General features: G+C 36.4%; 1 protein-coding gene across 3 annotated transcripts; it reads right to left on the bottom strand.

Annotated features, from left to right (window-relative positions):
* Window positions 1–13,876: 13,876 nt before the first annotated feature.
* LOC145013360 (uncharacterized) lies at window positions 13,877–47,105 on the bottom strand. Of its 3 annotated transcripts, XM_078972154.1 has the most exons (4): window positions 46,647–47,105; window positions 45,295–45,444; window positions 14,206–15,112; window positions 13,877–14,113 (listed from the first exon to the last, which is right to left on the bottom strand). In XM_078972154.1, the coding sequence occupies exons 2-3, from the start codon at window positions 45,427–45,429 to the stop codon at window positions 14,792–14,794; spliced, it is 456 nt and encodes a 151-aa protein (XP_078828280.1). In that variant the 5' UTR covers window positions 45,430–45,444; window positions 46,647–47,105; the 3' UTR covers window positions 13,877–14,113; window positions 14,206–14,791. The 3 variants fall into 3 exon arrangements, 1 of the variants encoding a protein (XP_078828280.1); XR_013664946.1 differs by lacking the exons at window positions 13,877–14,113; window positions 14,206–15,112 and adding an exon at window positions 22,356–23,014 and having other exon boundaries at window positions 46,647–47,103; XR_013664945.1 differs by lacking the exons at window positions 13,877–14,113; window positions 14,206–15,112 and adding an exon at window positions 45,100–45,221 and having other exon boundaries at window positions 46,647–47,101.
* Between the last annotated feature and the right edge of the window lie 24,984 nt (window positions 47,106–72,089).

The following is a 72,089-nucleotide window of genomic DNA, read 5'->3' as shown; positions in this document are numbered from 1 at the left end:
TATATGTATCATTGATTTACATAATCAGTCTCCGTTTATTTAATTAGTCTCTTTTTATCACTAAATTAATTCCAAATTAATTCTTGATCAATACCAATTAAATAATATGATTTCTCAATTATTATATTATTCTTATAATATATTAATAAATCACAAATAACCTCTTTCTCATATATTAATCCTATCAAATTTCTTTGGTGAAGGCAACCCAAATGGACCATGCTACTATCGGGTCAAATACATACCAATTATAGTTATGGGCTTAGACACCTAATCCAACAGTCTCCCACTTGGATAATTCTAATAACTATAATGGTCAATGCAACTTCAAAATCCAATTAGCAATCATAGCTCTCAAAAGCCGTCGTTGAACTCTGACGCTTCCTTTAGATAAGTGATCATATAACCCCCTGTTCTTCAATATATCACGTGGACAAATGCATGGAACATAGTCATACTTATTGTCCAGCAGTTTGTTTCCGATTTCTGATTTGTTTGGCATAGAACTTAATTGAACACATCAATTGAGTCCTGACCGGGCTAGCACATAAGTCAAAACAAAATCATCAAGGACCCCAAGATATTGCTTTTAATCCTCTTAGGATAAAAGGAACAGATAAACGTCGACTTGTATGATTGTACTAATTACTTGTTAAATTATACACAACAACACATTTTATAACATCAAGTTACTGATGCATTTTCGTACTATTAATGCACAACCAACTCGTAATCAACAACTCATATATCTTGGTTTGAAGACTATACGATAGTATCGTCTCAAAATCACTCATGATAAATTCCATGAAGTGATTCATGTGAGTGTGGGTTTAATCCAATACTAAAATCTTATTTCAGGAGCACTCATGAACGTTGTAGAAAACTTTTTATATGTCTAAATACTTTAGACATTCTACAAACTTCTTCATGATAGTCTAAGTTCATAACCTACTTCCAAAGTATGATCGACTATGGAAAATTTGAATAATCTTATTATTTTGGAAGTCAAAACATGCAAAATAAAACAATACTAAACGATTGACACAAGATAGTAACTTTACTCATAAATAAAATTCCTCTTATTTAATAATCTAATGTCAATTACATTTTATCTATTAGAAGTTGAGAAATTAAATATCCTCCTACCATTTGTTCCTACTTTTTCTCCTACCATATCAAATGTTGACATGTGTCACATTTAATTAGACATTTAATGAAAAGAATAATCATTTAATCCACTTGTCAACATTTGATATGGTAGGAGGAAAAGTAGGAACAAATGGTAGGAGGATATTTAATTTCTCTTAGAAGTTTCTAAATAGCTATCTAATTACTAAAACTAATATCGTCCTACAGCCCAATACTCCTAGCATGCTGCAAGTGCTTAACCCTACTCAGTCCCTTTGTAAGGGGATCTGTTAGGTTCTCTTCTAATGATACCCTCTTTACTACGAGGGGTCCTTCTTCTACTCGATGTATTATGAAGTGATATTTTCTGTCGATATGCCTGGATCTACCATGATCCCTCGGTTCCCTGGTTAAGGCAACCGCACCCTCATTGTCACAGAAAATCTCCAAAGGCTCTTTTACAGCTGGTACATCTCCAAGGTCTCCGGTGAAGTTCTCTAGCAATATTTCCTCCTTCGACGCTTTGCTTGCTGCTATGTACTCTGATTCGCACGTTGAATCAACTATAGTCTCCTATTTTGGAACTTTTCCATGTTACTACTCTTCCATTTAAGGTAAATACCCAGCCCGACTGAGAGTGGAAATTATCTATGACTGTCTGAAAGCTAGTGTCACTATACCCTATCACTCTCAATTCATTACTCCCGCCGAGGGTAAGGACCCAGTCCTTTGTCCTTTGGAGGTACTTAAGAATGTTCTTTACCGCAATCCAGCAAGCTCTACCAGGATTCCCTTGATATCTGCTGACCATGCTCAAAGCAAAGGCCTCATCAGGGTGAGTACATGTCATAGCATACATTATTGAGCCAACTGCCGAAGTCTATGGTACTCGACTCATTTCTGCTATCTCGACATCGGTGCTCGGACACTAAGTCTTACTTAGATTGGTATTGCTTTGTATAGGCAATTCTCCTTTTATTGGAATTCTCCATGTTGAAACATTTCAACACCTTGTCCAAGTAGGTACTTTGAGTAAGTACTATTAGTCTTTTACAACTATTTCTCAATATCCTTATCCCCAGAATGTAAGCAGCTTCAACGAGATCCTTCATAGCGAAACACTTCCCAAGCCAGGACTTAACCTCCTGCTAGGTTGGAACGTCATTTCTTATGAGAAGTATTTCATCTACATATAACACCAGAAAGCTAACTATACTCCCACTAGCATTGACATACACACAGGACTCATTCTCGCTTCTCGAAAATCTAAACTCTGACTTTCTCATAAAAACAAAGATTCCATCTGTGAAATGCTTCTTTTAATCCATAAATGGATTTCTCAAGCCTACACACTCTATTAGGGTACTTTGCATCGACTAAACCCTTTAGATGACTCATGTAAACATCTTTAGCCAACTTCCCATTTATGAAAGTGGTTTTGATATCCATTTTCCATATTTCAGAATCATGAAATGCAGCTATGGCTAGCATCACCCTTATAGACTTGATTTTAGCTACTGGTGAGAAGGTCTCATCATAGTCAACTCCATGAGTTTGAGTAAAGTCCTTTGCAACTAATCGCGCCTTACATGTGTGTACTTTCTCATCCATGTCGGTCTTCTTCTTGAAGATCCATTTGCACTCGACCGTCTTACGACCAGGTACATTTTCAACCAAGTTCCAAACTTAAATGTCATACATGGACTGAATCTCGTTGTCCATAGTCTCTTTCCATTTAGTACACTCAGGGCACGTCATGGATTCCTTGTAGTTAGATGGCTCATCCAAATTTACTAGTGTACTATCACTGATAAACGTATCACCTTCCATAGTAATATGAAAACTATAAAACTATGGTGTCATTCTAACTCTACTAGAACGTCTCAGAGGTAAGGACTCGTCAATTGGTTCAACAGGAGTTTCCTCCTCAGGTTGAGTGCTAGTGTTTGAGGTTCCTTCATCACTTAAATCTTGAAGCTCTTCAAGATCAATTTGCCTCCCACTGTCCTCTTGACATATGAGTTCTCTTTCGCAGAAAACCCCTCCCCTTGCAACGAAGACAACATTTTCACTCTGTCAATAGAAGAGATATCAAAAGCACTTCTGTGGGGCACGATGAAAATACAACGCTCACTTCGAGGTTCGAGCTTATCGTGAGTCTCTCATCTTATGAAAGCCTCGCAACCCCAAACATTGATATGTGCCAACAAGGGAACCTTCCATGTCCAGATTTTGTGAGGTGTTTTGACAACCTTCTTAGTTGGGACCGAAGTAAGGATATGGGTGGTAGTCTTTAAGGAATACCCCCAAAATGAGATAGGTAACGAAGCTCGACTCATCATGGAACGAACCATATCTAACAAGGTTCGACTGTGCCTCTCAAATACCTCATTAAGCTACTGTGTCCTAGGTGGCGTCAATTGTGAAATAATTCCACATTCCTTAAGATACTCGATGCTAAGATACTCACCACATCGATCAGATCGGAGCATCTTTATCTTCTTGCCCAATTGATTCTCCACTTCTTGTTTAAACTCTTTAAAATTTTCAAAGGTTTCTGACTTACGCTTAATTAAGTAGATATATCTATGTCTCCTATAATCATCGGTAAAAGTCATATAGAAGCGGTTAGCATCCCTTGTGGTGGATCTGAAGGGCCCACACACATGGTGTATATGAGATCCAACAAACCCTCACCTCTTTCACAGGTACCAGTGAAAGGTGACTTGGTCATCTTTCCAAGCAAACAAGATTCGCATGTGTCATCCGATTTTAAGTCAGATGACTCCAACACTCCATCCTTTTGGATTTGGGCTATGCATTTCTTGTTGACATGTCCAAGACGACAATGCCATAAGCATGCTTTATCCAAACCGTTGGACGAATCAATATGCAATACATTATTTCCTGAGTTGTCTATAACCATCACATTTTCATATATACCATTACAAGGCAATGCTTCAAAATAAAATTTATCATTATAAAAAGCATTAATAGAACCAAATTCATTATTAAATGAAAATCTAAAACCTTGTTTATACAAACCATGGAAAGAAATAATGATTCTCGCCATATCTGATGAGTAGCAACAATTATTCAAATCTAATTCTAACCCACTACTAAGCAATAAAGAAAAAACTCCAATCTTGGTGACATGCGACGCTTTCCTATTCCCCATGATCAGGTTCATCTTCCTGTGCTTCACATCCTTAATTCTTTTTAAACCTTGCAAATCAGAACAAATGTGAAAACCACATACTGTATCAAGGACACAAGAATTAGCATGTTATGAGTTCTTAGACAGAATACTATAAATACATGTGAAGGTGGGCTTTATCTTCCCATCCTTGATGTCCTACAAGTATTTGGGGCACCTTTGTTTCCAATTCCCTTTTTCATGACAGTAAACGCACTCTATTTCTTTTGTATTGGAAGAGGGAATAGCAGAACCACCTTTGGTCCCACTAGAAGTGGATCCATCATGGGACTTTCCCCTGTAGCTCTTAGAAGGATCCATCCTTTTATTTCCTTTCCATGTCCAATTTCCAGGACTAGGACAGCAGTAGTAGGATTATATACAACAGACTTGCCTTTTAAACTACTTTCAACAGTTCTCAGTAGGCCTTGAAGCTTGCTTAGAGTGACTTCCTCTTTCTTCATATGATAAGTCATTCTAAACTGATCATAACAAGGAGGAAAATATTGTAGGATAAGTTCAATAGCCAACTCTTCATCAAAGTTGACATTCAACTTCAGCAAGCGGTCCACAAACCTTTTCATCTTTTGTAAGTGGGTCGTAATGGACTCTCCATCCTTCATTTTTGCTGTTATCATGGAGGAAATGATTCCATACCTTTCCTGTGGAGCACTTTGATGGTACCTTTCCATCAAGTCTTGGTGCATCTCAAAAGGATAGTAGTCCTCATAGGACTTTTGGAGTTCAGTTGTCATAGTGGCAAGCATGATACACGACACCTTTGTCGTGTCCTTCTCATAAGCCCCATATTCAGCAATTTCTTCAGGAGTAGCAGTCGCTTCATCAACCTCTTTTAGCACTTTATTGAGGACATATTCCTTATCTTCGTAACGAATGACCATCCGAATGTTTCAAATCCATTCATTGAAATTTGACCGATCGAAAATCACTCTCCCACATAAGTTCATGAGGGAGAAGGAGTCGGAAGGGTTGGAGCCAGAAGTGTTTGGGGTAGACATCTGAAAAGAAAGACAAAGTTCAGATTATATAAGAATCATTAATATAACACCCATATGAAATATTAAGGCTAGGGCCCAACACAATATTTCACAATTCAAAAGAGAGATGTTGTAATCCAATTGCAAAATATTTGAAGGTAGGCAAATGACGATTTACCAATTTCCAGCATGAAAAACAAAATTGGGGATTAAGTTTTAAATGAATTGAAATTCCTAGATTCTTTTGAGATTCATTGAACTTTTCAATGGCATGTTTAAATCTTGATTATGCCCTTCAAGTTTGTTACTGGGATACCGAGGATCACAAAAAAGGTGTGAATAACCATGCAAACTTGCTCGGTATTCTTGATGTCATTTATCACCTAATCAATGTGCCGGTTAACCACATACGCTCCATTGATCTATGATAAACATCAAGCTACCTTCTTCCACCCTTGATAGTCCATGTTAGTGTTTCTGTTAACTACACGCGCTCCACTAACGAATTGGCAAGGTGCAAAGTGCAATTTCATGGAATAGCACCAATTTCACATTTTTCTTAAACTAACTAACATTGGGAATTTATAAAAAAACATTTAGTTACTTTTATAATTATCATTATACTTTTTAACGAGAATTAATGTCATATTCTACCCGTTCAGCTAACGACCCTCCACCAGTGAAGAAAGCGGTGGGTGAGAGTGGACACCCATTCAATCATCATTTTATAGACAATTTCCTTATACACCCCTTATAAACCAACTTCATTAATGAGGTCTACTAACGGTAATACTGACTGTCTTATAGATATATATATACGTATTCATCTTTTAATATTATAATAGTATAAGGGTTAAATTTTAAACTTTTAATATTCTAGGGTTTAGAATTTAATGTTTCATGAATAAGACTTTTCAAATTCCAAAAACTAAGGGCAAATTTTGTAACTCTTCAAAAACTCTTTAATTTTAGAATTTAATGTTTCATAAATGAGACTCTTTAAATTCCAAAACTTGAAGGCAAGTTTTGAAACACTTCAAAACCTTTTGGAATCCAAAACTTGATGGCAAGTTTTGTAACTCTTTAAGACCTTTTGAATTCCAAAACTTGATGGCAAGTTTTGTAACTCTTCAAATCCATTTAGATCAAATTTTAAACAAGTAAAATAATCACATATTTTTATCATTTACCAATTTGATCTAATTCAACTCATATAGCAAGACAATTCAAATCAAATAATACAAACAATCAACTAATTATATAATGAAAGTATCTTAAATTTTGATAATTGTGTTTTAATTGGAGGAGGATAATCACTAGCATATTATAAAATTTGACTTTTGTGATAGAAAATAGTTTGTGGCAATGATCCTAATCCAATTCTGGCAAAAAAAAAACTCGAAAATATGCAAACAAGGGATCCTACTTGTCGAGTTCATGGCATGGACTCGACAAGTTCATCTCATATGATCCAACTCGTCGAGTTCCCATATAGGACTCGATGAGTCCAACAGTCAGTGGCTAGAAATGACATTTTTTCAGCTCTGAAAATCAAACAGTTGCATCGATATAACCGAAAATGCCCTAGGCTCTGATACCACTGTTGGGTTTTAAGCACTATAACATTCCTATGGTGTACATACAACCCTAGATGCTTTGGATCTAAGTTTTCTCAAGTTATACATGCAATTTCATTTTTTCAAAGCATGAAGCATAACTAGCATACAACTTTGATAATTAAAACATAAAAACAAGTTATATGATTACCTCTTTGTTGTAGCTTGTAGAACTTTGCCTTACAAGAGCTTAGCACCTCAAATGTGATGCCTCAAATAAGTCACAAACACCAAGAACAGTGGAGGAAAATGAGAGAGAGCTTGGAGGCACCAAAATCATCTATATTCTTCTTAGAAACTTGTGTATTCGATTATAGGGCTTAGGGGTTACATACATGGTGTAGAATTCCAAGAGTCACTTGTGAACCCTAATCCATTCACTTAGGCTTTTGATCCAATATTTCATTTGGACAAACACTTCATGAACTCTCACAAAAGCTTATTCGATTACTAATCAATAATGGATCATTAGCCCAAAGTATATGTATCACTGATTTACATAATCAGTCCCCGTTTATATAGTTAGTCTTTTTTTATCACTAAATTAATTCCAAATTAATTCTTGATCAATACCAATTAAATAATATGATTTCTCAATTAATATATTATTCTTATAATATATTGATAAATCACAAAAACCTCTTTCTCTAATATCCATCCTATCAAATTGCTTCGGTGAAGGCAACCCAAATGGACCATACTACTATCGGGTCAAGTACATACCAATTATAGTTATGGGCTTAGACACCTATTCCAACGATAAATAGGTATGGAAGGTAGTATTGGGCTCGTACTACTGGAAGAACAGGATTTATACCCGAGATGAGGATGACCACGATAAATCTAGGAAGCTCAAGAGTCTTAACCTCTTCATGTATTTACTAATTGTTTATGTAGCTAGGTTTCGTCATGGTGGTGACACGCAACGAAGCAGAGGTTCAGGATCTAGATTTGGTTCAGGCATGAGCACCAAACCAATTGATGAGGGATTATGCGAATTCATTGCCTCAAAGGTTACTATAGGCATCCTTGATGTGACCCTGGTGATGTTTGGGTCGATCAAGGAGGGTATCATTGAGCTGATGGAGGATCGACTTCATATTTTCAGGGTCGATCTAACCACTAGCCAGTTTGGGGCCCACACTCTCACCTACAATGATTTCAAGGGATGTGGAGCGCCAGAATTCTTTAGGGTGAAGGACTCCTTTGCCGCCACGCGTTGGCTAGCAGAGATTGAGTATGCCCAGATGACGAGATTTTTCCCCGAGGGGAAAAAAGTGAGGTTCACTGCAGGATTTCTGAGGGAGCAAGCTCAGGATTGGTGGGTGGAGTTTGGTTATACTTTGGGTCCCCCAGCCATTAAGGCCATCACCTGGCTGGATTTTGTGACCCGGTTCCGAGTGGAGTTTGCGCCAGCTATTGTGGTGAAACAACTAGCTAAGGAGTTTTAGATATGTGATAGATGACTAAGAGCGTAACGTAGATTACCACCAAGTTCAGAGAGAGAGAGAGAGAGCCATATTGGTACCCCCAGTATGCCACAAACAAGGAGATGTGGAAGACTCAGTAACATGACATGCTGAGACTTGATATCAGGTAGTTTGTTAGCTTTTCCACCAACCCAACTCTAGACGACATGATATCCATGGCTCAGGAACGAGAGATTGATTTGGAGAACATAGGGAAGAGGAAGGAAGAGCATGGGCAGATGAATGGCATTTCGGCAAAGAAACCCAAGGGTTTCGATTCTAGATCAAAGGGCCAGCAGGGATGGAGCCGATGTGGAAAGTGTGGCAGGGCACATGATGGAGACTGTAGAGCAGCTGGTTCAAGCTGCTACAAGTGCGGTAATACGTGGCATTTTAGCATGGATTCTACTGCTACTACCACCACCACCCATACATCAGATCTAATTTTCTTCCATTGCAATCATAGGGGCCACAAGATGGCCAATTTCCCAAGTTTAGCATCAATAGGACCAGTAGCAGCACCTGCTCCAACGACTCTAAGGATCACTGATGGCCACCAGGACAAGGAAAAGGCTCTAGTTGTTTGGAGTAGGGTATTTCAACTGACAATGAAGGAGGATCATCTAGCACATGATGTAGTCACTTGTATGTATCTTCTCTTTACCTCCTTATTTATTTTATTCGTTATGGTTAAATGTTGGTATTGTTGTTTAGGGTTGTTCCTTGTGAAAGGTATTCCTGTATTAGTCTTATTCAATTCGAGGGATACCTGTTCTTCTGTATCCCTTGCACTTAGCAAGAGGTTTGACGATGTTCCGAGAGGATTGGATTATCCATTAGAGGTTGAGATTGTTGATGAACATCCGGTACGGGTGTTGTGGGTTCACCGGGGATGCACTTTGGAGTTATTCAGTGAGTAGTATCCGATTGATTTGGTTTTGATTCCCATGTATGAGAGGAAGATCATTGTGGGGATGGATTAGTTTAGCCCCAGTGGGGAAATGATTGATTATGGGCTTCATTTGGTACATGTTAGTGATGGGTTTTGAGCATTCTAAAACTTCCTAAGTGTACATGCAACCCTAATAACCTTGGATATATGTTTGTCTAATTATCATGCAAAGTTGATTTCCAAGGCTATGATCCTATCTAGCATACATGGGGAACAATTTTAACTTGAATAATAGATAGAACCACATACCTTGTTGTTGTAAGTGTTCCTTGAAACCTTGTGAGCTTAGCACCCCAAGTGTGATGCCTCAAATGCTTCACACAACACCAAATGCTATGGAGTAAACTTGGAGAGAATGTATAACACACAAAAATCGGCTCTAACCCTCAAGTATCTTGTCTAACCGATTTTGGGAGAACACATGAGCTTTATATAGTGTTGACATATCTAGGGTTACACCATGTAAACCCTAATGTGTCATGACTCTTCATTTCCATGACCCATGGGTTTGTAACTCCCATGGAGCCTCCATGGACCATCCAATGGGTTTAACCCAACTTGATTATCCATGGAGCCTCTTAGCCCACTATATAAGTTATGGATGATTTACATAATCAACCCATATATTTAATTAGTTATTTTTTGATCACTTAATTAATTCTAAATTAATTCTTGATCAAACTAATTAAATAATATTATTAATACATTAGAACTTATAATATATTAATAAACCATATGTGTTATTTCTCTCATTTAGTTTATCCAATTGCATGGTGCCATGCAACCCAAATGGACCATGTCGGGTCGGGTCATGCACATACCAGAAATAGTTATGGACTTAGACACCTTATCCAACAGTCTCCCACTTGGATAAGTCTAATAACTATAACTGCAAGTATGACTTTAGGAACCAATCGGAAATCGTAGCTCTTTTCAAGGTTTCTCAAAACTGAGAAGATGATGGTACGCCATTTCAGATAAGGGATCATATAATCCTCTGTTCTAGATATCATCCGAACAAACACATGGAACATAGTCTTTCTTATTGTCCAGCAGTTTGTTTCCCGATTTCTGATTTGTTTGACATAGAACTTAATTGAACACATCAACTTAGTTCTGACCGGGCCCGGTACATAGGTCAAAACAAAATAATCGAGGGGCCCAGATATCAGCTTCTAATCCAAGAAGGAACAGATAAACTTTGACTCATATGCTTGTTCTACTACTTGTTAAATTACACACAAACGCACGTTTTATAACATCGAGTTACCAATGCGGTTTCGCACGTTCAATGCATAACTAACTCATAGTTAACAAGTCATATCTTTAGGTTTAAAGACTTATATGATATTACCGTCTCGCGATCACTCAAGATAAATTCCATGAAGTGATGCCAGCGAGCGTGGGTTGAATCCAATACTCAGAACTTATGAGCACTCATGAGTGTTGAGGCCATGTCCAACATCTTAGACCTCTACAACCAACTCATGACAGTCTTACTTCATAGCTACTTCAACCATATGACTGACTGTGGATAATTTGAATAATATGTAAAACAGCATAGATATTCTGGAAGTCAAAACATGCAAAAGAAATAATAGTAAACGATTGACAAGAGATAGCAACACTTTACTCATAAATAAACACAACTTTTATTCATCATCAAATGTCAATTACATTTTACAAATTTCAAAATTATCTAACTACTAAAATTAATATCATCCTTCAGCCCTATGCTCCTAGCATGCTGGAGATGCTTAACCCTACCCAGTCCCTTCGTGAGGGGATCTGCCGGGTTCTCATCCGATGATACTCTCTTTGCCACGAGAAGTCCTTCTTCTATGCAATGTCTGATAAAATGATATTTTTTGTCGATGTGTCTGGATCTCCCATGATCCCTTGGTTCCTTTGCTAAGGCAACAACACTTTCACTATTACAGAAAATCTATATAGGCTTCGATATAGCTGGTACAACTCCAAGGTCTCCAATGAAGTTCTTTAGCCACATAGCCTCTTTTGCCGCCTCGCTTGCCGCTATATACTCTGATTCGCAAGTTGAATCAGCCACTGTCTCCTGCTTGGAACTTTTCCAAGAGATTGCTCCTCCATTTAAGGTAAAGACCCAACCCGACTGAGAGCGGAAATTATCCCTATCAGTTTGGAAGCTAGCATCACTATACCCTACAACTCTCAAGTCATCACTCCCACCAAGGGTAAGGACCTAGTCCTTAGTCCTCCACAGGAACTTGAGAATGTTCTTTACCGTTGTCCAGTGAGCCTTACCATGATTCCCTTGATACCTGCTAACCATGCTTAAAGCAAAGGCTACATCAGGACGAGTACAGGTCATAGCATACATGATCGAGCCTACTGCCGAAGCATAGGGTATCCGACTTATTTCTGCTATCTCATCCTCTGTACTCGGGCTCTGAGTCTTACTCAGTCTAGTGTTACTCTGGATGGGTAACTCTCCTTTCTTGGAATCTTGCATGCTGAATCTCTTCAACACCTTGTCCAAGTAGGTACTTTGACTAAGTCCAATTAGTCTTTTACTCCGGTTTCTCAAAATCCTTATCCCTAGAATATAGGCAGCTTTTCCTAGGTCCTTCATAGCAAAACACTTCCCAAGCCAGGTCTTAACTTCCTGCAGAGTTGGGATGTCATTTCCTATGAGTAGTATGCCATCCACATACAGTACCAAAAAGCTAACTATACTCCCACTAGCCTTAACATATACACAAGATTCATCTTCACTCATAGAGAAGCCAAACTCTTTGACCTTCTCATCAAAACAAAGATTCCATCTGTGAGGTGCTTGCTTTAATCCATAGATGGATTTCTCAAGCTTACACACTCTATTAGGGTAGTCTTTGCTGATAAAATCCTCTAGCTGACTCATGTAAACATCCTCAGCCAATTTTCCATTAAGGAAAGAGGTTTTGACATCCATTTGCCATATTTCATAGTCATCAAATGCAGCTATGGCTAACAATACCCTAATACACTTAATCTTGTCTACTGGAGAAAAGGTCTCATCATAATCCACTCCAGGAGTTTGAGAGAAGCCCTTTGCAACCAGTCGTGCCTTATAAGTGTGTATATTACCAACCATGTCGGTCTTCTTCTTGAAGACCCATTTTCACCCTACAGTCTTACGACCTAGCACACTATCAACCAAGTTCCAAACTTGATTTTCATACATGGATTGTATCTCGCTATCCATTGCCTCTTTCCATTTAGCAGACTCAGGGCCTGCCATGGCTTCCGCATAGCTGTTAGGTTCATCCAGACCTACTAGTGTCTCATCACTAATAAGTGCCTCACCTTCTGCAGTAATATGGAAACCATAGTAATGCTCAGGTGCATTCCTAACCCTTATGGAACGCCTTAGAGGTACAACTAGAGGTATAATTGGATCAACAGGAGATTCCTCTTCTAGTTGACTGCTAGGGTTTGAGGTTCCTTCACCACTTGACTCTTGAAGTTCTTCAAGGTCAATTAGCCTCCCACTGTCTCCTTGGCTTATGAACTCTCTCTCTCTCTTGAAAGATAGCCCTCCTTGCTACAAAGACCACATTCTCACTAGGTCTGTAGAAGAGGTAACCAAAGGATTTTTGTGGGTAGCCGATGAATATACACTTCTCGCTTCGAGGTTCGAGCTTGTCATGAGTCTCGCGTCTCACGAAAGCCTCGCAACCCCAAACCTTAATGTGGGCTAGATTAGGAACTTTTCCAGTCCACATCTCGTGAGGTGTTTTTGCAACCTTCTTTGTAGGGACCAGATTAAGGATATGGGTGGCAGTCTCTAAGGCATACCCCCAAAATGAGATTGGTAGTGTAGCTCGACTCATCATGGAACGAACCATATCCAACAAGGTTCGATTACGTCTCTCAGCTACACTATTCAACTATGGTGTCCTGGGAGGTGTCAATTGTGAGACAATCCCACATTCCCTTAGATAGTCGAGGAACTCAGTACTAAGATACCCACCACCACGATCGGATCGAAGCATCTTAATGTTTCTGCCCAATTGATTCTCGACTTCTTGTTTAAACTCTTTAAACCTTTCAAAAGTCTTTGACTTATGCTTAATTAAGTAGACACATCCATATCTACTATAATCATCTGTAAAACTCACATAATAACGATTAGCATCCCTTGTGGCATGTTTGAAGGGTCCACACACATTCGTGTGTATAAGATCCAACAAACCTTCACCCCTCTCACAAGAACCAGTGAAGGGTGACTTTGTCATTTTTCCAAGTAAGCATGATTCGCAACTATCATCTGACTTTAGGTCAAATGACTCCAAGACTCCATCCTTTTGGAGTTGGTCTATGCGTTTCTTGCTTATATGTCCAAGACGACAATGCCATAATGATGCTTTATCCAAGTTATTATTATTAACAGAATCAACACACAATACATTATTTCCTAAGTTATCAACCACAGATATAGTTTCATACACGTCATCATAAGGTACTGCTTTAAAATAAAGAACATTATTAAAGAAAGAATTAATCGAACCAACTTCATTATCAAATGAAAAGGTGAAACCTTGTTTATACCATGCATGAAAGGAAATAATATTTCTTGCCATTTCTGGCGAATAACAACATTTATTCAAATCTAAAGTAAATCCACTACTTAGCAAAAAATTATAAACTCCAATCTTGGTGACAGGTGAAACTTTCCTATTCGCCATGATCAAGTTTATCTTTCCATGCTCCACATTCTCACTTCTTCTTAGTCCCTACAATTCAAAACAAATATGAATACCGCAACCGGTATCAAAGACCCAAGAGTTAGAATAAAGTGAATTATTAGATGAGATAGTGTAAATACCTGCATGGTTGGGTTTAACCTTCCCATCCTTTAAATCTTGCTGGTACTTTGGGCAGTTACGCTTCCAGTGCGCCTTTTCATGGCAGTAGAAGCATTCAGCGTCTTTGGGATCAGAAGAAGGTGTAACGAAACGTTTCTTGGTTCCGCTAGAAGAGGAGCCATCAAGGGTCTTACCCTTGGTACCCTTCGAAGGGTTCTTTCTCTTCTTCCCTCTACCTTTCCCGATTGCCAGGACAGGTGCTGAGTTTGGAGTAGTAGCAGGAGTGGTCACAACCGACTTACCTTTAAGACCTGATTCTACGGTCTTTAGGAGTCCCTGAAGTTTGCTAAGTGTAACTTCCTCCTTATTCATGTGGTATGTCATGCGGAATTGATCATAGCACGAAGGTAAGGAGTGCAAAATAATATCTATTGCTAACTCCTTAGGGAAGTTCACATTCAACTTCATCAATCTATCCACATACCTTTGCATTTTGTGCATGTGGCTTGTGATGGGTTCGCCATCTTTCATCCAGGTTGTGATCATAGAGGAGATGATTTCATATCGCTCTTGACGAGCACTCTGATGGTAGCGGTCCATCAAATCCTACTGCATCTCAAAAGGATAGTAGTCCTCATAGGACTTTTGGAGCTCGGCTGTCATGGTGGCCATCATGATGCATGCCACTTTGGTTGCATCTCTTTCATGTGCCTCATATTCAGCAAACTCCTTAGGAGTAGCAATTGGCTGAGGCACCTTGAGCTCCTTGTCAAGAACATATTCCTTGTTCTCGTAACGAGTGACCATCCTAATGTTCCTGATCCAGTCAGTAAAGTTGGATCCATCAAAGATGACTCTCCCACAAAGGTTCATGAGAGAGAAGGAGCCAGTATGGTTTGAGCCAGGAGTAACATTGTTGGAAGACATCTGAAAAGAAGAAAGTAAGTTTAGTTTAGATATAGGGATAGTCCTTAATAAAACACCCAAATGTAATATTAAGGCTAGGATCCAATCACAATATATTATAACCTAGAAGAGGGATGCCGTAATCCAAGTTATAACATATTTGAAAGGTAGGTGAATGACGATTCACCAATTTCCACCATGAAAACGAAATATAAATTATTAGGTTTTATTTGGCTTTTAGAAATTCCTAGATTCTTTGAGATTCATTGAACTTTTCAATGGTATGTTTCAATCTCGAGTGTGCTCTTCATGTTTTGTGACTGGGATACCGAGGATCACAAAACAAAGTGTGAAGTAACCATGCAAATTACTTGTTACCCTTAATGTTTTTTCACTTAATCGTTGTGCCGGTAAACCACACGCGCTCCTTCCGACATCTTGAAAAACCTTAAGTCACCCTTTGCCTTCCTTGTTAAGTCCAAGTTAGTGTGCCGGTAAACCACACACGCTCCACCAATGACTTAAACAAGGTGCAAAGTGCAATTTCATGGATTAGCACCTTATTCACATTTTTCCTAAAGTAACTAAGATTGGGAATTATAAAACATTTAGTTACTTTATAATAATCATTATACTTTTAATGAGAATTTATAAGTCCTTGTCTTACCCGTTCGGCTAACGACCCTCCACCAGTCAAGCAAGCGGTGGGTGAGAGTGGACACCCATTAAGTTGCCATTTTATAGGCAACAACCTTATACTCACCTTATAGACCGGCTTCGTGAATGAGGCGTACTAGCGGTAAGACGGCTTTGTTCTTATACATACATATATATATATATATATATATATATATATATATATATATATATATATATATATAATTATTAAATCATAATACTATAAGTATAAGGGTTGAATTTTAATTTTTTAAAATTCTAAGGGTTGGAACTAAATTTTTAATCAAGACTTTACTTGTTCCAAAACTTGAGGTCAAGTTTTGTAAACTTTCAAAACTTTTAATTTCTTGTAACTTACGAGTTTATTAGGGTATTTAAAAATGAAGACTCTTCATTTTATAACCCATGAGTTCTTTTAATGGTTTTAAAACAAAGTGACTTTTGGTTTTCCATAACTTGAGGACAAGTTATGGACTCCATTAAAACACATAATAATCATGAATTAATCTACCACATAGGTTACAAATAATTCCTATGATCATCTAAACATCATAAGATCAAGAACATGAATATGAATACTTTCATGAATCAAAAATTACACTTAAAAACTTGTAATTTTGATAACTTTTTGTAAATGGATTAACTTGAACATTACACCAACTAAAACAAGTTTATAACACCAAAACAGTTTAGGGTAATATTCCTAGTCCATTTCCAGCAACAAGAACCGAAATTCTAAAAACTGCCGTCTCTACTCGTCGAGTGCATTAACTGACTCGGCGAGTAGCTTGCATTTGGTCATGGACTCGTCGAGTCCCCCCATGGACTTGGCGAGTTCATACGGGCAAAAAGTAGAAAACTCGATTTTTCAAGCAGTTTGCACAAAAATCAAACAAGCAAGCCTAGGCTCTGATACTACGAATGGGTTTTGAGCATTCTAACACTTCCTAAGTGTACATGAAACCCTAATAACCTTGGATCTATGTTTGTCTAATTATCATGCAAAGTTGATTTCCAAGGCTATGATCCTATCTAGCATACATGGGGAACAATTTAACTTGAATAATAGATAGAACTACATACCTTGTTGTTGTAAGTGTTCCTTGAAACCTTGTGAGCCTAGCACCCCAAGTGTGATGCCTCAAATGCTTCACATGACACCAAATGCTATGGAGTAAACTTGGACAGAATGTATAACACACAAAATTTGGCTCTAACTCTCAAGTATCTTGTCTAACCGATTTTGGGAGAACACATGAGCTTTATATAGTGTTGACATATCTAGGGTTACACCATGTAAACCCTAATGTGTCATGACTCTTCATTTCCATGATCCATGGGCTTGTAACTCCCATGGAGTCTCTTAGCCCACTATATAAGTTATGGATGATTTACATAATCAACCTATATATTTAATTAGTTATCTTTTGATCACTTAATTAATTCTAAATTAATTCTTGATCAAACTAATTAAATAATATTATTAATATATTAGAACTTATAATATATTAATAAACCATATGTGTTATTTCTCTCATTTAGTTTATCCAATTGCATGATGTCATGCAACCCAAATGGACCATGCCGGGTCGGGTCAAGTACATACCAGAAATAGTTATGGACTTAGACACCTTATCCTACAGTTAGGACCCTAAGTGGATGAGATTTTGTTATCCATGGTGAGGGTGCTCAACGTGGGTCGGCTCTCTTTTCAGCAGCCAAGCCATGAGTTATCTTCAGCATGGATGTTCTGGGTTTGTGGCCTATGTGAAGGATACCCGGGAGAAGGGTGATGTGACTATTGATGATATACCAATTGTTCGGGAATACCAAAATGTGTTTCTATAGGATTTACCGGGAGTGCCACCAGATATGCAGGTGGAGTTTCGGATTGACTTGATTCTAGGTGTGACTCCGATAGAAAAATGATGGGACGCATTGGATGCGTATTGACTACCGGGAGCTGAATAAGCTAACGGTGAAGAACCGTTACCCACTCCCTAGGATCGGCGATTTATTTGATCAACTTCAAGGAACATCTTGGTTCTCCAAGATTGATCTACATTCAGGTTATAATCAGATGAGGTTCAGGGAGGAGGACATATAGAAGACGACCTTCCAAACTCATTATGGTCATTATGAGTTCATGGTGATGCCTTTTGGGCTCACCAATGCTCCCGTCGCATTCATGGATCTCATGAATCACATATGCAGGACCATGTTTGATTGGTCTGTGATTGTGTTTATTGATGACATCCCGCTCTATTCCAAGACCTAGGAGCAGCATGAGGAGCACCTAAGGAACGTATTGGAGACTCTGAGGAGGTAGAGATTATACACAAAGTTCTCCAAGTGTGAGTTCTGGTTGCACGATGTGTGATTTCTGGGGCATCTTGTCAACCAGAATGGTATTCTGGTCGATCTGGACCAGATTGAGGCAGTGATGAGGTGGGAGGTTAAGGTCTCCATTTGAGATTTAGAGTTTTCTTGGATTGGTAGGTTACTAACGGAGATTTATATAGGATTTCTCTAAGATAGCAGTTCTTTTGACCAAGCTGACAAACAAGATTGTCACATTTCGTTGGGGGCATGAGCAGTAGACAACTTTAGAGACCTTGAGACAGAAATTGTATGAGGAACCGATTCTGACCTTGACAGAGGCTATTGAGGACTTTATGGTATATTGTGATGCTTCGATCACGGGTTTAGGTGCAGTGTTGATGCAGTAGTGTCATGTGATTGTTTACACTTCGAGATAGTTGAAGCCTCATGAGTTGAATTATCCTACGCACGATTTGGAGTTGGGGTAGTGGTAATTTCCCTCAATATTTGACGACATTACCTCTATGGGGTCCAATGTACTATTTACACTGATCACAAGAGCTGGAGGTATTTGATGGATCAGCCAATCTAAACATAAGGCAGCGCAGATGGTTGGATGTGGTGAAGGATTATGATTGTGAGATCAATTATCACCCGGTAAAGGCTAACGTGGTGGACGATGCTCTCAGCAGCAAGGTGGCTACGGCTCTGATCAGGGATTTTTCTTTGAGGATGACAGTGATTACCCCATTATTAGAGCAGATTCGAGAGGCTCAAATTAAGACTATGAAGGAAGAGCATCAGAAGAGTGAGTGCATCGTGGGATAAGTGGCTTCGTTCGATTATGATAGTCAGTGGTTATTGACCCTTCATTGGAGGGTGTGGGTTCTATACTAGGGTGGTGCGCGACAGATTTATTCATCCTGGAGCAACAAAAATGTATAGAGATCTCCAGCCTGATTATTGGTGGTCATTTATGAAGTGGGATGTAGTATGGTATGTGGAGAGGTGCTTGACTTGCAAGAAAGTCAAGGTCGAGAATCAGTGACCCCATGGAAAAATGGAGTGGTTAGATATTCCTGTTTGGAAATGGAAAGAAATTACTATGGATTTTATCACTAAATTTCCTTGGACAGTACGCATAGTGGATTCGATATGGGTCATTGTGGATCGATTAACCATGAGCATGCATTTTATCCCGATCTAGGAGAGTATATTCATGGAGAAGTTAGCAAACATCTACATTCGGGAGATTGTGGCACGCCATAGGGTGTCGATTTATGTGGTCTTGGATAGGGATGTTTGGTTTACTTCCAACTTATAGAAGAGGTTCCATGAGGTGTTGGGTACTTGCTTGCACTTCAACACGGCGTTTGAGCCGCAAACAGGTGGTTAGAGCGAGCGGACCATCCAGACAATGGAGGATATGATGCAGGAATGCGTTTTGGATTTCGACGGTAGTTGGGATACGTATCTTCTGTTAGCAGAATTTTTGTATAACAACAGTTATCATGCCAACATCGATCAATCTCTTTTTGAGATGCTCTATAGGAGGAAGAGTAGGACCTTGGCATGTTCGGGTGAGGTCATTCAGCGGGTCATGGAGAGTACCGAGATAGTACTCAAGATGACCGAGATGATTTAGCAGGTTCGGGGTAGACTTCAGACAGTGTAGAGTCGGCAGAAGAGCTATGCAGAAAGACACCGGTCAGACTTGGAGTTCCAGGTCTAGGATATGGTACTCCTCAAGGTGTCACCTGTTATGCCTGTATCTGCTTGATGTCTCTATGACTCTTATTGTTATGATTATATATGTTAGTGGTCGGGGCGAAATAGACCTGATACAGGTTGAAATATACTAAAAGGGGTGAAATAGAATCAATACTGGTTGAAATACACTGAATGGGGTGAAATAGACCCAATACTAGTTGAAAGATACCGAAGGGAGTGAAATAGACCAGTATCGGTTGAAAGATACCGAAGGGGGTGAAATAAAACCAATATGTTTCTGACTGTTTTATATGTATGGTATGGGATATTTTGGGGGAACTCACGGAGCTTTATGCTTATGGTTTTCAGTTTATGTTTTTAGGTATTTCTAGCTCGAAAGGAAAGGATCCGGCCTGATCGCACTGCATCTACCTATGTTTTTTCCGCCTTACGTTATTTTTTGGGATTTTTTTACTCTGATAATATGTTACTATGATATACTCTCGACCTTTTTGATATGATTATCGTATGATTGGAATGAATTTAAAATGAAAATTTTTTAGGGATGTTACACCTTAATAAATGTTTTCATAATTATTTTTTCATTTAAACATATTTATATGTATTATTAAATACATGTATAAATATTTAAATCAAAAAAGAACATTAAAACATTTTTTATAAATGTAAAGATAAGTTTTTTATACATTTTTAAAAGTTTTCATACATGTAAAGATAAGTTCTTTATGATATGAAGATTGTGTAGGCTTATGTGAAGCTGGTGATGAAGGTTGATGCGAAGATACCCCTGACATTAAGTGTTTAATTTGAAGATTGGTCTCCGTCTATCCACCATACTTAAGCATTTTCTGGTTTGTTTGATACACTCGAGTCCTAGTAAATTGCTCTCCTAGTCCTTATATTTTCGATTTTGGCAGTTTTAGCCGTTACGCGTGGCGTACCTGGATGGTACGTTGGGCATAAGGGGGTTAAGTGGAAACAACATCATTTTGAGAAGTACGATAGGCGGACTCCATCTGGACACAAACTTTAATAGGGTTTAGACCCTATATATTGTATGTTAAGTCCTATGCCATTAATTCATTTGTCCCATGCAAACCCTAGACCCAATGTTTCATTTTGAAGCTTGAGAGTGTTTTTCTATGTTCAAAGGAAGAAGAAGGTGGTAGTGAAGCTTGGAAGCTAGAAGCAGGCTTGGATATGAATTTGTCAAAATCTTTTTGTTATAATTATTATTTATATTATATTAATTTATTAATCGCGTATCACATGGGTTATAACCTAGTGTATGTGTGTGTATGTGTGTGTGTGTGTGTGTATATATATATATATATATATATATATATATATGTATATGAAAACGTTTCTTAATGTGTAAAATATATAAAAATGTTTTTTATATATATTTTGGGTCAATTTACGAAATAATCCCATCATTTTGGTTTTTGCAAAAAAAATCTCAATATTTTTTATCAGTTTACGAAATAGTCTCAATTAATTTGTTACCAACTAAACAGGGAAAAATGATCAGAAAAGCTACATTTTACCGGCTTTTAGGATCGACTTTTTTGTAAAAAAAAATAATTAATTCAATACTTTCATAAATTGATCCAAATATTGAAACTTTTCTATAGATTTCCTTTAAATGTATAGATATTAACAAAGTTTGTTATAAAATAATATTTTATTGTTAATATTATCTTTGTTTCTTTACGTTCGAGTGTGCCTTTACAATCATATATCATGTGTGCATTTATATCATATATCGTTTGTCCAATTATTATGACTCATGTATGTTAGTTACTAGAAAGTTTCAATTGGAATTTAAATATAGTTACTAACAAAGTTTATTATAAAATAATATTTTATTTTTAATATTAGCTTAGTTCCTTTAAGTTCGTTTCTGCATTTACAATCATACATCGTTTCTACATTTTTATCATATATCATTTATCCAATTATGGTGACTCATGTTAGTTTCAACACAACAACCTTGATCTTTGCTACAAAAATCAAAAGACCACCCATGCGTAAGAATATTTCATAACCAAATGTGATCTTATGTTTAATTTGAAGCTACAAGGAAAAGAGCTACGATTTTTAATATTGGTAGGCTTTGTCAACTTATAGTTATAAAGCTAAATGTATGATAATAAAAGCTAAAAACTAGCACACATATGACATATAAGAGGGCTGGTGCTAATCCCAGTTTTTGTATTACACCATATTTAGAAAAAGAGTTATTAAAATTTTTTATTTAATTACAAGCATGAAATTATGTTTATTACCAAGCATCAATAAATAGTAAATACCTTCAAGGAAAAAGGTAGCTTCCTCCCTCTCTCTCTCTGAACAACCACTTATACCCCAAAAGAAAACAATTCTCAAACTATTAAATCTAGCTATGACATAATTACAAGAGTATCTCAACGCAAAACCTATTTTTTTGTGATAATTAAAGTCATGATTTTTCACACATTTACTGATTTGATCTCATCAAGTAGTTGGTTCATCACACATGATACACCTCCTATGAGTAAACAAATGTTTCATGACAATCCTACATACACTTACTTTGAATTGTTATTAAACATAAACAAAGATCAATAACCTAAGTTTTTAACTCCATCAATGGCCATAACTATAAGCTCTGCCCTACTTATATATTTTCATTTTCTTGTATCCCATTTTGATATATCATATGCTCAAATGTGTTCAGAATACAAATTCACATCAAGAAGAATCTATAGTTCTTGTAGGGATCTACCCCATCTATCTGCACAACTTCATTGGACCTACAATTCATCAACGGGCATAGCCCAGATCGCATACCAGGCCCGCCAAGGCCCACGTGGGTGGGTTGCATGGGCGGTTAACCCGAACCAAATAGGCATGGTTGGATCAGAAGCACTTGTGGCTTTTCATAATAGTAATGGAAGTATGACAGTTTATACAACTTTGATAAATAATTACAGTCCTTCAATGGTGCCAGGAAATCTTAGCTTTCAAGTTTCAGGTTTATCTGCTGAGTCATCGATTAATGAGATTATTATTTTTGCTGATGTGGGTCCGTTTTCAGGTGGATCTGTTGTTAATCACGTGTGGCAAAGTGGGTATTTGGTTTTGAATGATGTCCCTCAAATGCATGCGATTTCACAGCAAAATCTTCAGTCAACAGGGGAGATTGATTTCCTGTATGATGAGGAAAAACATAGATAGGATAGGAAGTTTGTACATGATGACAAAGATGGTAGTATTTGGGTATTATTGTTGTTACAAAAAACATATTATTTGAAGTGAAGTTTGAATCTCTTTGAAAGAATTTAAGCGAATTCAAATTCGGCTAACGAATCTTACTAAATTTAAGTGAAGTTTTAATCTCTATAAAAGAATCTATAATGACAAAGATGGAAATATTTGGGTATATTGTTACAAAAAAAATATATTATTTTCTTGTTAAGACCAATTTGAATAGTTTTTTATTTCGACCTTTAAAAGGATGATTGCAATTTGCAAAGGGATCCAAGATTCTATGACCAAAAAAAAATCATGAGGTATAACATATTTACATTTGAATTTTTACAATGTTTTTAAGAGGAAAAGAGCATTCAAGAATTCAATAAATGGACATAATAAATATATCAAGAGGTTGATTTGATAAATCTGAAGGAAAACCTAGATACCAGATACCGATTGATTAGTTTAGCAACCGGAATGGCATCACCTGGCTGGTATGGAATGATGGCATCACCGCAAAGTGATTTTGAAATGATTTGACTACCGCAAATGATTTTGAAAAGATTTTTCTTCTATGGATTTCGATAAACCCTTTTTCCTTGAAATTCTTGCTTTGAAAAGTTGATTCTTCAGTATAGGTCTGGGAGATTAGTCATTAGAACTATACGTTCATGACATCGAGAGCATTGGCCAATTTCAAATTTGTCCGTTTTTAACCCCTTGAGGAAGAGGTTGAATTTTGGATGTAGTTTTAACAAGGTCTTCGGTAAGACTTCTATTTTGGACAAGAATTGGGGCGCCGCACAGCATGAGATGGCTAAGTCCTCGATGGACTTTGATGGTGCATTAGGTCCTTCCACAATGATTTCCTCATCTACCTCGGAACTAGATCCTGCATGGATTGTTCCAGTGATGGGTAGCGACTGGTAATTTTTAGAGGTTTCCTATGGGAGAATTTCCTCTATTACACAGTTATTGTTAAGGACATGAAGTTTTCCAAAACGACACCTTAAGTCCTCAGGAAAGGTCGGGTCAGGTGGGACATAAGGATGATCAGCATCAAACCATGGTGGAGATTTCTCTCCGGTAGGATAACCATTAGACCATCCCCATTAATAAGAGTTATCAACAGATCAATTGTTCACTAGGTTCTCCATAGCCTCGTTTTCATTAAACAGTTTCTCTATTAAAAGATTCAAACATATAATTTCATTGCGGGCGAAATCCCATTGATTGAAAGCTATATCTAGTTGAGTTTCACAAAGTAGTCTAGCATCTTTTTCTAATAACAAATTCATTTTTAGCTTAGTGACCTTAAGTTTTTTGTCCTCTAGTCTTTTTCTCAAGTGATACAGTTCTTGAGTCGCTACGTTCTTTTCATCTAAGACTTTGTTATAATCTGTAAGGACGTCAGCACATGTTTGAGTCAATCTGTCTAAATGAGGTTCACATTCAAGCATGTTATAATTATTTAATTGAATCATAATTTTTACCTATTCCACGATGCTCAAAGTTCCTTCTTTGGCCATGTAAGAGTAGTTCATTTTCAGATTGGTTGAGCCATATTCCTCGGTTGCAACAAGACATATATTTCCTCTTCTTTTCTTGTTGTCAGGTTCATCATCTTCATCTCCTAAAGACCAAACTTGGTGGTCTCATCAAACTTAAGTTACAAACGCTTTTCCTTTTTCTTTATCTTCCACCTCTTAAGCCATTTTAAGGTAGAATGTTTTGTCCTTGACCACATTGGCTTTACAGTCCCTTGCAAAGTGATTCTCTTTATGACACTTATGACAAATGAGAACTCCATGCTTTTTCTCTTCCTGGACGTTGATATCTGAGGATTTGTCTTCATGTTGTGTTTCATTGGAGTTGTGATCATCATATATGTGTTTTGAGAGTGAGATTGATAAAGTGGATTTTTGTGATATCTTTGATTTGGATGGTGATATGGATTGTTTTGAAAGTCGTGTAGTTTCTATTGAAAGGTGGTTTAGTGAACTGTTGGTTTTTATGAAAGTTGGGCGGTAGAAGTCGGTTGAACTGGTAACTGACAAGAGCTAAGGCATTTTGAAAAGCTTCTTCATCTTCTAGATCTATTTGTGCTTCGTATGACTGAGAAAAGTTGTCATATGGAGTTTGATATGAGGAGTCCCTACTCTTTAGTATGAGGATACTGAGATCTTTTGGGAAATTGAGGTGTCTAAGTAACAAGTGCTAGTGGTCCACCAAGATCCACATAGTCTTTCATCACTGTAAACTCTTGTGCTTGGAGCTCACCGTAGAGTTTGTACAGAGAGAGCGTTTTGATCTTGTTATATCCTTAGACGATCATCTTTGTTGTAGTCCACTGTTCTACCCAAGCCATTTAGAAATTGTAGGTTTGTTTCATCGTTGCTTCTGACTTTACCAACGTTTGATGTAACGCCCGGGTTTCAGGGTTAAGCACATTTGTCAATGTAATAATCTAGGTCAACTCCTGTAACTCTTTTTGAAGTTATAAAGATGAAATATTTGAGTATTATGTAAATTATGTGTATTTATGTGCTTATTATTTAATTATAAATGTATAATTAATAAAGAATAAAAATAAACGTCAAAATTAAAGTATGGGATAAGCCTGATACCTTTATATAAAGTTGTAGTGGTCAAAACAAGGATTTCGGAGATATAGAGAATGCCAAAATCCGAGTTATAACGAAGAAGTTATAGCTCGCCGAAGTTTTACGGCAAAACCGGCACGGCACCGGGAGACGTAAATAGTGAATTTACGATGAAGGGATTTTTAGCCTTAGTGATCTAAACCAAAGTTGTAGTATATGTGAAACCGAGAACATCCATAAAAAAACGCCCAAATCTGACTTCGTATGAGGAAGTTATGATTTTTCTAAGATTCGGCTTAGCAGTGCATGGCCCGAAACTCGAATTTTAGTTCGAGCGGTTTTTGGCTTACGCAACCTAAATGAGAGTTAAAGATCTCATTAATAGGAAATCAACGGTAAAAAGACAGATGAAAACAGAGTCCGTATGTAGAAGTTATGAATTTTACGCGGACGTTTAACAGTATAATCTCCTTGTACTGCTAAATTTAAGATCGGTCGAGAATTAGCCAACGGAGTCAAAATGAAAGTTGTAGATCTTATTATTACCTAAGTGTGGATATAAAGAACGTCAAAAACGGAGGTCGTATGTGAAAGTTACGGATTTTATAAGTCAGAAATGTGCTGTGCGAAAATGGGTGATGTGGCCCAATCTTGACCATTGCTTTCTCCCCAAGGCTTGCCACCAAATGGTGACATGTGGCACCAAGTTCAACCACATTTTACCCTATAAATACCACCTCTCTCACCCTCATTTTCTTCACACCTTTCCCATTCTTTCTTCTCTTTACTCTCTCTCTCTCTAGAACCTCTCTCTAGCCCCGAAACCCCCCGAAAAGCCTAGGGAGCCTCCCTAGCACGAAGTGGAAACCCCGGAGTGCTCGACGGCTCCGAGAAGAAGAGCTTTTTGGCTCGAGAACGCTGCTCCAAGGAAAGCCTTGTTTCTATAAAACCCGCTGTAAGTGAGCTACACCTACGCTATTTTTAATATAGCTTTTATATAATTATAGTAACGTTATTAGGAACTTATAATACATACTTGGGCTATTACTATGGGTTATATAGTATTTTTGTAACGCTTATATAATAGTAATAATAGCTAGACTATTAATTATTTTCGACGAATAATAGACTAAACTCTAGTGGTAATAATACTAGGTTTCGTCGAAAGAAATTATTTTTAAGAAGCGAAGCGTTGTCTGAGTTCGGAATCACCACCTTTTCAGGTGAGTGCATAGTTACTTTCAACTTACACATAGATATGAAGTATTTTATATAAATTACGTGCTATGTGTGTGAATATTATCTGAATACTTGCTATCTATGCTGGATGAACGTTTTTATACATGTTTTCAATGATTTAAACTGTATATGTATTTTATATCTACGAAAATGTTGGGGTAAAAACATGGGTAGATGTAATAGGTGATGTGTGATAAAATGATGAGAGGCCTCAATGTTGTTGTTGATCCAGTCATCTAGCGGAGTACAGATGACGACCATGGACTCTTCTAGACAGTCCAGTGGAACACTAGCAGGCTCGCAACCTGTAGGTGTTTGTGAACGATGTGGTCACCGGTGTACTTCATCCCCCTCATGGTTGCCTTTAGGGCATTTATTGCTAAGGAACCCCCTTAGCAGTGGTGTCCATCCCGATGATGATCCTTAGGCTAGGTCCCTTATGATAGGTGTTTAGGGACGTAAAGTGACGATAATGGGAACGGGTAATCGGGTTATTGTTGATTCATGAAATTAATAAACTTATTTATTGTGGGTTGAAAACCCTATGTGCTCACCAGGCTCCCAAACCTGACCCACTCAGTTTCTTGTATTAGAGGTAGTGGCGCATTAGCATAGATATGATGTTTGGGACGAGGGATTACGGATATAGGCCTGTAGATATGAAATAATGTAGTAAGGCTTATATTGTATTGTTTATACTTATGTACTGTATCGAACATGACATCCCAAGTCTTTTAATGAAATACATTTATAAGGAAATGCTTTTGATAAATCTTTATCATATTATTGTTTTGGGACAAATTCCACAACCCTTTTATTAAAAGATAACTCTCATTGTGAAATAAAGTCTAAACAAAACCGGTCTTTTCTGGCCGTGATTTTGGGGATGTCACAGTTGGTATCAAAGAATTAGTTTAAGCGAACTAGGAATTTGTAGGAATTCTAGACTTAAACTTAGAATGCTAAGCGATGATCGTGAGGTGTGAGCACTAGCTTATTTTAGGAATTGTGGCTAAAATGCTTTTATGTGCTAAATGCTCTGTGCATGATATGCTGTTATTTGTTCGGATCTATGGTCTGTTGCCGACCGGATCTGGAAACCTTATGTGTTTAGGATTCTAAACGTACGACTACGATATTAGAACTTGCATGTAAACATTTCGGAGAGATAAGGATGATTTGAACATCAGTCGTAAATAAAGATCTAAATTCACCTTATTCGGTGTATAGATCAAGATGGCAAGGACGCGTAGCGGAAACGTGAATGCAAATGGGAACATAAACCAACCCCCAGTGATCGAGCAAATACCAGTTGTAGAAGCCACTGTTGGGCCAATAACGATGACCGGAGTGTAAGCGATGATCCAGGCAATGTTGGATCGTCAAATGGAGGAAACCAGGCCTTTGCTCCAGCAAAATCGAGAGGAAGCGACTATACAGATCGAACAGCCCGAGTTGAATGAAGGGCAGACTGAGGAAGGAAACTACAGTGGGACTGTTGGTCAAGCCAACCCACCGATAGTTAGGCAAAACCACCAAGATGGAGGAAATGATGGACATGGATGCAAATACAAGGATTTCATGGCATCCAAGCCACCGAGTCTATCTAGAAGCTCGATGCCCGTGGAAGTCATGAACTGGATCTCTGAAATGGAGATAATGTTTGAGAGTTGCAAGTGTAGCAACAGGTAGAAGACCGATCTCGCAGTTCCTCTGTTGAAATCTGGAGTACTAAGCTGGTGGAAGCTATTAGCTGATTCGATGCCCAAAGGTGAAGCAAGCAAGATGTCGTGGGAGGATTTTTTGGTACAGTTGAAGATGCAATACTGCTCTGAGCAGGATCTTCTGGAGATCAACAACGAGTTCCAGAATCTGAAGAAGGGAAGAATGAGCGTTACTGAATACGCTGCAAGCTTTACTGAGAAAATGAAGCTTGTTCCTCACCTCGTCCCAACTGAACTCTCTAAGGTTAACAAATTTGCCCTCGGATTACCAGCGGACTTCGGTCCAATGGTCAAGCAAACTACCACTTTGAAAGCCGCCATCTGGGCTGCTAAGAATGTGGAGACCCAGATACGAGAGAAGGGTCTGGAGAGAGCGGAAGTGGGAGAGAAAAAGAAATTTGACGGATCCTCGAGGTCCGGTAAGAAAGGTAGATTCTCGAGGTCCGGTAAGAAAGGTAGATTTTTTGGTACAGTTGAAGATGCAATACTGCTCTGAGCAGGATCTTCTGGAGATCAACGAGTTTCAGAATCTGAAGAAGGGAAGAATGAGCGTTACTGAATACGCTGCAAGCTTTACTGAGAAAATGAAGCTTGTTCCTCACCTCGTCCCAACTGAACTCTCTAAGGTTAACAAATTTGCCCTCGGATTACCAGCGGACTTCGGTCCAATGGTCAAGCAAACTACCACTCTGAAAGCCGCCATCTGGGCTGCTAAGAATGTGGAGACCCAGATACGAGAGAAGGGTCTGGAGAGAGTGGAAGTGGGAGAGAAAAGGAAATTTGATGGATCCTCGAGGTCCGGTAAGAAAGGTAGATTCTCGAAATCTGGTTCGAGAGGATGAGGATCAGAAGCGAAGTGGTGTGATAAGTGCAAGAAAAAGCACTCTGGGAAGTGTGATGAAGGGGTCATTTGTTTCAAATGTGGAAAGTCTGGACACTATGTCAACGAATGCACGTTCACTAAGAATGTCTGTTATGAGTGCAACGAGGAAGGACACATTTCAAAGGATTCCCCGAAAAAGAAAGAGGCAGGAAGACCCAACATACCAACGAAGCCGAAGGCGAGAGCCTTCCAAATGACGCTCGAGGCTGCAAAGGAGGCAGCAGACGTCGCTTCAAGTACCTTTCTTGTAAATGGTTTGCCTGCAAATATACTATTTGATTCCGGAGCCAACTACTCCTTTGTGTCGCATAAATTTAGTGGGAAATTAGCATTACCTGTAGAAAAGCTTAATAATGCCCTGATTGTAGAAGTTGCCAGTGGCAAATTCGTACCTGTTAGTAATCGTATTAGGAACATCGTCATCGACCTAAACGGAAACGAATTCCATGAGGAGCTATTACCCATAGAGTTAAACGGTTTCGACATCGTTTTGGGTATGGATTGGCTTAGCGCCAACGATGCTGAAATTCAATGCCGAAAGAAGATATTAAGGGTAAACCCACCCGAAAAGGAATTATTTATGGTGTACGGGGACAAACGCAGAGTGAATTCTGGAATCATCTCCCTGATGAAAGCCAGGAAATGTTTGTCCAAAAGATGTGCATCATACTTGGCATTCGTAATCGATGCTAAGAAAGAGAAGAAAGAGGTGCAGAATATACCGGTAGTGTGTGATTATCCGGAAGTCTTTCCCGAAGATCTTTTCGGATTACCACCTGATAGACAAGTGGAGTTTCGTATAGACTTGTTACCAGGAACAACACCGATAGCAAAGGCACCTTACCGATTAGCACCGACGGAGATGAAGGAGCTCATGACGCAACTTCAGGAGTTGTTGGACAACGGTTTCATTCGACCCAGTTCATCACCCTGGGGAGCTCCGGTGTTATTCGTAAAGAAGAAGGACGGAAGCATGAGAATGTGTATAAACTACCGAGAGCTGAACAAGGCAACGGTGAAGAACAAGTATCAATTGCCGAGGATTGACGACATATTCAATCAGCTGCAAGGTTCGAGCTACTTCTCAAAGATCGATCTTAGGTCGGGGTATCATCAACTAAAGGTGAGGGAACAGGATATTGAGAAGACTGCCTTCAGAACTCGATATGGACACTACGAGTTCTTGGTTATGTCGTTTGGACTAACCAATGCTCCTGCAACATTCATGGATTTGATGAACAGGGTTTGTAAACCATTCCTTGATAAATTTGTGATATTGTTCATCGACGACATTCTGATCTACTCGAAAAGCCATGAGGAGCATGGAAAGCATCTACGGGAAGTGTTGGAAGTGTTAAGGAATGAGAAGTTTTACGCTAAGTTCTCCAAATGTGATTTTTGGATCCGAGAAGTCCAATTCTTGGGACATGTGGTTAACCAGGAGGGAATAACGGTTGACCCAGCAAAAATCGAAGTTGTAATGAAGTGGGAACATCCAAAAAGTCCCACAGAAATTCGAAGCTTTCTAGGATTAGCCGGATATTATCAACGATTTATCCAAGGCTTTTCTTCGATAGTCGCTCCATTAACAGCTTTGACTCATAAAGGAGCTACGTATACATGGAGTGAGAAACACGATGAGGAATTTGAGAAGCTAAAGAAGAAGTAATGTGAAGCACCGATACTTTCTCTACCCGATTGAGTTGAAGATTTTGCGGTTTATAGTGACGCTTATGGAGTCGGGTTGGGTTGTGTTCTGACCCAAAGAGAAAAGGTGATAGCATACGCATCTCGACAATTGAAAAAGCACGAAAAGAACTACCCCACTCGCGATTTGGAGTTAGCAGCGGTAGTGTTCGCTCTAAAGATATGGAGGCATTATCTCTACGGCACGAAGTGCAAGTTGTTAACTGATCATAAGAGTCTCCAGTGTCTCTTTAATCAGAAGGAGATGAACATGAGGCAACGACGCTGGCTAGAACTACTCAAGGATTACGACTGTGAGATATTTTACCACCCAGGTAAAGCAAATGTTGTTGCTGATGCTCTGAGTCGGAAAGTCAATCTTGAAAGGAAAAGGCCAAGAGCGTTAAGAATTGAAGTCGTCTCGACGATTGTGGAAAGTATCAGGAAAGCTTAAGAAGAAGCCTTAGAGAAGAATGACCGAAAGGAAGAACGTTTGGGAAGAACGTTAGTGTTCGGTACAAACAGTCGAGGACTGAAGGTATTCCAAAATCGAAATTGGGTACCTAAGACGGGAGGAATATGAGATCTTTTGATGGAAGAAGCACATAAAACCATGTACTCAATTCATCCCGGTAGCACTAAAATGTATAGGGACCTAAAACCCTACTACTGGTGGCCGACGATGAAGCTCGATGTTGCGAAGTACGTGGCCGAGTGTGTAACATGTGCGAGAGTTGAGGCACAACATCAGAAACCGTATGGGAGTTTAGAACCTTTACCTGTACCCATGGGTAAATGGGAAGACATCACCATGGATTTTTTAACTAAACTGCCCAGAACGAAGAACGGACACGACATGATTTGGGTAGTTGTGGATCGTTTCACCAAGAGTACACACTTCATAGCAGCCAACGAGAAGTGATCTATGGATAAGCTCGCAAATGCTTACGTGAAGGAAATTAGAAGACTTCACGGTGTCCCTCTTACGATTGCGTCAAATCGTGATAGTTGTTTCACGTCGAGGTTTTAGAGGAGTCTGCAAGAGGAATTGAGTACGAAATTATGTTTGAGTACTGCTTACCATCCGCAAACCGATGGTCGGAGCGAAAGAACGATTCAAACACTGGAAGATATGCTGAGAGCATGTACCCTCGAATTCCAAGGGAATTGGGACGAGCACTTACCTCTGGTAGAATTTTCCTACAACAATAGTTTCCACTAGTGCATCAAGATGGCACCTTATCAAGCCTTGTATGGACATAAGTGTCGTACGCCGTCTTGTTGGCTTGAAGCTGGAGAGAAGCAGTTTATGGGCCCTGAGATAGTCCATGAGACTGCTGAGAAGTTGAAAGTGATTAGGGAAAGGACGTTAGCAGCTCAGGATCGTCAGAAGAGCTATGCTAACAAGAAAAGACGACCAATAACTTTCGAAGTTGGGGATTCTGTTTTGCTTAAAGTCTCACCGTGGAAGGGACTTATAAGATTCGGAAAACGAGGAAAGTTGGGTCCAAGGTTTATTGGACCGTTCAAAGTTCTTCAGAAGATAGGGAACCAAGCTTACAAGCTCGAATTACCCGAAGAACTCAATGGTATACATAACACCTTCCATGTGTGTTATTTGAGGAAATTCACGGGAGATGTTCCCGACATAATTCCAATCTGAGAGTTAAGGATGGATGAGAATAAAAGGTTGATCGAAGAGCTCGAGGTAATTGTTGACCGTAAGACAAAATTTACGATGCAAGATGGTCGACTTAGTGCTAGTCCGATGGAAACATGCGAATGGGCGGTAGAAGTCGGTTGAACTGGTAACTGACAAGAGCTAAGGCATTTTGAAAAGCTTCTTCATCTTCTAGATCTATATGTGCTTCGTATGACTGAGAAAAGTTGTCATATAGAGTTTGATATGAGGAGTCTCTACTCTTTGGTATGGGGATACTGAGATCTTTTAGGAAACTGAGGTGTCTAAGTAACAAGTGCTAGTGGTCCACCAAGATCCACACAGTCTTTCATCACTGTAAACTCTTGTGCTTGGAGCTCACAGTAGAGTTTGTACAGAGAGAGCGTTTTGATCTTCTTATCTCCTTTGACGAACATCTTTGTTGTAGTCCACTGTTCTACCCAAGCCATTTAGAAATTGTAGGTTTGTGTCATGGATGCTTCTGACTTTACCAACGTTTGATGTAATGCCCGGGTTTCAGGGCTAAGCATATTTGTCAATGTAATAATCTAGGTCAACTCTTGTAACTCTTTTTGAAGTAATAAAGATAAAATATTTGAGTATTATATGAATTATGTGTATTTATGTGCTTATTATTTAATTTAAATGTATAATTAATAAATAATAAAAATAAGCATCAAAATTAAAGTATGGGATAAGCCCGATATCCTTATATAAAGTTGTAGTGGTCGAAACAAGGATTTCGGGGATATAGAGAATGCCAAAATCCGAGTTATAACGAAGAAGTTATGGCTCGCCGAAGTTTTACGGCAAAACCGACACGGCACCGGGAGACGTAAATAGTGAATTTACGATGAAGGGATTTTTAGCCTTAGTGATCTAAACCAAAGTTGTAGTATATGTTAAACCGAAAACATCCATAAAAAGAACGCCCAAATCTAACTTCGTATGAGGAATGTATGATTTTTCTAAGATTCGGCTTAGTAGTGCAAAGCCCGAAATTCGAATTTTAGTTCGAGCGGTTTTTGGCTTACGCAACCTAAATGAGAGTTGAAGATCTCATTAATAGGAAATCAACGGTAAAAAGACAGACGAAAACATAGTTCGTATGTAGAAGTTATGAATTTTACGCGGACGTTTAACAGTATAATCTCCTTGTACTGTTAAATTTAAGATCGGTCGAGAATTAGCCGACGTAGTCAAAATGAAAGTTGTAGATATTATTATTACCTACGCGTGGATATAAAAAACGTCAAAAACGGAGATCGTATGTGAAAGTTACGAATTTTAGAAGTCGGAAGTGTGCTGTGCGAAAATGGGTGATGTGGCACAATCTTGGCCATTACTTTCTCCCCAAGGCTTGCCACCAGATGGTAACATGTGGCACCACGTTCAGCCACATTTTACCCTATAAATACCACCTCTCTCAACCTCATTTTCTTCACATCTTTCCCATTCTTTCTTCTCTTTACTCTCTCTCTCTCTAGAACCTCTCTTTAGCCCCGAAACCCCCCGAAAAGTCTAGGGAGCCTCCCTAGCACGAGGTGGAAGGCCCGGAGTGCTTGACAGCTCCGAGAAGAAGAGCTTTTTGGCTCGAGAACGCTGCTCCAAGCAAAGCCTGGTGTCTATAAAACTCGTTGTAAGTGAGTTACGCCTACGCTATTTTTAATATAGCTTTTATATAATTATAATAACGTTATTAGGAACTTATAATAAATACTCGGGCTATTATTATGGGTTATATAAGAATTTTTTTAAAGCCTATATAATAGTAATAATAGCTAGACTATTAATTATTCTCGACGAATAATAGAATAAACTCTAGTGGTAATATTATTAGGTTTCGTCGAAAGAAATTATTTTTAAGAAGCGAAGCGCTGTCTGAGTTCGGAATCACCACCTTTTCAGGTGAGTGCATAGTTACTTTCAGCTTACACATAGATATAAAGTATTTTATATAAATTACATGCTATGTTTGTGAATATTATCTGAATACTTGCTATCTATGCTGGATGAACGTTTTTATACATGATTTCAATGAATTAAACTGTATATGTATTTTATATCTACAAAAATGTTGAGGTAAAACATGAGTAGATGTAATAGGTGATGTGTGATAAAATGATGAGAGGCCTCGATGTTGTTGTTGATCCAGTCATCTAGCGGAGTACAGATGACGACCATGGACTCTTCTAGACAGTCCAATGGAACACTAGCAGGCTCGCAACCTGTAGGTGTTTGTGAACGATGTGTTCACCATCCTCCTCATGGTTGCCTTTAGGGCATTTATTACTAAGGAACCCCTTAGCAGTGGTGTCCATCCCGATGATGATCCTTAGGCTAGGTCCCTTATGATAGGTGTTTAGGGACGTAAAGTGACGATAACGGGAACGGGTAATCGGGTTATTGTTGATTCATGAAATTAATAAACTTATTTATTGTGGGTTGAAAACCCTATGTGCTCACCAGGCTCCCAAGCCTGAGCCACTCAGTTTCTTGTATTACAGGTAGTGGCGCATTAGCATAGATATGATGTTTAGGATGAGAGATTACGGATATAGGCATGTAGATATAAAATAATGTAGTAAGGCTTATATTGTATTGTTTATACTTATGTACTGTATCGAACATGACATCCCAAGTCTTTTATCGAACATTAGTAAATATTATTTATTATAACATATTTGTATATTTTTAATTATTTTAAACATAATAAACTACTTGTTCAAATACGCTCCAATTACGTTCACACCCTGATGAGCTACATTGTAAGACTTAACACCTTAATAGCAAACTTCTTAAGTGTCGGTGTGGACGATCCATGTTGCATCCACCACTCCGCTGGTGAAAACATTGATCTCATTCTTTTAGCCATCGGAATCCCAAAAATCCCTTGTGCACCTGTATATATAGGTAACTCGGTGTGAATCTTCAACTCATCCTCTTCCGACAGTGATAATTTATATATGCATGCAATCAATCCCGTAATTACCTCACTATCATCTTCCGCGCTCCGGTTGTTGTAATATAATCCCCGATTCAAATAGTGGGCAACCGCGTGCAAATCTTGGTGTAGTTGACAATTCCACCTCTTATCGATTATTTCAAAATTTTGTTTATACTTGTCTTCTTTGTTGTTGAAAGACGAGGCAATTTTTTCCTTTGCTTTATCCATGGCTTTATAGATGTACACCATAGGAGGCTTTTTTTCACTATCTACCTATCAAAGCACCGTTAATAAAGGGTCACCAACTTTGACCGCAATATCTATATTGGTCCAAAAACCAAGAGAGAATATAGTGTTAGCCGTTTGACTTCCTCATTCTCACGCCTCGCCCGGGAACTTGCTTTTGTTCCACGCTTCAGATGCGAACATCTTCTTTAAATTTTTCTTATGATTTCTAAAGCAATTCAAAGTTATGAAGGCAGTCGCAAACCGGGTCTTTGCGGGTCTAACCATATCTCTTTGGCTTGTGAAATCTCTCATCATATTCAAGAGTAAGGTGCGGTTGTAGATGTAACTATTGACCGCAATTGCTCTATCAAGTGTCTTTTTAAGATGAGGTAATTTAAATATGTCCTCACGCATCAAATCAATGCAATGCGCCGCACACGGAGTCCAATAAATATGTGGATATTTTTCTTCTACAAGTCGACCAGCTAAAACGTTGTTGCAAACACTATCTGTTACAATCTAAACCACATTTTCCGGGTCGGTTTTTTTATGAAGTCGTCAAACAATTTAAACATATATTCACCTGCAAAAAACAGGAAAATTTTGTTCAAATTTTCTAATAATTTGACATAGGATGTAGTTGCGGAGGCTATGGGGGTGGATGAGGAGTCTGATGCTACAAGAAGAACGAGTAGGAGGAAAGAGGGCGCCAAGTCGAGCTCGCGATCTAGAGGACCATAATTGATAGACGAAGATGAAGAGGAAAATGATGTTGGGGCTTATAAAAAGGTTGTAGAAGAAGTAGATGATGAGCCCGTATACGAGGAGTTGGATGATTTGTGAATCGTATTTTAAAGTCTAAGATTAATACTTGTTCTTTTTTTTTTTTTTTTTGTAATATGCATGTTTAGAACTTAGTTGAACTAATAGTCTTTGGGGTTTTTAGCTTATTTATTATTTATAATTGCTAATTAGATGAAGGTTAAAGTAATATTAATTTTTAATAGGTATTTTCTAAAAATGAAATAGTCGTCGCTATTTCATCGCTTTCGCTATATAGCATGGCGATAGGTTGTCGCTATGCCCTCGCTATAACCATCGATAACAATGGACTCTGAATGCATAAAAAATAGCTTGCTCCTCCTCCCATAGATCAAGTGCAAAGCTCCTCCTTTTCATCTTTACTTTGAATAAATCATTGTTATTTGAAGTTTTGATTAAACAATGATCTAATTCAAAGTGAAATTTGAAACTGTTATCAATCAACTACCCAACACTCAACAAATTTTGATCTAGATCCGGTACAAATAACACATCTTGAATAAGTTTTGTACCTGAAATGCTTTCGATTGCCACAGTGCCTTCCCTTAGCAATAATGTATTTTCCGTCACTAACCTTTACTTTGGAAACTACTGAAGTATCTAATTCCTTCAACAAATATTCACCACGTTTTCCAGGCCGGTTTTCTTGTGTTTTTTGCAGGTGAATATTTGTTCAAATTGTTTGACCAATTCATTAAAAAAACCGGTCCGGAAAATGTGGTTCAGATTGTAGATTGTTACAGATAGTGCTAGCAACAACGTTTTAGCCGATCGACTTGTGGAAGAAAAATATCCACATATTTATTGGACTCTGTGTGTGGCGCATTGCATCGATTTGATGCGTGATGACATATTTAAACTACCTCATCTTAAAAAGACACTTGATAGAGTAATTGCGGTCAAAAGTTACATCTACAACCGCACCTTGCTCTTGAATATGATGAGAGATTTCACGGGCCAAAGAGATATGGTTAGACCCGCAAAGACCCGGTTTGCGACTGCCTTCATAACTTTGAATTGCTTTAGAAATCATAAGAAAAATTTGAAGAAGATGTTCGCATCTGAAGCGTGGAACAAAAGCAAGTTCCCGGGCGAGGCATGAGAATGAGGAAGTCAAACGGCTAACACTATATTCTCTCTTGGTTTTTGGACCAATATAGATATTGCAGTCAAAGTTGGTGACCCTTTATTAACGGTGCTTCGATTGGTAGATAGTGAAAAAAAGCCTCCTATGGGGTACAACTATGAAGTCATGGATAGAGCAAAGGAAAGAATTGCCTCGTCTTTCAACAACAAAGAAGACAAGTATAAACAAAATTTTGAAATAATCGATAAGAGGTTGAATTGTCAACTACACCAAGATTTGCACGCAGCTGCCCACTATTTGAATCTGGGATTATATTACAACAACCGGAGCGCGGAAGATGATAGTGAGGTAATTACGGGATTAATTGCATGCATATATAAATTGTCATTGTCGAAAGAGGATGAGTTGAAGATTCACACTGAGTTACCTATATATAAAGGTGCACAAGGGATTTTTGGGATTCCGATGGCTAAAAGAATGAGATCAATGCTTTCACCAGCGGAGTGGTGGATGCAATATGGATCGTCCACACCGACACTTAAGAAGTTTGCTATTAAGGTGTTAAAGTCTTACATGTAGCTCATCAGGGTGTGAACGTAATTGGAGCGTATTTGAACAAGTAAGTAGTTTATTATGTTTAAAATAATTAGAAATATACAAATATGTTATAATAAATAATATTTACTGATGTTTATTTTTTATTTTTATAGCTCCATTCAAAAAAAAGAAACCAACTTGAATGGAAAAAGCTAAATGATTTAGTTTACATAAAATACAATCGGGCTTTAAGGAGGTATGATATGCGAGATACGATTGACCCGATCATTTTGGACGACTCGAATGTTCAAGATCCGAATGATTGGTTGGAGGGGGAAGAAGATGCTCTTGTATTTGAGGGTGATAACTTGACATGGGATGTAATTGCGGAGGCTATGAGGGTGGATGAGGAGCCTTATGCTACAAGAAGAACGAGTAGGAGGAAAGAGGGCGTCGAGTCGAGCTCGCGATCTAGAAGATCACAATTGATAGACAAAGATGAAGAGGAAAATGATGTTGGGCTTATAAAGAGGTTGTAGAAGAAGAAGTAGATGATGAGCCCGTATACGAGGAGTTGGATGATTTGTGAATCGTATTTTAAAGTCTAAGATTAATACTTCTTTTTTTTTTTTTTTTTTTGTAATATGCATGTTTTAGAACTTAGTTGAACTAATAGTCTTTGGGGTTTTTAGCTTATTTATTAGTTATAATTGCTAATTAGATGAAGGTTAAAGTAATATTAATTTTTAATAGGTATTTTCTAAAAATGAAATAGTCGTCGCTATTTCATCGCTATCGCTATATAGCATGGCGATAGGTTGTCGCTATGCCTTCGCTTTCGCCATCGATATAACACTGGACTCCGAATGCATAAAAAACAGCTTGCTCCTCATCCAATGGATCAAGTGCAAAGCTCCTCCTTTTCATCTTTACTTTGAATAAATCATTGTTATTTGAAGTTTTGATTAAACAATGATCTAATTCAAAGTGTACTTTGAAACCGTTTTCAATCAACTACCCAACACTCAACAAATTTTGATCTAGATCGGGTACAAATAACACATCTTGAATAAGTTTTGTACCTGAAATGCTTTCGATTGCCACAGTGCCTTAGCAATAATGTACTTTCCATCACCAACTTTTACTTTGGAAACTACTGAAGTATCCAATTCCTTGAAGAGTTCTTGGTCATCATATGTGCAACTACTATCAATGACCCATCCCTCACTTGAATGACTACTTGGAAAGCAAGATGCTACAAAGAATTGCTCCTCCTCTTCTCCATTAGCAACTTGAGCAACATTCTTTTGCTGAAAATTTTCTTGTATGACTGTGTTTTGCTGGATGTTCTTTTGCAAATCCTTTGATGATGTCCCATTTTTGACATTTTTCACATTGTTAGTTTGGGTTCCTCCAACATTTGGAAGGTCCATGCTCGTTCAAAAAAAAAAAAAACATTTGGAAGGTCCATGACCCTTTCTTCCACAATGTTTACAAGGAGAGCAGTCAGATTTTGATCCCTTATTGGTGTTAAGAGAATCAGAGCCTGAACATCCCTTCTTGTTCTTCTCATATTTTTTCCTTTTCCTCCTTGACTGGACTGAGCTTTCACAATTAATGCACCTTCAACAGATCCTTCAGACCTCATGAATATTCTATGTTCCTATGCTTGCAAAGCATTTATCAATTCTACCAAACTAAGTTTTGACAGATCTTTTTTATTTTCCAATAAGGAAATAGTTGCTTCAAATCTGTCAAGAACAGTTACAAGAATTTTTTGAATAATTCTGGAATCGGGAAATTCAGAAGTAGTCTTACTTTATTAGCAAGGTTGAGTAATTTGTTTGAATACTCTTTGATTGTCTCTGAATCCTTCATCCTTTGAAGTTCAAATTATCGTATGAGGTTGAGAATACGCATTCCTTTTATCCTTTGATCTCCTTCATACTCTTCAAGAAATTCCAAACCCTAAATGTCGATTGTAGTGTCATAATCCTGAGGAAAATTTCTCGTGAGACAGTTGCAAATGACGTAGCTCTTTCCTTTGACTTTCTTGGTTTCTTCTCCTTATGAGCCTTTATCTACGCCATGGTTGGATTTGCAGGCAATGGGGGATCTTTGTAGTCCTCTTCAACAGCTTCCCAGAGATCATTTGCCTCCGGATGAGCCTCCATCCTTGCTGCCGAGACATGATAACCTTCACCTTTGAAAGCTTGTGGAGCAAATAAAGTGAAAGGTACTTCTGAATCCATGGGAAAATATCACAGATCCCTTAGGAAGAAAGCTCTGATACCAATTTTATTGGGGAGTTTTGAAGAAAATGGAAGTACGAGAGAAAGAATAATAAAAAATTGTTGTGTAGTTTACATTTTATTGAGCCAGAAGAGACTTTAAATATAGCTAAAAAAAACTAACAGATAATACGTGAAAAAAGGGATTACATGGAATATTTCCATGACCAAATAAACTTCCTAAAAATAAGCAACTACTGACCAACTTATTTGAAGCAGTCAAACAACTAATAAGAAAAATTAAAATAAATTCTAAAATGCTGGAAATTAAACACAGCAACGGAAGCACAAACTTCAACACATTGATCTACCAAATCACTTGAATTACATGTTGATTGAAAAATTCTAATAAATACGTAAGGTCTTATTAGTTTCATAACCATCAAATCCAAATAGCATATAGTATGATCCGTATAGACAACACCCATATAAAAAATCGTCCAGAGGAGAAGCTAATTGCTTAAAGAGCTAACATGTCATATGGCAGTTATTGTGGCTATTTTGTTAGATATTGAAGGCACCTAGCTAGATACAGTTAAGTAATGCGAAAAAGAACAAGTCATCCATAACTATTCTTTCTACCTCTTTGAGCTCCGTATTATTAATAAGAAATCTCCTTAAACATCTTATTCGTTCATTAAACAATAGTGTAAACTCCTCCGACTACACAATTTATTTAACATAACTCGTAAGTGCAGAAAAATTGACATTATTGTTTAGCAAAGGAATAGAATACTTAAGAAGATTTCTCATTAATAATACGAAGCCGAAAGATGTAGAAGGAATAGTTATGAATGAACCGATTCTTGCTTGCATCACCTAGATGTCTTCAACAACCAACAAATGGCCACAATAACTACCACATGATAGGATGACTTTTTAAGTAATTAGTTTCTGCTCAGAACGATCTCTTATGGTGGTAGTTTTTACAGATCATATTGTTATTCTATTTGGATTTGATGGTTAAAGGGACTCTAACTAGGTATGGCCCTACATATTTATTATAAGTTCTCAATCTTTTTTCAATCAAATAGTGATTCAAATGAGATGGTAAATCAATGTATTCTTTTGTTTTGTAAGTAAGCGATTGACATTGTATACCTAAATCCAATATTAAAGAAAAACATATGGGATCAAAGATTAGTGGATTTTGAAATGATTGCATGGAATTCACCTGTCTTTTATACACGATGTTTCATGATAGATTTATGGTGCTCGCCCTTCATTAAGTAGGAGATTTAACTACACTTTCTCCACTCGCACATTTAAGTATCACGACTTTATTCCTTATTGGTTGTTGATATTTTGTTTCAACACTTAATACTTAATTGCATCCACGTGTATTCTGTTTTGATGATCGCTCCAATTTCACAATTATTCACATGTTTTATAATGTTGCGAAACATCGTGCCAAAATGCATATATGGTTGTTAATACTTACAACTCTTGAGTCGATCCTATATAGGTATGTTTTTCAAAAGAGTAGTGATTTGTACACAATACTTTTTAGCCATAAACAACAATTTATGATTTATATGATTCTGTTGTATAACTGTATAAAACATAATTTGTTGTATACGGCTAAAAAGTATTGTGTACGGATCACCGCCCCTTTTCGAAATGCCTCGTTATTTTTTGTTTCCCTTTTTTTGTCGTGTGATCACTTGGTATAATAGTTCACTTTTCAAATGTTTGTAGGATCAAATTTGTGCAACATATAGAAAAGCAAACAAAACGCACTCATGCCTCGTAGCAAGGATATTCATGGAAAAAAAATGTTTTGATGTTTTGCAAGTTCTCCTTATGGTGGCTTTTCCGACTAAAATTAATAATATTAATAATTACAACAATTATAGTATGTTAATATCACATCTATTATATATAAACACCTCATATGTATGTTTATTTCCATGAAGAGTAGAAATTAAATTGTACCAAGGGCGTGTTCGGCACGGAGCGTTTGCGAGCTTCTAGCTTCTAGCGTTTGACAAAACGCTTCATTTTGAACAGAAAACCTTGTTTGGCACTACAAGCTTCTAGAGTTTAGTTTAAACAAAACGCTCCAAATCCAAATGCTACTTCATGTAGCGTTTAATAAAACGCTACAAGCTACAAGCTGCCCTAAGTCGTATTAAAGATACATCATGTACATAGATCTTCAAAGCTTAATGCCAACAATGGCAATTAAAATTATTTATAAGTAGTTCGTAATCCACAACCATTTCAAATACTTAGTTGTTGACATCTTAAAGGTTATGTTCTGTTCTTCTCATTAACTATTGTGTGAATATAGTGTTAGAATCGACAAATATTGTGTATTTGTAGTCAAGTGTTGTATAAAAATAATAATAATAATATATATGCTTCATGGATTGAATACACGACATGAGTGAAAAAAAAATGATTATTTTACCACTATTATAGGACTTTCGTTTTTGTAAAGCGCAATCAACAAAATGATGTGATTTCAAAAGTAATCCATTAAATTTACAGGTGTTGCGCTCCCTTCTTGAGGTTGATGGTTCAAGTCTCTTGACATAAGTGGACTGGTTTGGTATATTAATTATATAATGCATAAAGAGCCCCTCTTATCAATTAACCTATTTCAACAGTACACTAGTTTGTTTTCCCAAATGTTTGATAATATTGCGTGTTTTATGTGGTCACGTGGTATAATAATTCAAATTTCAATTGATGTAAGAAAAAATGCAAGTTGCACACCGCGGGGGCTTTTGTGGCAATAGAAAGGACTTATGATCCTATGGCGGTTAAGGGTGGTCAAACTAGGAAGAATTACAAAAAGGATCTCCAAATCTACATGTAGGGTAAAGAATTACAAAAAGGATCTCCAAATCTACATGTAGGGTAAAGTTGCAACAGCTTTTAAGGCGAAACGTCTAATATTTTATTTGATACAATTGTTTTTGTATGCTCAATTCAACTATTAGATACATATGTGGCACTTATCGGTAGTATCTTCCAAATATTAGAAATCCCAACAAGTAATAGTTGATACATAGATGATACGTCCTATAAATAGATCTTTATTGATCAATACTAACAATAAAGGGCGGTAGACTTACATATAAGTAGTTCTAAATTCATAAGTATTTTACATACTTCAACTCTAAACATCAAAAGTTAACCTCCTAAGCATCTAGAGAAACAAAATCAAATTGATGATGTCTCATGAAAACCTATATCAAGTTTATATAATCATGTATGTCGCCCGGTTATTATGTTGGCAAATAATATAACATTGTACACAAATCAGGACCTAGATAACACACATCAAGTTATCACTTTATATCTTTAGGCTTCTGTGTACAACATACCCAAATACATGTAATGCATGAATTCCAAATACATGTAATGCATGAATTTGTCATTCGGTACTTTGTTTACGAAAGATTTGTCTTAACCTTGGCTTTGCTGGTAATACATCAAATGCTTCAGAATGTTTATGATTTATTATATCTAAAGATCATTTATTGGTGGATGTTTATGCTTTATTAAATCTAGAGATATTTTCCTTGTGGATTTTTTTATATTGTTGTTCGACCAATATAAAGTTATGCAGTTTTTAAATATGTAAATTCTTTGCTTCTAAAAACTTTATTACGGGCAACATAATTATAATTCCACACATGTTTATTTTTGCCATTAGGATTCATATCCATAATCTTTATCAAACAGTCGATTTTTTAATTCGGCTTTAAGAATAAGTTCTAAACTATTCACATCTTTCATGTTTATCAAGTAACAAAGTGGCATGTATATACGTAAACACACCATAAAGGTTGGAAAAAGGCATGATGTATATATGCTTTCTTAAAATCTTTATTATATTTTGTTTCTCTTTTTTATCATGTAACACTTGGTAAAACAATTCATTTTTAAATGCTTGTAGGGCGTGTTTGACAAAACTAGCTTTTGAAATATGTAAAATTACATAAAAGGGCATCTATCTAAAAGCTAAATATACAACAAGTCATCAACTTAACCTTTAAAAGTTTATTATCAACAAATATTATGTTTTCTTCTAAATATTGTATTCAACCACCCTTTATAACCCTTCTACAATGAATATGTGATATAATTTTACTCTAAAGACATATTATACCTCCAGGACCAATGGTTAGTTTGAAAAAGAAGGAAAAAGAGTTTAAGTTTATTTTGTTTGCTAAGCATAAAAGGCCAAATATGCAACAAGTCCTTGATCTAAGAAACAATATATCCAACTTTCATTGAGGTAATATGCTTTGGTATTTGGTAATATGCTTAGAATATTGAAGTACTCAAGCGAGATATGTTTATATCAAAATGAAATGGCAATCGAGGGATTAACAATTTTTTAGATAGCGGTTGATTGCTACTTGCAAATCAACTCAAACACGTAAAAGTCAAACTTTATCCGATCGTCGGTAGATATGGCTTCAATCAAATTAGAATCAATTTAATTCAATCAACTATGAGTAAATTAATATCAAAACATAATTAAATATACCTTTTTGGGGATGTAGGATCCATGACCCATTTGAACGACAAGGTGGGTATATCCTTTCTTTGACAGTTCTTCTTTCACTTGTTCAGTCACAAAAACAATTCTCTTGGGTTTAAAATGACTATGATTGTCATCCATCTTTTTATACTATCACTGCATGTCCAAAGAAACAAAAAATGGAATGTTCTTTAGCAATCGAGAGGAGAAACTACAAAAGCTCCATTATCATTAGCAATCAAGAGAAGCTATAATGACATCAAGACCATAAGTTTCATTTTCTTGGTATTAACAAATAATCCTCATGCATAATAACTATGTAAATATTTACATTTTCCACTTACAAGATTTTTCAACAATTGAACATCTGAGCTATGAAGAAACATGATCCATAATAGCATAAATGAATTAGTGTAATGCAGCTCAATTCCACACTTGGGAGGTTAAGACATGAAAGTTACTTGATCCTGATGATTTTTTTAATTGAAATCAGATCGATCAATTCTATCATGCATTTGGTGTTAAGAAATTCAATTCTATCATGCTTTTGGAAAAGAAATGGAATTCGAATTCGGTTTTTTGTATATGTTTGTTTGGTTTGTATATATACAAAGGATTTGGGATGTAGATAACGAGAAATGACAAAAAAAAAAGTCCTTTTACTCATTTTTTCTAATTCATTAGATGGCTTACAAAATAAAAAATAATAATAATAAATAAATAACTCCTATTATTAGCACTTATTTCATAATTAGTAACACCTAAAAATAATAATAAATAAATAAATAACTCCTATTATTAGCACTTATTTCATATTTAGTAACACCTACCCTAATTCATTAGATGGCTTACAAAATTCCAAAACAATTTATCCTTCTCACAATGCCAATAAATAATAAGTACTTTGTTCATGTAAGAACAATATGTTATCAACATAAAATTTGAATGTCAAATGGGCAATCTTTTCTATGATGAATTTTTAATCAAGAAAAACTGCTGGCTGTAACAATGTGTTTACAAAGTGCTGCAGAGTGCAGATTAATTTGATAATTGTTTGTGTTAAGCATTGCATCAAAAAACAGAATCTAACATTGGAAACTAAGAGGAATGAACTGAGATGTAGTTTCTTCTAACCCCAAATCAAAAAATTCAGTAAATTCGTAAAGTAAAATTTATTACGGTATTCAGTTCAAATAATCAGTTGTGAAAGATTCAAAGTACATCATCGGTGCTCTTCCTTTATCAAAGTGTTTCAAAACCAATGAAACATAGAAATTGATAACTAACAAAAAACCAAAGACTAATTACAAAGATTTTACTAAAATCTAACCAAAAAATTATGGATTTAGGGTTCTTACCATAAAAAATCCCCAAAATGGAGTGGTGGGGAGGCTGTCGTTGGCAATAATGGTAGAGATGTCGTCGACACTGGTGATGTCTCTTCGGCGAGGAAGGTGGCGTCGTGGGTGGAGGCAGATGGTGGCGGTGGTTGTGTGGCGAAGTAGCCTCAACCGGTGGAGAGGATGAAGGCGGAGGTGGGTGAGAGGCGAATGCGAATGCGAAGCCGACAACGACGGTACACAGTGGTGTGGTGGTGAACGGCGATAGAGTTGATGGGGAACGTAGAGAGAGACGAGAAAGAAGAGAAAGAAAACAAAAAGAAGAGAAAGAAAGTACGAGTTTAATCAAGATAAAGGAAGCGGCGATTGAAGGCGTAGAGTGTTTGTGAGTTTTGAGCTTCAATCTAGTCCCGAGTTTAATCAAAGAAAACAAAAGGAAGAGAAAGAAAGTACGAAAGGAAACAAGATAAAGGAAGCGGCGATTGAAGGCTTAGAGTTAATAATCACAAATGTCATTATATCATGTTGATTAAGCAAATAAATATTTATCGCAACATTGCTAAACGTCTGTATGGGAAATTAAATGACATTTATCATTCATCTGACGTAAAGTAGTTAAATACGACCAAGTTCCTAATTATTTTTCTAATTATTTTTATGCTTATGGTGTTGTTAATATCAATGATTGCTTAGATGCGATGATTTGGTTAATACTATGAATGGTACCTTGTCTAAAAACAAACAAATAAAGATTTTAAAAAAAAGTGAGAATTCGACACACGGTACTCAATAAAATTTTGTTGATATCAAAGATGATTATGATAATATCAGTGAAATTGAGGAAGAGAAATATGTTGATTGCACAAAATTATGGGTTGTTAATATCAGTTAGTTAGCTAAAAGCAAAGAAAATGATGATTTAAAAATGAAGCTAAACGATGATTCATCTTTGACAACCAACATTGGTGTTTCTTAAGAGCCAGTCGAAAACATAATGAATAATGAAAGTGAAAGTGGTGAATATTCATCTGAAAAAGAAATTCCTCAAGTTGTAAGTATTTGAGGTTTCTGAGGAATTCACGAAAGTTTTGAAAGATAAAGGAAAACATTTTCTTGAACAAAACTCAGTTCGTTATCCAACATTCATTAAAAGACTTCCAAACCAAGTTTTCATTACAAAAGGAAACGGGGATAATGTCAATCCTAAATTCAATAAATTATTAAAAGAAGATAATTCAAAAGTGACTGATAAAGGTTTTTATTCTAATCAAATGTTGAGAAAACTAATCTTAATCAAAGGTTAAAAACTTTCCAACGTCAAAAGAGTCAAAAAAAAATATTTTTCTAAAGAAAACAAAAATAGCAAAAATGGTGTTTGGGTTGTTAAAATTGTCAAGATTGATGTCGAAGGCGAAGCAGAGAAAAGTTATGAGAAGCCTTTACCAAATGATTTAAATAAACAAAATAAGAAGACTCAAATTTGTGTAAATGGTGATGAAAAAACTGTTTCAGAAGACGAAATTTCTAAAAAGAAAGTTCAAAATAAAGTTTATTGGAAGAAAAGAAGAGATTTTCAAAAAGAAAAGAAACCGAAACAAAAATCGCCACAAACTCAGGAAAAGAACTTTTCACAAAAACCTAAAACTCAAGTTCCAAAAGAACCTTCGAACGTTTATCCCAAAGTTGTTAACAAGAAGGTTGATAACAAGAATCAAAATGATTTTTCTCAAGAGACGAATGTTGATCAAAGTTCAAAAATGAAACAAGTTCAAAAAGAGCAAAATCATGTTCAAAGAAATGCTCAAAAGAAATTTTCACAAAATCAAAATGGTTTCAACATAGATCTCATTTTGGATGTCAACATTGTTTCAGCAAAAATCACACAAAACTTTTTCACAAACGAGTTTTTCAAATCCAACAAATGTTTTAAAGAAAAATGTACCATTCAAACTTGTTGGTCCATGTTTTCCAAATCCAGATTCAAGGCATAAATCGAATGTTTCATTTGTCAAGGGAAAAAATGAACTGAAAAGTTTCAGTCACTGGTTTGAGGAAAAAGAAAGCAATTTCAATCGAATAAGTATTCTCAAGAACAAGTCAAAAAGGTTTATGAGAATTACTTGAATGATTCGATGAGTGGAAGTACTTCATCCCAATAATTAGTGTCAAAAATGCCAAAATGGCAAGAAGTTAACACCAAAAAAAAGTTTCTTTTTCTAAGAAAGAGGATGAAAAATGAGAAAATCAAAGTTGAAACTTTGAAAATGAATGATTATATTGTTGTGCCCAAAACTGACGAAATTGATTTTGACAAAATCAAAACAAAAGTTCGTAGTTTGATTTTTAATTCGTAATTGCACATAATTTTTCACACTAATATCCATGGACCCAAAAAGCCTTGGGAACCTAAATCTCATTGAAGTTTGGTCGTCTCAGAAGAAAGGAGAATCTGAGCGATTTTAGGAAGTTGAATAATGCATAAGTTGTGAAGTTTGGGAATAACCAAAACTATAAAGTGAAAGGATATGAGAAAGTTATGAATGGGAAGTATATTGATAGTGGTTGCTCGCGTCACATGATAGGAAGGAAAGAGAATCTGAGAGATTTTAGGAAGTTAAATAATGCATGAGTTGTGAAGTTTGAGAATAACCAAAAGTGTAAAGTGAAAGGATATGGGAAAGTTACGAATGGGAAGTTTACTATGAACAGAGTCGCTTATGTTGAAGGTTAGAAGCACAACCTTATAAGTGTATTTCAACTCGTTGTTAGTATTGAGAACCAAGTTCTTTTTGAGGTGGAAGGAAGCGTGATATCGAACAAAGCTACAAAGGAAGTCTTGTTAAGTTGAAGAAGAAAGGTGATATTTTCACTCTGGACATAAAACCAATAGTTGGCATTCCTTCTGTTTTATTGCTATCAAAGGCTACTTCTGACCTCGGTTGGCTTTGGCATCGAATACTTTTGATGGGTTTTGAGCATTACAACATCCCTATGGTGCACATGCAACCCTATTCGCTTTGGATCTAAGTTTTTCTCTATTGAACATACAATTATGAACACCAAAGCAATAATCCTATATACTAGCATACAATTTTGAATTTGACATATGAAATAGGATTAGATGACTACCTCGCTTGTTATATTGTAATAACAAGAACAATCCTTGCTTGGCCTTGACTCTTGAAAGTCTAGCGCCCCAAGTGTTGCACCTCTAATGGATTCACAAACACTCAATGCAAAGGATAACTTGGAGAGAGGTGGAAAATCGGATAGGGCAACTCTTATGATGCATAGGGCCAAAATTCATATGTAAAGGGTCTTTATATAGCTGTGGTTGCTAGGGTTTTCAGGTGGAAACCCCTATTCCTTGGTTAAGGCTTAAGCAGCCAATGGATTCCCTCTTTAGAGCCATTGGACGAAATCCATAGGGCTTCCCTATAAGATTTCGTCCACTCCGCTCTATGGAGTCCATCAGCTCAGTTACATAACTATCAATAATTTGCACAACAGTCCCTCAATTATTTATCAGTTCCTTTAATCCTAAAGTTAATATCAAATTAATTTATGATTAATTACTAAATAATAATATGATTTCCAAACAATATATTAATCTTGTAATATATTAATAAAATCATTTTGAGTACTAATTTATTATTCATATAATAAATCCTACTCTCTCTCCACTTGTCATCCTATCAAGTTGCATGAGTGAAGGCAACCCAAAAGGAAAATGTTCATAATCAAATCAAGTACATACTAAATACAATTATGGGCTTAGACACCTAATCCAATAGTCTCCTACTTGGATAAGTCTAATGACTATTATTGCAAGTATGACTTCAAAATCTGATTAGCCATCGTAGCTTTCAAAAGCCGCCATCGAACTTTGATCTTATCAGTGACACGTCCTTTAGATAAGTGATCAAATATTACTTCGACCTACAAGATATCCTATGGATATAAGACATGGATTATAATAATTCTCTCTATCCAAGATTTGTTTCCTGATTTCTGATTTCTGATGACTGACTCAGACTACAATTGAACACATCAACTTAGTCCAGGCTTTGCCAAACGCTTAGGTTGTCATCACTATATCATCGAGGTGCCCACATATATCACTTTTATCACATTAAGGGTAAAAGGAATGGATAAACTTTGTCTCATATGCTTGTACTGTTTACTCATCAAATCACACACAACAATACGTTTTATAACATCAAGTTATTGATGCGTTTGCGTATTATCAATGCACAACCGACTTGTAAACAACAACTATATGTCTCCGTTTCAAGAATATAAGATATTATCGTCTTATGATCACTCGTAATAAAATCCATGAAGTGATTCAAGTAAGCGTGGGTTAAATCCAATACTCAAATTCTTATTTCAGGAGTACTCATGAAACACTGCAACAAACCTGTGCTATGTCTAAGCTCTTGGAAAATCGGTAGTCGGATTCATGACAATCTTACCTCATTACTTACTTCCAAAGTATGATCGAATGTGGACGTTTGAATAATCTTTTTATTCGGGAAGTAAGACATGTGAAGTGAAACACAAGAATAACCTAATCCAATATGGTCTCAAAACTTTCGAATATAAATAAAAAACTTATTATTTAATCACCATATTAATTACACCTTACTCATTGTATACTGTTTCGACTAATCAACTCAATATTTGAACTAAAACAATAGTCATCACATGCTCCAAGCATGCACACTATGTTTATCTATGGTCCTTCCTTTGTTAAATATATCAATTGAACACATTTCCAATGATGCTCATTTCACAATTCCAAATCCTTATAACAAGTGTAAGAATACCAAATTCTTGTCACTACCAAAATGTGTTAGATTCTAAACTATTATGCAATGATCCTTTTGTAATTTCAAGGCACCAAAGTCACAGAGACTTTGCCAATTACAAAGCATTCCACTGGAAATTGTTACAAGACAATTTCTCAACAATGAAGTGTCACATTCAAGGTACATTCCTTGAACATCCTTCTTACATAAAAGTTCCTAACTTACACATAGATTCTTAATATCTAACTCCTATTATGGAAACATTTCCATAATTGTCATATAACAAACCGTTCTTAATAGAATCCTATCTATTCAGAATTATATCAATATGATCCATCAATTACTATACTTCCAACTGTCCCAAGCAACCAATCCTTGGTAAACCTTAGATTGTCATTGACAATTGTTTAATAACTTTAGTCATATCCATTTCTGGTCCTTCACTTTACTCACATACATATGTGAACAAGGAACGAGTCCCGATTTTCCAAGGATCAAGATTCTCATACATCATATAATTCAAATCATATGATTCCAAGTTTCTGTCAATTTGAAGCTTGGGTGATGAGAATCTTTCCTCATTTGGTAAATTATGACACAACCACAAATGATACAACTAAGAATCAAATCTATTTTCAACAATGCTAATAATAGAAATATGTATATAAACAACAATTTTCCATAAATGTCATTTCAAGGAACCATAAAGTAAATAAAAACAATTTAATTAATAATATGCGAAAAACTTATCATTACAATGCAAATACATATGAAAACTATGTTTCTACATATTCCTAAGCAATATATCATAACTCCTAGTAGTAGCTCAAAATATCTGATCATCAAACCATGCAATCAAAATCCACTTTTTCATGATCAGACTCAACTTGATTTTTCCTTTAAGCTTCCTTATTTCTCTTTGATTTTGCAAAACATCAAAGTGTAACTTTACATCATGTAATAAGAATATATAAATAGGAACTTAATAGAGTTAGATAGTGAATGTTCCTGATGTAGAATCATACAATTTGATTTACCATCTCTTAGATGTCTCAGGTAGTCAGGGCAGCTTCGCTTCCAATGTCCCTTCAAATGACAATAGAAACAGATGGCTTCTTTTGCATCGGTGCATGAGATTATCCCATAACTAGCCTTTCTCTTAAAATCAAACCTTTTGACTTTGGCCAATTTCTCTCCCTTAGGAGAAGAAATCATTTCTGGACTATCACAGTTATCCATGGAAACTTAGGAGGCAGATCTTGCAATCAAATTTGCTTTACGAGTGCGCCAAATCATTACTGATTCAACAATAATTAGCAAATATGTTAGATCGATGAGGTTCACATCGTGGTCTATCATATAGTAATATTTAACGAACTCATTATATGACTCAGGAAGCAATTGAAGAACCAAGTCAATAGCCAGCTTCCTCGGAACAACAACACCTAACATTCCCAGTCTGTCAATGTGCAACTTCATTTTCAAAATGTGTGCACACATAGGACTTCCATCTTGATGCTTGCATGCCAATAGGGCTTGAGTGACCTTGAACTTTTCAAGTCGATGAAAACGTGGGTTTGGGAGAATCACGGGAGGAGATAGAGGAAGGGAAGTATGATTTCCAGTTCCACCAATGCACGAAGAAGGGATTAATCTTTCACCTCGATCGATACGTGGAATATCATCTTCATGAGGAAAGCTTTTTCCAAAAAGATAAGGAAGACCATGGTTGTCAAAACTAGACATCTATAAAAGGATAAAATTCAAGTTAGTTGATTCAATCCTTAATACAACAACCAAATGAAATATTAAGGATAGGACCCAACACAATAATTTACAATTCGGAAGAGGGATGTCGTAATCCAATTGCAAGTTATTTAAAGGTAGGTAAATGACAATTTACCAATTCCACCAAGAAAACAAAATTTTAACGAATTAGGTTTTAGATTAAATTCCTAGATCTTTGAGATTCATTGAACTTTTCAATGGCATTTTTAATCTCGATTATGCCCTTCAAGTTTGTGACTGGGATACCGAGGATCACAAACAATGTGTGAATAACCATGTAAATTAGTTTGGCACTCTCGAGTCAACTACCACCTAATCAATGTGTCGGTTAACCATGCACGCTCCACTGATCTATGATAATTCTCAAGCTACCCTTTGCCACCTTTGATAGTCTAAGTTAGTGTGTCGGTTAACCACACATTCTCCACTAACGACTTGGCAAGGTGCAAAGTGCAATTTCATGGAATAACATCATTTTCACATTTTCCTAAAGTAACTAAGATTGGGAATTTATAAAAGTTTTAGTTACTTTATAATTCATTATACTTTTAGTGAGGTTTTAGTGTCCTATCCTACCCGTTCGGCTAACACCTTTATATATCAGCTTCGTGAATGATGCCTAGTAACGGTAAGACCGACCTTTACTTATATATATATATATATATATATATATATATATATATATATATATATATATAAACTTTTAATCTTATATAGTATAAGGGTGTATTTTAAACTTTTAAAATACTAAGGTTTAATCTTTTATAAAATTAGACTATTAATTTAATTAAACTTAAACCTATCTATAGACTTATTAATTGTCCTTTAATTAAAACACTCAATTAATTAATAAAATCCATGAGTGTTAATTTTTAAACTATTCAAAATACCAAGGTTCTAAATCTAAGATTTCAAAATTAAAACTATTGAATCAAATTTTAAATTATAAAACCAAAAGATGCATTTTGAAACTATTAAAATATTAGGGTTTAACCATTTAAATTTCAAAAAATTAAAACCTTTTAATTTCAAATTTAAACCATAAAACCATAGGGATGCAATTTGAAACTATTCAAAATCTAGGTTAAATCCAAAATCAACATAATCTTATTATTATCCATATTTAACCAAATCCTTTAACTTTGATAAGGATATGATGATATCAGTCAGAAAATTCGAATTTAGGCATTAAAAATGATTTGTGGTAATTATCCAAATCAAAATCTGGCCAAAAAATGGAAAAAATAGGAATCTGACGAGTCAACTCGTCGAGTTGGATTCTGAACTCATCGAGTTCATCCAACTCGTCGAGTTCCAGTGTCAAACAACAAAAAATTTCAATTTCTTGTTCTTTTGGCAGTTCACTCTTGTACCAATTCAATCGAAAAACATCCTAGGCTCTGATATCACTGATAAGTTTTGAGCATTACAACATTCCTTTGGTGCACATGCAACCCTATTTGCTCTGGATCTAAGTTGTTCTCTATTGAACATACAATTATGAACACCAAAGCAATAATCCTATATACTAGCATACAATTTTGAAATTGACATATGAAATAGGATTAGATGACTACCTCGCTTGTTATATTGTAATAACAAGAACAATCCTTGCCTGGCCTTGACTCTTGAAAGCCTAGCCCCCCAAGTGTTGCACCTCTAATGGAGTCACAAACACTCAATGCAAAGGATAACTTGGAGAGAGGTGGAAAATCGGCTAGGGCAACTCTTATGATGCATAGGGCTGAAATTCATATGTAAAGGGTCTTTATATAGCTGTGGCTGCTAGGGTTTTCAGGTGGAAACCCTTATTCCTTGGTTAAGGCTTAAGCAACCCATGGACTCCCTCTTTAGAGCCCTTATACGAAATCTACAGGGCTTCCCTATAAGATTTCGTCCACTCCGCTCTATGGAGTCCATCAACTCTGTTATGCAACTATCAATGATTTGCACAACACTCCCTCAATTATTAATCAGTTCCTTTAATCCCAAAGTTAATATCAAATTAATTTATGATTAATTAGTAATTAATAATATGATTTCCAAACAATATATTAATCTTGTAATATATTAATAAATTCATTCTGAGTACCAGTTTATTATTCATATAATAAATCCTACTCTCTTTCCACTTGTCATCCTATCAAGTTGCATGAGTGAAGGCAACCCAAAAGGACAATGCTCGTAATCAAATCAAGTACATACAAAATATAGTTATGGGCTTAGACACCTAATCCAACAACTTTCTCATATGAACTTCAAAAATTTGAACAAACTTATTTTAAATGATCTTGTTCATGGTTTACCTGTTTTGAAATTTGATAATGATTCGTTATGTGTAGCTTACGAACATGTAAAATAACATCGTCAAGGTTAGCCAATCGTTATTGCTTCAAAGATTGTCGAACCGTTGGAACTTCTACACATTGAATTGTGTGGTCCTTCGACCGTTAAGTCTCTTAATAGCAAGAAGTGCATACCCCTTATTGTAAATTATTTCTAAAGATGTACTTGGATCTACTTTCTTAGATAAAAATATGAGGTTGCTCAAGTTATGATCGACTTCATAAAAAGCATCGAATTAAGTCTGAAAAAGAAAGTTTGTCGGATCAAAAGCGACGATGGATCAGAATTCAAGAATCAAGTTCTCGATTCATTTTTTATGAATTTGGGAATCTCACACAACTTTTCATCTCCTTACACGCCACAACAAAATGGTGTGGAAGAATCTTTCATTATGTGGCGTTGCTAGAATGAAGCTCACATATGCAAATCTACCATGACACTTTTGGGCAGAAGCAATTTCTACGGCTTGCTTTACACAAAATCACTCTTTTATTCATCGATGATTTAACATCACACCTTATGAAATCATTAACAAAAGGAAACCTAATGTCAATTTTTTTCCATGTTTTTGGTTGCAAATGTTACATCATGAATCTCAAAGAAAATCTTTCAAATTTCCAAACAAAGGCTGATGAAGGAATCTTTATGGGATATTCACATAACTCTGTAGCATATAGGATGATGAACAAACAAACATGAAGAGTTGAAGAAACTTTCAATATCACATTTGATGACTATCGTGTCAAAAGAGTTGATCATGGTTTCCTAAGAAACCAATTCTTTCTAATTCAAATGATGAATGTGAACAAATTCTTACTTTCGATGTTAATTTTGATTTGCTTTTTGGTATTCATGATAGTGCAATTGATTCTAAAGTCAATATCGAGGACACTCAAATATCGGAAGTGTCGAAGCATTCAGATGACTCTACAATCATAAATGGACGAACAGATGAATATTCATCATCGACACCAAGTGCTAACGTCGAAGAAAGTCAAACTTCGACATCATGTCTAATTGATGGGGAGTAATTAACTACACAACCTCTAATTGAGGGGGAGTCATTACCTTCGCAAGATGGTGTTGAGGGGGGTCAACAAGAAGCTAATACATTTGTTAAGGGGGAGCCAAGTAGAACAAACCACGAAGACGATAATGACGCTCCAGGAAATGATAACATTAATGAAGATGCATGTTTGGAGTTTGATCCATCCTTTCCTCCTTTGGAGAAATGGACTTGTGATCATCCGAAAGAACAAATTCTTGGTAATCCTAATTTTGGTGTTTTAACACATGCAAATATTAAAGATAAGAATGAAGTTCTTAATGTTCATCAAGAATATTGCATGTTCAATGTTTTTACTTCAAAAATTGAACCAAAAAAAGGCAAGGCTGCATTAGAACATCCCGATTGGGTTGTTGAGATGAAATCTAAGTTGGCTGAATTTGAATGAAACAAAGTTTAGAGGTTAATTCCTAAACTTGAAAATGTTTCGATTGTTGGTTTAAAGTGTGGTTTAAAGAATAAAGTCGATAAAGAAAGAAATATGGTTCGTAATAAAGCTAGATTAGTCATGAAAGTTATTCTCAACAAGAAGGAATTAACTACGAGGAAACCTTTACTCATGTCTCAAGACTCGAAGCAGTACAGATTTTTCTTGCTTATGCAACTCACAATAATTTTGATGTTTAACAAATGGATGTAAAGTGCGTATTTCTCAATGGTAAACTTGAAAAACAATTTATGTTGAACATCCACCTAGATTCGTAATGGATAAGTTTCCTAATCATTGTTATATCATTGACAAAGCAGTTTATGGGTTGAAACAAGCACCATGTGCTTGGTATGCAACGGTAACCAATTTTTTGAAAATCACTAAATTTAAGCATGCATCAGTTGATACCACTTTATTTCAAAAGAAAGTTGGGGATCATTAAATGCCTATTCAAATTTATGTTGATGACATATTTTTGGTTCAACTGACCCTTTGTTGTCAAAGGAATTTGAAGATTTAATGAATATTCAATTTGAGATGAGTATGATGAGGAAGATCCATCATTTATTGGGACTGAAAATTCGCCAAAGCAAAGAAGGAACTTTATTAATCAAGCATCTTACATGCAAAATTTTCTCGAGCACTTTGGGATGACTAATTGTTCAGATGCGAAGGTAAGGTTCCCATGGCAGTCGACACTCACTTTAGTGCTTTGTTAGATAAGCCTGATGTTGATCTAAAGATATATCGAAGCATGGTTGGTTCATTATTGTATTTAACTGCAAGTTGACTTGATATTATGTTTTCGATGTGTAATTATGCCAGATATCAAGTGAATCCCAAAGAACCACATCTCAATGCAGTTAAGAATATTTTTTGTTATCTGCATTGAAGTCCAACATTAGGCTTTCAGTATCCAACCAACACAAGATTCTTTATTCAAGCATTTTATGATGCAGATCTAGGATATTGTCAGTTGGATCAAAAGAGTACTACTAGAGGATGTCAATTTCTATACGGGAATCTTGTAAGTTGGCAATCGAAGAAGCAGATATGTGTATCGATATCAACAACTGAGGATGAATATATTGCTATAGTGGCCTATACTTCTAAAGTGATCTAGATCCAAAGTTAATTATGTGACTATGCCATAAATATGAAGTAAACTCCTTTGTTATGTGATTCTCAAAGTGCAATTCGCATATGTCATCACCCAGTTCAACATTCAAAAACAAAACATATTGCACTTCGATAACATTTCATCAAATATCATGTTGTGTAAGTCCCTAATTTGCATGTGTATCAATTAGATCCATTTGATGGTGCGGAATCCCAATCAAACGGATGATGTCAGATCAAATAGAAGAGAAGGAGAAGAAGAATAATATGAATCTATGTATGAATTGATTAGAATGAAGATCGGGATACCAAAGATTCACACACACAAAACTTCTCTCTAGTTTCTCTCTTGTCCGTACACTCCTTACTGTTCATCAATCTCTACTCCTCACCCTAACACCTATATATATACAAGGGAATATGGGCTTGGTGAGCATAAACCGTAAATGAGTTTACAGCCATAAACCTGTTTACGCCCGTAAACACGTATATGGCCGTAAACACCAAGTTGTTTACGGTCCAAGACACAAAAATACATTTTTCTAGAAAAGTAAAGTATATACCATATTTTTGACCCAACAATCTCCCCCTTGGTTTATATCTTTCTTTTCTTAAATGACCCAACAAGCTCCCCCTAAAAAGTACCCGACTTTTCTTGTTAATCTTTACTGGGAGATTAGCTTCAACATTTATCTTCAAATTCTTCACAACTTCAAGATGTACTTGATGAATCTTCAATGAATGACTTCATCTTGAGCACTTGAGATTTTCTTCAAGATTTGACTCTAAACGCACATTGGGTGAGGAGGCTTCTTGTACTGATTCTTGAAAGATGACGCTTTCAGCTTGAGAATCTTCAGAGAGAACAAATCTTCTGGATCACTTTAGCAGGTACAATGATAGCAAAAGACTGATTGAGGAGGCTTCAATGCAATCCGTCACATAATCTTCAATTTCTGCTTAACCTTGCTTCTGGGGTTGAAGGATTCAATGTTGAAAGAATAATCTTCATTTCTTGCTCCTTCGAATGAGAAAATTTAGCACACAATATTTTTGGGTTTTTCATATTTTCTGAATAAAAAATAAAACATAAATAACACTATTTTTGATTTTGAATTTTCTAATTTTTGTTTTTTTTTTAATTCTGCCCCTTATATTTAAATTAGAAGACTATGAAAAAACTTAACAAAAACAAAAGTAATAGCTAACTTTAAGAGTGATTTAGGATCAAAGTTGTTGGAGACCTTATTCCACTTGTCGGTACCCTTATCTTCACATCTTCGTCTGATCGATCACCAGTATTGTGGTCCACTTAAACACGAAAAATTTGTGACAATTTTAGGACAATTTACCATTGACATGAGACATACTTATATAGATGATTATAATTCTTCATTATCCTGATTGGCCCTAATTCTTAAATAAGATTTTCTTATGACCATTTAACTGACTACGACCAGGGATATTGTTGTCCACCTAAATTGAGCAGCGAGATCTACATACAACATGTATGTGTTCAATTTTAATTTTATTAGAACATGTTTCCCACTTCCTGGCATGCCCCAGCCATCAAGGACTTCCAAAATACTCCTTACACCGGGTGAGCAGACAATTATTAAGAGAGAAGAAAGATTTAGAATGCATATGTTGTATATCCAGGTCGGATCTCTTCCAATCACGTAAAGGATGAAACATATTACTAACTGAAGTTTTAGAGGGATTGAGAAGAGAACGTTGCATATACTGTGTACCAGGTCGGATTTTAAGTCACGCAGAGGAGACAATATATGGCTTTTAGATAGAAAGAATTGCATAGATAGAAGATACATAGAGATAAAATTGCATATATTACTATCCAGGTCGGATCTCTCGATCACGCAAAGGAGGCAACATATGTCTAACAGAAAGAAAGAAAATAACCTTCTACAGACCTAGCTTATCGGAATTCCCCAGCCACCCCATCCAACCGGAATTAAGGATAAAATCCGCACATCGAGGAAAAGTGAATCCACAGTTCTAGATACGGGTTATTTAATGTGACCGGTAGATTCCCGTGTATATCTCCCTGCTCAACCTATCCGAGCGTCGTGAAGTCAGGTTAAACGGATCTAACTAGGTCAAAGTGTGTCAAGTCCTTAAATTCATTAGGTTCAACTTTCCCTAATCAAGTCCATTTAAAAATTTTCGTGCCTGCCAGTGCATTGAGCACAGAGCGTAGATGATTCAACTTAGGTACGTTACGCAGATTCAGATTGCCCGTTATCACTTGCTAATTTCATTTCCCAAAACATCTCCTGCAAGCACATTCCATTAACACCATTTTTTTTTATTTTTTTTTAGTAAAATTTTCTAATTTTTGTTTTGTTTTTATTTCTCCCCCTAAATTTGTGCATAGGAGAGAAAAGAAAGTAAATGCGCAAATTTAAACTATCCTAAAACAAAAATTAGTCTTTCAAGCGAATCAACTTAAGAAAAACATAGGAGTATAGAGAAGAAAATTCAAACCGTAAGTCACCGATTGAATTTGCATCCATAAGGTCTGAGAACAGCACACGTAATCTCAGAACATATCCAAAAATTCTTCACATCATTAAGTACTAACCCCATGAGTGATCCCTTTCTTTCTTCCCTTCCCGCAAAGGACACATACTCTCAAATAATGTTCTGAGTGTTGTACAGTTGATAGATGTCCCCAATCATATGCCAGGAGCAGCCACTACCAACAAACCGAAGTCTGATGATATGCCTCCATAGCTGCTCCGATACAGCGGGATCAGTTGGTCTTTGGAACCCAGTCCATTTTGAAACTGGGTCGACCTTTGTCATCAACGCACGATACTCTCTCCCATGACATATCCTTCTTATCACAAACAGAAGATGTAGAAATATTAGAATCATTAGAAGATTTGGGAGTTTTTACCTTTGGTACCCATCTATATTCGGGTTTAACCCATTTCTTGTTCGATCTGATGGGTGCCTCGGCACTTGATTTGGAACTTGAAGCCATCTGCCTAGATGAATTTGACCTAACCGGTCTTGGCTTCATAGGAGCATCTCTTGGATTTGGCTTCTTGGCCGAAATTCCCTTCTTACCCATGGGATTCATATTCTTTGCCTTGTGGGTTTGATTCTTGGCCTTCTGCGCGTTCCAGTCACCATTGTCTGAACCTAAACTGGAAGGATTTCTTTTGAAGTATCTCCCACTTTGCGCGTTCTGTCAGCCTTGAGCATAGTAGGGAATGTATGTGCGATTAGGACAATTTCTGGCAATGTGTCCAGGTGTTCCACAGTGAAAACAAGTCTTTTTCTTCACTGTGAAGTTATTTCTTCCTGCCCCTGGTGGCATATCCTTGCCTTGTCTCTTATTGATCCCAGATGCACACTTGCAATAGACACTCTGTTGCGCTGGAATTGGAGGCCTATATTTCTCAATGGCAGGTTTGTTAGGAGTAACAGAATTCGAAGCAATAGATTCTGAGTTCAAGGAGATGTTGGATTGTTCAATGGTTTTCTCCTTGTTCTCATCTTCTACTACTTTACCTGCACATAAAGTAGAAACATTAGTATTTTTAACTTGAATACCTCCTGACACAAATCCAACTGGTTTTCCATATTGAAGATGTGCCTCCCTGTTAATTTCTTCCTGTGTCATAGGGATGGATGTGTATTTATGATTGAAAGATGGAGGAACACTATCATACCCTAGACCCTTATTTTGATTATCTTTGAATTTTAATTAGGTTTCAAATAAGGACTCAACTGCTTGACTTGATGCATTATAATTTTTGAAACTAACATCTGTTTTTCCACACTTAATATTTAAAGTGTCAAGTTCTTCAGTTACAGCAGCAAGTTATCTCTTAATATAGTCATAATTTTTACACTTGTTGCTATACTCTTCCTGAAGTTTCCTAAAGTCCTTGGTTTTTGCTTCTAATTCAGCCTTCAGGGGTTTCTGTCCTTTCCTGAGTTGATATCCTTCATATCTCAGGTCCTCAACTTCTCTTTTTAATAAATCAATTTGTTCCCGAAGAAATTTAATCGTAGTTTCACAAGCTGGAGTACATGTAACTTAAGTGACCGGAATGTTTTCATAACTCATTATTTTTCTACACTTCAAAGCATCAAGTTCTTCAATTACATCAGCAAGACTAAGATGATTGAGATCTTTTGTCTTCTTGATGATAGCCATGTTCATATCCCACGATTTCGGAAGTGAATTCAGTAGCTTTTTGTTTATGTCAAACTTAGACAAGAAGATCCCAACTATATTCATCTCAGTAGTGAGTGTGGTAAATCGTTGCAACTGAGTTTCGAGGGTTTCTCCAGGGATATAATAAAAAATGTTGAAATTTTGTCTTAACATATCCTGACGACTCTCTTTCATGTTTTCAACTCCCTCGTAGACCTTAAAATCAATTAAAAAGCACAACTAGAAGCCAAAATAAAACTTAAAAGTCAAACCCTTTGATTATAAACCTCAAAAGTCAACCTTAAATGTCAAATTTATAAAGTTAAACTCAAAAGTCAAACTTGAAAAGTCAAAACGAAAAACTAAATTTGAAAATTTAAAAGTTAAACGAAAAAGTCAAAGTTTAAAGTCAAAGGTCAAACTTGGAAGTCAAAGTCAAAATTTAAGGTCAAAAGTTAAAAAATAAAAGTCAAAATTTAAAATTTATTAATTTTAATTTATTTTTAATTTATTTATTATTTTTATTTTATTTAATTTTTTTATTAATTTTGGATGAAAAGGGAATTTAAAATTCAAAAGGAATTGAATTTTGGGTTAATTGTGTCAAATTTTGAAAGTTGAAACCGAGAATAACGGGTTATAGTTTAAATTTCGAAGGAAAGAAACAACGATTCGGCTAGTTGAATTGGGTAAGGTGCGGAGGTTATGAACTTGAGGTCCCGGGTTTGATTCCCGGCACCCCTACTTTCGTCCCCCCCCCCCCCCCCCCTTTTTTTATTGAAGCGCTGAAGCTTACTGCTGCTGAGCCGAGCCGTCCTTCAAGCCGCGCAAGTTCGACCCGCAAGCCGCCGAGCCGAATTCCGAGCCGAGGCTGCAAACCTCCGGCGACTGTGAACAGTTTCCAGCCATAAACGCCGGCCGTAAACCCTTTAAAGGTCGTAAACTCTGGGGCCACAAGCTCGGGCCGTGAACTCCGAAACCCTAGCCGCCGACCGCAAACTCCGCCACACCTCGCAGGTTTCGACCAAAAACATCGATTTTTCGATTTTGATGCTCCAAAACTCGATCAAAAACCATTTTTTATGAAAAACATGAAGAACAAACCCCCCCTATTTTTCAAAGATCTATCAAAAAACGCAAAAATCTTTTGAAAATAAGATCAAATAATGCTCCAAATCTGACAAAGTTGACTGATACAACCAAGCTCTGATACCAATTGTAAGTCCCTAATTTGCCTGTGTATCAATCATATCCGTTTGATGGTGTGGAATCCCAATCAAACGAATGATGTCAGATCAAATAGAAGAGAAGGAGAAGAAGAAGAATATGAATCTATGTATGAATTGATTAGAATGAAGATCCGGATACAAAAGATTCACACACACAAAACTTCTCTCTAGTTTCTCTCTTGTCCGTACACTCCTTACTGTTCATCAATCTCTACTCCTCACCCTAACACCTATATATATACAAGGGAATATGGATTTGGTGAACATGGGCAGTAAATGAGTTTACGGCCGTAAACCTGTTTACGCCCGTAAACACAGCCGTAAACACGTATACGGCCGTAAACACCAAGTTGTTTACGGTCCAAGACACAAAAATACATTTTTCTAGAAAAGTAAAGTATAAACCATATTTTTGACCCAACATGTTGAGGATGTTAATATCAAAGTACATTTTATTAAAACCACATGCCAATTGGTTGATATTTTCACTAAACCACTTGATGGAAAATCTTTTCTAAGAATTTTAAATGGTTTGGGAATGATGGAAGCGTGTTATGCTCTAATCTCTAACTAATTTTTCTTATCTTTGAATTGAGGAGTTTTCGACTAACATTTATTATTAGGATAACTTCATTTAGAGTTTAACGTTCATGTAGAGAGCTTCGATACTCACCGTTTTCGGCATTCGATCTAACTCGCTCATCAACTATTTCCAAATAGCGAAGGTATTAAGAAGGCTTGTGTGAGGAGATAATGAATAGGAAGTGACAATCTTTTTGGGAAGCGTTGGTCTTTTTGAGACTATTTGTTATCAATATTGAAGAAGTTGTGAAAGTCTACTTGTATTTTTCATTGGGTAAAGAAGGTCTAACCTTGGATCCTTTGCACAACTATTTGTTATCCGTGACGATGGTATAACGAAGGTAATATCTTTTCTTTTTTGTTTTTGAAATATTCAAAAAAAAAAATTTATTTTATTTCTTTTATTTTTTAAAATTCAACATTCCAAAAAGATTTTCTTAATTTTTGTCTTTCATTTCTAAAAATCAAAATCCAAAAAAGTATTTTTTTTTTTTTACTTTTGTCTTTTATTGTTAAAAAAACAAAAAAAAAAAACAACAAAATACAAATATATTTTCTTTATTTTTTGGGTTTCAAATCATGATTGGGAAATTCATTTAACACATGTTGCTCAACCATGCACAAGCGAAGCTCAATAGGGATCATATATCATTCATAACTCATGACTAGTTAAATGTACCTAGAAGCATGTTGCAACATGTCGTCCAAAGCCTCAATAACTCATTGTTTATGAAGCCTTATTGAAAAATTTCCTCCGAAAAGTTCTTTGCAATAGGTTGTATTAACAATAGTTCATGAGCTACCTTTTCCTTCTCAATTTAAGTTATGAGACGACTGAATGGTCACTATCATTCACAAAGGTAGAATGGATCTTTTTAACCAATCTTTTTCACCCTAAATTTCTTACATTTACACACACAAATATGCATACCCCAAGATATCTCTTGTAAAAGACAACTAGGATGTAGGTGTGCTAAAACTCTATGTTTATGATCCTAAATCATTTTTCCATGATGAGGGTGAGACCCAATAAACTTTACATCTAAGGAATTGATGGTGAACAATTTTATTGTTTAAGATTTTAACAAAAACTTATGTTTCACTTTACCATTTTAAATCTTCAAAATTTCATTTTCATTTCTTATGCATGATCTTAATGAAATGTACTAAACTCAAGTCATTTATTCCCAATAGATCCAACACTTTAATTTTCCTATGAACAGAGATTTCAGCTTGAACATTTATTTCTATCTTAAGTTACATAAAATTTCCAAAGCTTAGTTGGTGTTGATTACACTGATAACAGAAGTATTTTCTTACAATGGTTCGCTCTTATGTTTAGTTGCGAACTTATTTGAAAGTTAAGCCAACATACGAAGCTTGTTAAAAGATGCCCTTCGATACTTATATAAATGTTATCGATTGTACTTCACGGGAAACCAAGAAAACACTTTGATATATCTCTTGATGTCGAAGGAAGAGTATCATTACCCGGGATCTTACTGTTTTTATGTCAAAGTTTCTTTTATATCACAATGTCCAAAATTTTCTTATTTTGATTCTATTTTTTCCTTTGGCACAAAAAAGCACTGAAATCCTCGATATTTCTGGTATTACAAACTCAGACCTAGATTTTGCAAAGTCTGGCTTATGATTTCATTTATTATTCCCATAAAAAAATTAGAACGAAACTTTATGACTGTTCGTTTTTATTGGGAATAACGAAGTAGTTGTTGTATGTGACGTTCCAGTTGCTTTCTTGTGGCTTGAGCAAACGTGATCACCACTTTTAGACATTGCAGAAGGTCTTAAATTCTTCAATTTCTTAATGGTAGTGTGTGTAAATCTTTTGTTAGTGGTATGGAAGTTGAATTCTTGTTAAAGTATCATGACCCCATGACAAGAATTGTAATTGATGATGTTAAAGGTCTTGACGAATGCATTACAATTAAATCTCGTACTTTGAAATTGAGAAGTTACACGATGTTTCTTGAGAGCGTCATGCGGTTTTTGAGATGCTTGTGAAAACTTCCAAAGATTCAATCGAGTTGAAGCTTAAAGAGTTCAGTGACTTGTTTTCCAAAGAAGTTAAGAAGCTTGATACATTTTGTGTCAGAATCAAAAACAAGGTTGATGTTATGATTGGATCCAATCGTACAATGATAGAAGATATTCATTCTTTCAACAAGGGTTACACTGACGAGATGAAGCTCAAGACAGAAGCAGATGGGAAGTTGTTTGTTAATATTGAGAAGTCTCTCAAGGGCAGATTTCTTCAATGCTTTCATCTGTAAAGTCTTGCTTCAAGACTGAGTTGTCACCAATACTGGATTTAGTCCTTCATTTACCAATAAATGCTTCACATCTAATTGTGAATGTGTCACAATGGGAGAATGGTGGTTGGTTCGTTAAAGGATAGTGGGGAAGAAAAAGGGAAACTCATGGGGAAGCTGATTTCTACCCAGATTCTTACTTCCTTACCAATGAAGGCAATAATGACAATTTCTTCAAATGTCAAAGTTGAACCGAGGAAAGACAACAACATCCTTCCAAATGTCAAAGTTGATTTTTCCAAGCTGCAATCTAAGAAATGGATAAACATAGGGGAAGAAGGTTCAAGTTCTTCAACATCCAAGCCTGTTACAACCTCTTAGCCTAAAGACAAAGGAAAAGGTGTTCATGTTGAACTCTCATCAGAAGAGAAAAAGAAGTTACAAGAACTCAAGACGGAAAAATTAAGGCGGCTAAACAGTATAATGAGGCAAAGAGTGAATGATCCACCAGGTCTCAACAAGGGTGATCCTAACAAAGTATGGCGTTATGAAATGATTGAAAGCACAACTTTTAGCAAAGATGAAGATTTTTTTGTAAAGCCAAAGTAAAGTTACGACACAGAAGATATTGAGTTCAATCAATTGGATTTTCCATTTAATCATTTGTTGTTTGTCATTCCTAAGTTCAAGGTTACAGAAATTCATAAGGATAAGGATGAGTTTAAGAAGCTAAAAGTTCATTTTCATGTTCTGATTAGGAAGAACATAAAGGACGTGTGGTCCTTGGTGAAAATTGCCAAGATTGTGTCGATTGATCCTGATGCATTATTTGAAGGAGTTTTGCAAAATTATTGATATAGTGTTTTCCGAGTAAACAACGTATTATTTGAATTCACCATTTCCAATTTCTCATTGATGAATCTTAATGATCTCATTACGGTTATGAAGCTCTTGGGTTATTTGAGCAAATCCTAAATACACGACAAAGCTTCGTACATCGTCGCATATGAACACATCAAAACCTTTTTGGATGCTTATTTTGCTCATTTAGCTTTCATAGATATTGATCTCTCCATTTCCTTCAACAAAAAGTCAAAAGTTCCTATGGATTTGTTGAAATAGAAAATTAACGTTGATGAATGTGAAGATGGAGAAATTATTCACAAACCGTTAGGAGTTGGGTTCCAGCGCAAAGGAAAGAAGGGAGAAAAAAAGAAATTGCTACTTCACACCAATGATGTAGAAATATACTCCAATCAACATCTTTCTACTATCCTTCTTTACATCAACAATTGTCAAAAAAAAATTTGAATGAATACAAGGTGAGGATAAGGAAGATCATGTTTTGGTACATGGAGATTCGAAAAGTTTTGATGCAGACTATAAAGACACTACCCCCCGTCTAAAGATTCGACATTGATCACAAAAGGGGAGAATTTTGAGTATGTGTTTTGTGATATGTTGAAACTTAGGTAGTGGTCTTGATTACGAATAGTTTGTAAATGACGAAGGTCTACAAGACTTCGTTATGTATGTATTTACTAGGCACATTAGTGGTTTGCTATGTAATGTCGAAGTCCTAGTATTTTTTTGTATCCGTCAGTATCCTATAAATAGGGTAAATACATAAGTGGGTTGTAACTTGTATCACTTGTATGCTCTGAGCTTTCTTTCTCATTACAACTTTACTTGTATCAATTTCGGATAAATTGAGCTGAATCAAGATCTTATTTAGATCTCGGTTTTCATACTTACTCTGGTTTTGTTTACGATTGATTAAAACTTAATTCAAACACCCTTTCCAAAATAACTTCAATCATGAATGGTAGAGCAAGATTTTGTATCCGAGTTCAAAATGCTTACGGGTGATGGACTTGTCATGGAAGATCTTCGTTTTCTCTTTGTACATTATCGAGTTCTCATAGGATTCATTTCTCAACTCTTCCAACTCTTGAAGTTGAAGCCTGCTATGTCTCCCCACTTCATCAATGTTGAAATTTAATTTCTTGACCGCACAAAATTCACGATGCTCTAATTCAACGGGAAGATGATACGGCTTTTCGAAAACCAATCTAAATGCATATCTGCCTATCGGGGTATTGTAAGTGGTCTGATAAGCCCGCAAGGCATCATCAAGCCTTAAACTTCAATCCTTTCTTGTTGTATTAACCATTTTCTCAAGGATATACTTGACTTCCCGATTCGAAACCTCCGTTTGACCATTCATTTGTGGGTGATAGGCGATAGAGACATGATAGGCCACGTTGTACTTCTTCAATAAAGCCTTCATTATCTTGTAACCAAAATGTGCCCTTCGATCACTAATCAAAGCTTTAATCACACCAAAACTCACAAAAATATTAGTATTTAAGTTTTGATAACCGTTTTGGCATCATCCAATTTTGTGGCTTTGGCATCAACCCATTTAGAAACATAATCAACTGCGAGCAAGATGTAAACATTGTCAAATGAGATGGGAAATGGGACCATAAAATCTATTCCCCATACGTCAAAAACTTCACAGACAAGGATTAGATTTTTTGGCATTTAATTCATTTGAGAAATATTCCATGTCCTTTGGCGTTGTTCATAACTTTTACAAAACAAGTAGTAATCATGTATCATGCTTGGCCAAAATAAACCACATTCAAGAACTTTTCTCATAGTTCAGCTAGGTATGAATTGTCCCTCACAAGCAAGTTCATGACAAAATTGTCAAACAGGTTGATGTTATTGTTAGGGAAAATAATGCCTAATGATTTGATCGGGACAATGTTTCCACAAGTAAGGCTCATCCCACACATAATATTTTGCATCATTTTTAGTTTATCTTTTTAAGCATGTGTGAATGTGTCGGGATAGCTCCTCATGGCCAAAAAGTTAACAATATTGGAACACCAAGGAATTAATTGAGTAAGGGAAAAGAGATGCTTATCCGAAAACTCGTCCCACAATGAGAGAGGAGTTTCATTTGAAATGATTCAGATTAGATGGTCAGCAAAAAGGTTTCTGCATCCGCTTTTGTCCTAAATTTCCAAATCAAATTCTTTCAATAGTAAGATTCATCTGATGAGTCTTGGCTTTGCATCTTTCTTTTCCATCAAGTATTGAGAGTCGCATGATCCGAATAGACAATCACTTTGGTACTACGTAGATATTGCCAAAACTTCTCCAAAGCGAAAACCATGGCCAATAGCTCCTTCTCCGTGGAAGAGTAGTTGCTTTGAGAATTGTCTAGTTTCCTTGATGCATAGTAGATCACATGGGAGGCTCTTCCATTCTTTTAACCCAAAATGGCACCTATAGTATAGTTTCTTGCATCACACATGATCTCATATGGGAGATCCCAATTTGGTGCTTGTATGATAGGAGTGTATGTAAGAAACTCTTTAAGCTTGTCAAATGCATCTTTGCATGCCTCATTGAACTCGAAATAGGCATCCTTCTATAAGAGTTAGTACATTGGTCTTGTTATCTTTGAAAATCCATTGATAAATCTTCAGCAAAAATCCATATGATCTAAAAAAGAATAAACTTCCCGAACACATCTCAGGTATGGTAATCTTTGAATTACATTAATTTTAGCTTTATCTACCTCAAATGCTTTTCTTTGACCCAATGCGATACAAAATAAGACCTTTACTTGCCATAAAATGGTGTTTTTTTTGAAATTTTAGACCAAATTTGTTTCAATGCATCTTTTCAAAATTTGTGAGGTTGATCAAACATTCTTGAAAGGAATTACTGTATATCGTAAAATCATCCATAAAAACTTCATTTATGTTTTCAACGTATTCTGAAAAAATACTAACCATATAATGTTAGAAAGTAGTCGGGGCATTACACAATCCAAATGGCATGCTGCCGGTATGCAAAAGTGTCAAATGGACATGTAAATGTTGTCTTTTCTTGGTCTTCCGGTGCCACCAGGATTTGGTGAAAACCAGAATACCTGTCTAGACAACAATAATGAGACTTCTCGGCCAACCTTTCAAACATTTGATCAATGAAAGTCAATGGGAAATGGTCTTTTCTCGTGCTTGCATTAAGCTTTCAATAGTCAATACATACTTTCCACCCGTTTTTCACATATGTGGGGACCATTATACATTTGTTGTTTTCGACCATTGTGATTCTCGTACTCTTTGGTACCAATTTCACCAAACTCACCCACATGCTATCCGAAATTGGATAGATCATTCCCACTTCATGAAACTTTAAGATCTCTTTCTTCATAACTTGCATCATGGGTGGATTCAGTCTTCTTTGTGCATCCCAACTTGGCTTGCACTCATCCTCCATCAAGGTTTTATGTATACAAGTGGAGGGACTCTACTATGTTATATTCACAATTATCAAACCCATTGCTTCTTTGTGTCCCTTCAACACTTTGAGGAGTTTTTTGTGACAACCCGAATTTTATTTGCTTTATGAGTATAGTCAACCTTAAGTCAGACTCGCTTCTGCTATCTTTTAGCATTGTTTAGACTCTGTTTGAGTGTTTTTAGCCTAGTACACTTAAGGAATGAGTGTTAGGAAATACCTGCTAGAGACATTGTGCAACGTTCAAGCCTTAATCTCCACCAAAAAGGAGTTCATGGCCAAATCACAAGAGTATACAGTCATATACTCAAGGCTGGCCGTAAACTCCTCCATATAGTCTCATTCCCTTCATTTTCTTTCATTATTTCACTTCAAGCCTCAAGAACTTCCACTTCTCTCTCAAGTATCATGCATCTTTTCATCCTAGATCTTCCAAAAAGTAAGTGATTCTTCCTTTGTTTCATTGATATATCTCTTAATCTAGTATCATCTCATGATTTCATCCATGGAAATCATCTTTTCTTAGATCTTCAAGAAACACCAAGAACACACACTAGTGTTCTTGGACCTTAATCACCATTTTAAGCCTCTATATCGTAAGTACTCTCTCATTAGCTTGTTATATAGTTGAAACACTATATCATAGCCTTAAAACTTCATCAAACTCATCATCAAAGAGAGTTTATGGCCATAAGTTTACACCCTGGCCGTAAACCCTTGAAAGTGTGGTGTTTTGTGCCTTAAACACTTCTAGACCCTTGCTAATCCTTAGAACACTTGAACCTTTGAAACTCCTTGCCTTTAAGACCCAAGATAAGTCTGTTTTGTGAGTTTACGGCCATAGAGTTTATGGTCTGGACGTAAACACCTCAACACCCTCCAAAACATTGGTTTTGCTCATCCTTGTGAAGCGCAATGGTCCCTCAAGTTCCCTAGCATTCAAATACCTACTTATGCACATTTCCATGAATTTATGGCCATGAGTTTACACCCTGGCCGTAAACACCTTTTTCTTGGCCTTAAACACCCCTTAGTCCAATAACATGTGATTCCAACACTTGGTCAAAGTGTTTCCTGGCCCGTGAGGTGTTTCCTTGCATTTGGTTGCCTCTAAACGCTATATTTAAGTCATTATATGCCATTATATATCATTTAGGACTCGTTAAGTCTCAGGACATCATTCGTGGAACTTCTCATCCTTACGCACATATTCGTTTGAATTAACCACATCAGGTGAGTTCATACTCCGTAATTAATCTTTTAAAATGTTTTAAATGCTTTAAAGGGGGGAATACAAGTTGA

Source organism: Lactuca saligna, chromosome 8 (genome assembly GCF_052625555.1).
Source record: "Lactuca saligna cultivar CGN05327 chromosome 8, ASM5262555v1, whole genome shotgun sequence".
In the NCBI taxonomy this organism is placed as follows: domain Eukaryota; kingdom Viridiplantae; phylum Streptophyta; class Magnoliopsida; order Asterales; family Asteraceae; genus Lactuca; species Lactuca saligna.
This window is presented reverse-complemented; position numbering and strand designations above follow the sequence as displayed.

Excerpts from the sequence above, each read along its gene's own strand:
- LOC145013360 (XM_078972154.1), bottom strand. The coding sequence starts at position 45,429 with ATGGATGACAATCATAGTCATTTTAAACCCAAGAGAATTGTTTTTGTG. Across the intron at positions 15,113-45,294 it reads GATCCTACATCCCCAAAAAG|ATGTCTTCCAACAATGTTAC; the intron begins GTATATTTAATT and ends TCTTCTTTTCAG.